Below are 72,089 nucleotides of genomic sequence, written 5' to 3' on the forward strand. Positions count from 1 at the left end.
GTCTGAGATCAGGTTGAACCACTCCATTCCATGACTTGGGTTGGGTTGGAAATTCGTTATATTTTCAATGGGCCTAATCCCTAACCCAAGCCCCTGTAGTTGAACTCCTTTAAATCGGGCCTGGTCCATTGGAAATGTGAATTTTTGGGTCATTTCGATTATTCAATACATGTAATGGCTTCAACCAGTATCCGATTGTTCAAATTCGAACTTGACTCGACTATATTTGGATTGAATAAGTATCCAACTGTCTGATCTGATAATATCCAGTTTGATTAGATTTAAGCATATATGTTCATAACCCATTTTTAGGAGTATTTAGTTCAAAATAACTATTTATTTTGGACTCCACACCAATAAAAGCACTCATTTGTGCTTGGGAAACAAGTCTAAATAAACATGTATTCCCTAAAAATAAGTAATTGAACTTATTTTTAAGTATTTATTCGACTAGTGTTTATTTTCTTTTTATCCCATAACGTCGTTTTGAAAATACCTATACTATCTATATTTTAAATAAGCCAAATTTCACCAAACACACTCATGAATGCTATCAAATAAGTACTCCCACTAGGGGTTTAAAATTTACATTGTACGTGTATTAGTAAAATTGGTTTAAATGTTATATTTTGGTTAAATTATCTTAAATTTAAATTCCATATAAATTATTTTCGTTCATTTTGTTTAAGAAATACGATATTAAAGTCAAATTTAGTTATTTTTATTAATAATATATAATAATTTAATCATTTTTAGTTTAATTTATTAATACTCTACAGACTCCAATGTCCGGTTGCAATCCTAGATCCGATTCGAATTCGAATATAAATGGATCAAATGTGGAAATGCCTACGTCCGATTCGATCCGGTCCGTTTGCAGCCCTACTCCCATATTTGTAAAGGCGGGAAACCGAGAGAACGAGCAGTGAGCGAACGAGAGCGAGAAATGGAGGGAGAAAGAGCAACAGGTGATTTGCAGAGCTTACTGCAGGCCATCAGAGCTTCAGAGGTTGGGTCATTTTAACCTGGATCGTTTTTTTTTTTTTTGCAGTGCAAATTTATGGAATTTCTCTTTTGTTTAATTTTTGTTTATACTTGTTTCTTGTTGGTATGCCTTCAGATTTCAAGTAAAAACCGATTTTTATTCTTCCTTGGGTCATTAACGTTATCTAATCGTAGATAAGAGTGGCAGAAATACATGCATTTGCAGTTATCCGAGAATCCTCCAAACAATTCAGTTGAACATGTATGCGAGGGTCCTGTGGGTTATTTTGTGACAGTTTTGCTTGGCTCTTTGTTTCTGGGGAAATTTTAAAATGGTAAAACTGGATGAAAAGTATGAGAAAATTCATGTCTGAGGATGTTTTCCTTTACAATTCATTGCACAATGGTTTGGTTTATTGCATTAGAAGCAGATTCCTGAGTGTTGAATATTCTAGACATGATATACTTTAGTATAAGAACCTGGAGAACGTGAGAAGTCAGTCATCTGAACCTGTTTGGAGATAGGTTATAGACTAGAGCTATGACTATTTGGAAAATTATGCAGATGATTTTTTTTGTCTGGTTATATGTTAGTATAGTTGCATTCCTTTTTAGTGGTTACCTTTTGGGATTTAGGTTGTGTTTGGTGCCATTGCCGTTTCCACCTGAAACGTTTCGGGTTTACCAATAAAATTAGCATACAACCATTATTGGAGGCTGTTTACAGTTCTAAAAGGCATACCTTAAAAATGCACGTGTAGAAGGCTGTTTTGTAGAAATGTCAAATTGACGTTCCTTGCTTTGGGGGGGGGGGGGTGAAGTCTAATCGTTCTAGCTGAAGTAACTTGTATGCGATGTTAGAAGACATACTTCTCACCAATTTTTATTGATGAACCTAACAATTTTCACGTAGAAACAGCAATGGTACCTGTAGAGAACATTGATATGGGCCCCACAGCTGTGGTCCCACTCTGTCTATAGGGTAGAATGTATCTAGTCACAGCTGTGGTCAATTTATTATTTTGTTATTCTAGTTGTTATTTATTTTTCAGTTTTGTATTGTTATGTATTATGATGTAAACACCAAGGGCAGATGTGTCCTTTCATGTAACTAGCATAACATATAAATATTAACTTAAAGTGGCGGCAGCAGAATTTTGAGATTCTGTTCTTCTCCTCAAAACCTGTGTTCTACTGTTCTCTCATCACTCTTTCTCCTCCTTCTTCTTCACTTTCTCTTCTTTTCGAACCTGAAGTTTCTTAGTGATCAAGATTGATAGCAGTCTTGATCAACTACATGGTATCAGAGCTAAATTAGGGTTTCTCATGTGAGCCTAATACCAGTCGACCACATGAGAATCTCCTAGGACTGGGAGCTGAAAAGGAGGAGTTCGCAAACTGATTCTTGGAGATCGCCAGAAGTGCTAGCAGCTATTAGAAACTTGTTAGGGTTGCAGAGTGTTGGTGGTCAGGAAGGATCAGAGAAGACTAGGGTTCGGGTAACCCTAGAAGGCAGCGAACAATTTTTCCTTGTAAGTTATTTACTTTCTAAGAAGTTATATCAGAGAAGATAGGTTGGACCTATCTGGAGGGGAAGGCCGAACCATTCTAGGGTTTTCTCTCTTTGATTCACTAGGGTTTTACAGCAAACCCTAGGCCGAACTGTCTCAACTGTGTTTCTCTCTACTCTAGGGTTTGAAAGTGATCTTAAGCCCTAGTGTTTGACTAAACCTTGTGATTTATATATACAGATTCTAGGGTTTCTTATTAACCCTACTACAAGTCTATATACACAGTACTGATTGGATTGTGCAACTGAATTGTTCGCTTTAATGATTGATTAAAACCCTAACTCTCCCAAGCATATCAGACCTATTTTAAGCTGTTTTTTTTGAGTCCTAAGGGGTTAGAGCTCTACAGACAGCTACTGTTGTGTTGGCTAGTTGGTTTCAGATCAGATTTATCTCAGTTTGTGCACATACACTGTGAAGACAGATCAGACCCATACTGTTTTTTATTGTGATTGGTAGTCCAAGTGCTGTTTTGAGACTTGACAGAAATGGAGTTTAAAAATCAGGTAGAAGGCAGCCTCGAGAACATCAGTTATGGTAGTGTTTCTGAGATGGGTGGTCAGATTACGACCGTAAAGTTTGATGGATCAAACTATTTGGAATGGGCCCAATTAGCCATGATGGCTATTGGTGGAAGAGGTAAATTAGGGTACCTCTTGGGAGATATGAAAGAACCTCCCAAGGGAGATCCGACATATACCAAGTGGATTCAAGAAAATTACTTGGTTATGACATGGCTGTGTAATTCTATGCAGTCTCATATTAGTCGGAATTATTTGTGGGCAAAGACAGCTAAGGAGATATGGGATGTTATGAAAGAAACTTATTCCCAACCCCTTAATGTTGCCAGAGCATATGAATTGAAATGTGAAGTGAAAAATCTTAAACAATGAGAGAGACCAGTTTCAGTATATTTCTCTACCTTGCAGTCCCTGTGGCGTGAGATTGATCACTTAGAGACTCTTGAGTGGGAGAGTCCCAGAGATGCACAGATATATAGAAAGCAGGTTGAGACAAACTGGGTGTTTGAGTTTCTGGCAGGTCTAAATTCAGAGTATGATATTGTACGACAACAGATTTTGACTAGAGACAGTGTGACTCTCTCTCAGGCATACTCATTTGTACACAGTGAAGAGACCAGAAGGAAGGTTATGATGCAACCTCAGCCCTCCACACCAGCCTTTGTAGCGGTCACACCCAAATCAAGGGGTGATTCAGAAAAGGACAGGAGGAAGGAAGACAAGAAGGATGTGGTATGTGAACATTGTAAGAAGCCCAAACATACAAAAGAAACATGTTGGAAACTGCACCCTCACTTGGTTCCTGCAAAGTTGAGAAGCAAGAAGGGCACTGCTCATGTAGCAGTGAACACTGATTCAACATCCTCATCTGGCACAAAAGGAACATCTTTAGAGACCTTAGCTGCAGTTCGGGCTGCCCTAATACAGTTAGAAAAGGAAGTTGGAAATTCAGCTTAGCCACCGCAGTCTTCATCAGCCCCTGCCACATTTGCCTTCACACATTCAGGTACTCGAGCTTCAGCCTATCATGCCTCAGCTCCAGGTACTACTGAACCTTGTTGGGTAATAGACTCAGGTGCATCTGATCACATGACTAGCTTGCCTTCACTGTTTACTACTTACCACTTGTCTTCTGGTAGGGATAAAGTATTTATTGCTGATGGCTCCCTGATTCCTATTTCTGGAAAGGGTGACATCAAGTTATCAGATACTATCTCCCTGTCATCTGTCTTGCATGTTCCTAAGCTTGATACTAACCTTCTTTCAATCAATAGTATTACCAAGCATATGAACTGCTCAATAACCTTCTTTCCTGACCGATGTGTTTTTCAGGACCTGGAGACGAAGAAGGTGATTGGGACTGGCCGTGAGACAAATGGGATCTATCTGCTCGGGGAGAGGTTCCGTCAGGGAGAGTCAGTTGAGAAGATGTCTTTTGTTTCTCAGAGTGTGAGTCCGGTTATGCCAAAGCATAACCGATTAGGTCATTTGTCTTTTCGGTCTTTATAGAGTCTGTTTCCTGCTTTATTTGAGTCTATTGAGTTGTCTCAGTTACAATGTGAAAGTTGTGAGTTTGCTAAGCATTGTAGAAAGCCTTATTTATTGAGTAATAAAAGGAGTGATAATTCTTTTGACATTGTGCATACTGACGTTTGGGGGCCTTATCATATCCCTTCCATGGGTGGGTACAGATATTTCTTGTTATTTGTTGATGACCATACCCGTTTTTCTTGGGTTTATCTCATGCGTTCACGAGATGAGGTACCTTCCCTGACCCAAAATTTTCACCAAATGATCATAACCCAGTTTGATGCCAAGATCAAAGTTCTCAGATCTGATAACGCAAAGGAATACTTTGCTAAATCATTGACATCTTATCTTCTTCATCATGGGGTTATCCACCAGAGCTCTTACCCTCATACACCTCAGCAGAATGGAGTTGCCGAAAGGAAGAATAGGCACATTTTGGAAGTGGCTAGAAGTCTCATGTTTACTTTCAATGTTCCTATCCGCTTCTGGGGCGATGCTATCCTCACGGCGGTATACCTTATTAATCGGGTTCCTTCCGGGGTCCTTGATATGAGATCTCCTTTTTCCCTCTTACACCCACGTGAGGACTTGTTTTCTATTCCCCTTAAGACATTCGGTTGTACCTGTTTTGTTCAGCTTCTCGGACCCCATCACTCCAAGTTCGAACCCAAAGCCTCCAAATGCATATTCCTTGGTTATGCACAAACTCAAAAGGGTTATTGCTGCTATAATCCTGTCTTAGGGAGAAAGTTTGTCTCCATGGATGTCACTTTCTTTGAGGGGACACCCTATTATCCTCGGGTTTCCCCTCAGGGGGAGAGCAATGAGAGTGGGGGTTTGAGTTCTTGTCTTCAGGGGGAGAGCAGTGAGAGTGGGGCGGTTTCTTTACCTATTCCATTGGGTGATGAGGGCTGCAATGGTGAGGGTAGTCAGAGGGATCAGGAGTTGAGGGAGAGCTGCAATGGTGAGGGTGGTCAGAGGGATCAGGAGTTAAGGGTCTATCACAAGCGGTGCAGGCAGGTTGATCCTGATCATCAGCAGTCCAGGCCAGCTCCAGGTCTAGGTACTACAGTCCCAACCATTTCACCTTCTACAGATGATCTTGACCTTCCGATTGCAGTCCGTAAAGGGAAACGACATTGTACCACATCTACAGCCCATTGTATTTCCCATTTTTTATCCTATGATCGCCTATCTCCTACCTACAGGTCCTACCTTAGTTCCATTTCCAATGTCCCTATTCCAAGAACAGTGCAAGAAGCCCTATCTGTCCCGGAATGGAAAGATGCAATGCAAGTTGAGATGGATGCCCTGTTGAAAACAACACCTGGGAGGTAGTTGATCTGCCCAAAGGAAAGAAACCAGTTGGATGCAGATGGATATTTACGGTGAAGCATAATGCAGATGGATCTATTGAGAGGTATAAAGCTCGGTTAGTTGCAAGAGGGTTTACACAGACTTATGGCATAGATTACTTGGAGACCTTTGCACTGGTAGCCAAGATGACCACTATTCGAGTCCTATTATCCCTTGCAGCAAATCACACTTGGCCTTTATACCAAATGGACGTAAAAAATGCCTTTCTGAATGGAGATCTACAGGAAGAAGTTTACATGCGTTTGCCTCCTGGGTTCTATGATGCAGAGATAGGTAAGAAGGTCTGCTAGTTCAACAAGGCTTTGTATAATTTGAAACAGTCACCTAGGGCTTGGTTCGATAGATTCAGACTAGCCCTTGTGAAGCTTGGTTATGTACAGGCCCAGTCAAATCATACCCTATTCATCAAGAGGGTGGAGTCCTCCTTGACACTATTAGCAGTATATGTTGATGATATTGTGGTCACAGGGAATGATAGCCATGAGATTGAGTCCCTTAAACAGCTCATTCATCACGAATTTGAGGTGAAAGACCTTGGCGCACTCCGGTATTTTTTGGGTATTGAGGTTGCTAGATCCAAACAGGGGATCTTTATCTCTCAGAGGAAATATGTCTTAGATTTGTTGGCAGAAACTGGAAAGTTAGGTGTCAAGCCTGCAAATACACCAATTGAACAGAACCACAGGATTAGTGCCGAGAGTGGGGAACTTCTTGAAGACAAAGTTATGTTCCAGCAATTGGTAGGAAAGCTCCTATTATCTCTGCTTCACTCGGCCAGATATTACTTATGCTGTTAGTGTTGTCAGCCAGTACATGCATTATCCTAGAACCACACATCTTCTTGCGGCAGAAAGAATCTTAGCCTACTTAAAGAGATGCCCGGGTAGGGGTATACTGTTCAAGAACAACAACCACATGAAGGTGGAGGTCTATACAGATGCTGATTGGGCTGGGAGTGTTGATGACAAAAGGTCTACCTCAGGATATTGTGCCCTTGTGGGAGGAAACCTTGTCTCCTGGAGAAGTAAGAAACAAAGTGTTGTCTCCCAGTCAAGTGCTGAAGTAGAATACAGGTCCATGGCCAACGGAGTGGCTGAAATCCTATGGCTAATATCTCTACTTGAGGAGTTGGGTATTGAGTATGAGAAGCCTCTGATGCTGTATTGTGATAATCAAGCAGCCATTAATATAGCACATAATCCAGTGCAGCATGACAGAACCAAACACATTGAAGTTGACCGCCATTTTGTACGAGAGAGGGTCTCATCTCAAGAAGTATGCCTCCCTTACATCACATCTAGTATGCAACTAGCAGACATCCTCACTAAAGTCGTATCAAGAAAGAAGCTAGAAGCAGATCTATCCAAGTTGGGAATGATGAACATTTACTCCCAACTTGAGGGGGAGTGTAGAGAACATTGATGTGGGCCCCACAGCTGTGGTCCCACTCTGTCCGTAGGGTAGAATGTATCTAGTCACAGCTGTGGTCAATTTATTATTCTGTTATTCTAGTTGTTATTTATTTTTCAGTTTTATATTGTTATGTGTTATGATGTAAACACCAAGGGCAGATGTGTCCTTTCATGTAACTAGCATAACATATAAATATTAACTTGTGGCGGTGGCAGAATTTTGAGATTTTGTTCTTCTCCTCAAAACCTGTGTTCTACTGTTCTCTTATCACTCTTTCTCTTCCTTCTTCTTCACTTTCTCTTTTCTTCGAACCTGAAGTTTCTTAGTGATCAAGACTGATGGCAGTCTTGATCAACTACAGTACCAAATATAACCTAATAAATTAAAGGCTTGAATAATTGCTAGCCACAAATATTATCTTTCTCTAGTTCTAAATTCTTATGAGTTGTAATGAGGTTTATGTTTCAAACTTGTGGTTCTTGTACAGCTGGTTGTTAACGATTTGAACTCTTTTGCCCTGCAGGTTGTTGAAAATCGCATCAAACTTATCAATCAACTTGCGCATGTGGACCTTCAAGAGAAGTCTGACCTGCCTTCTCTTGTTGAATGCCTATCAGTATCCATTCTATTCTGCAATTTCATGTTGTTTTCCATGTCATTTGTTTTTCTTTTTCATCTCTCTCTCTCTCTCTATATATATATATTTATTTATATATTTATATAGTTGACATGTTTATTTACCCTACAAACATTTTTACATATATTTATGTGGTATAGGTCTTGTTGAATTTGAAAATATTTAGATAAATGCACAGTTTCATACTTTCATGATATGAGAAAGAAAGTAAAGACTATAGACAAATGTTTATATAATGTAAACATATCCTATATGATTACTGTCTTAGAACTATATTTTCGGTCTAGTATGATGTTTTAAAACATGGAGGTGTGAGACAAAGTGCTGGGAACTTCTGATGCATGAGCCATATGCTTTGAGGGTGATGCCTTAAGCCTCGAGAGATCTCACTATTTTAAGAAGAATTAAGCATGCATTAAAATGGGAAAATGTGCAGAACTGTGAAAAGATGACTAGATTTTATATAAAATGAAGGCATACATGAATCATTCACGATGCAAACAAGGATTACAAGGTGGTGAGAGCTCTTTTGGAATCCTTCTATGGAGAGTTTCTTAATGTAAACCAAAATCTCAAAAGGTTGTTGAAAACCAGATAGTTGAGTGAGTTGTAATGAATAGGAGTATTATAATCCTCTTACTGTTTCTTTTAAGTTAATAAAACATGGGAATTTAACGTATGCTTTGGTAATTTTTTTTGGGAAGATATTTGGGTGGGCTCTCAACCTCTAAAAAATTGTTTCCCCTCCTTGTACTCTATCTCCCTCTTTAAAAGGGAGTCAATTTCAAGATTTCTTTCTCTCCTAGTTCTCCCCTTGTCTTTGAATTGGAACTTTGGGTTTCATAGAGGTTTAAGGGATGATGAATCTGCTTGTGTATCTAAGCTCTTGCTTCTTTTGGACTCTGTTTGTTTGGAACTCTCTAAACCCGATAGAAGAATTTGGACCCTAACTCCTAATGGTTCCTTTACTTGTGCTTCTTATCTCAAGTCCCTCTATTTTGCCCCTCTCTCTTTGGAGTTCCCTGTCAAAGAAATCTGTTCAAAGCCCATTCCCCCTAAAGCAGCTATTTTCTGTTGGGAAGCCTTTTGTGGTAAGATCAATACTATGGAGAACTTGCAAAAGAAGAGCTTTTCTTTGTATATCCCCAAACTATTGTATTTTGTGTAAAGGGCATAATGAGGATCACCATCACTTGTTGTTATCTTTTGCTTTTTCTCCTAATATTTGGAATTGGGTCTTTATGTTGTTTGGATGCTCCAAGAAAAAGAAAGAAATGAAGTAAAGAAGTGCATTTTGACAAGAACAATTCATTGAATAAAAACTTCAGATCTGTTCAGAGGTTATTCTTTTGACGATCTCTGGAAAAGTTGGGCAGAGGTGGCATCCACAGCCCCCAAAAAGAATAGACTACAGATAGAGTGGAAACCTCCTATAGAGGGTGTGGTAAAGCTGAACTTTGATGGCAGCAGCCTAGGCAATCCAGGGCCTTCAGGTTCGGGTATAGGAGGGATCTTAAGAGATAAGGATAGAAACATCCCATCCCTATTCTCAGGATCGGTGGGAGTTGGAGATTCAACAAGGGCTGAGATACTGGCTGTGGTGCAAGGAATACAGGTTGCAAACCAACTAGGAGTGGAAAATCTGATAGTTGAAGGAAATTCTAAGGTGGTAGTGGGTTGGTTGTTGAGTCCAGAAACAGTTCTATGGGGTTACATGGATCTTCTTAAGAAAGTTAATTGGCTCACAAGGAATATGTTAGGCAAACCAACTAGGAGTGGAAAATCTGATAGTTGAGGGAGATTCTAAGGTGGTAGTGGGTTGGTTGTCAAGTCCAGAAACAATTCTATGGGGCTACATGGATCTTCTTAAGAAAGTTAATTGGTTCACAAGGAATATGTCAGTCACCTATCAGTGGGTCAGCAAAACAGCAAATGCCATGGCAGATTCTTTAGCAAAACAAGGGGTCTCAAGGGTTGAGTTATTTTCTGCCACTCTATGATTGTATTCTGTTTAGAGTTTGTTTATGCTTTCACTTCCAAGGGGAGGTAACATCTCGTGCTTCTTCTTAGGGTGAATGCACACTTCCTTTCCTTTTTTTTTTGATAAATGTACACTTCCTTTCTTATTAATAAAATCATTATTCATTTATTCATGTTAGAGTTGGTCGAGTAAGGGTAGCTTAGTCTTTTCATTACATTTTAAGTTATGTGATGAGGTGGCAATTTTGTTTTGCCTTTTTTTAATTCACTTGTCCCATACTTAAGTAGGGGTATATTTGACATTGTACCCTAATTCTAATATAATAAAGATTATGGTTGACTAGGAGGGTTAATTCTCTCTAGTTCGACAACTTCTTCTCCTTCTTCTCTCTCTCTGAACATGACTTATCTGAACCATTGAAACAAGGTATCAGAGCACTAAATACAGGAGAAGGCGGCTGCTGTTTCAAGTACCTGGACCTGCGAGCTCTCCTCTTCTTCTTTTCTTTCCTTTTTTTTTTCTGGACTGTGATCTGAGGTGCATAGGTAGAAGGCTGCAGGCAAATCTTTTTTTTTGGTAATCCAGGACTGTCGCAATCTTCATTACAGGTGTTAGGAAGGTGCGACAGCCCTAGGTTAGTAGTTCTAATATTGCTGTCACCATGAGTGACAGCCCTAGTGGTCGTGTGGTGTTCTAGACCCTCTACTAAGCAGTTTCAAGAGGGTTCTTGGTGGTTGTTGAGTAACAGTTATGGTGGTTGGTTATCAGTAGTGGTGTGAAGATTTTTTTTTTTTTGCTGAAAGAGATGGCCGGGCGGATGTGTTTGAATGGTGGTTTACATCAAGTTTTTTCTTTTCTTTCATTGTGGCTGGTTGAGAGATTGCTGAAGGTGATGTGGAGACTGCTGTAGTGTTGACTTAACAACAGTATTTTTTTGGTGGTTGATAATTCAGAATTAGAAATTGTATTGGGGAAAATAATGGAAGCAACTGGAGATGGTGGTGGTGATCAGAAATCTAGTGTGATGATCCCCTCAGACTATCTAGGTGTGCAGATGATATCAATTAAACTTAGTGGTGACAATTATGTGCCATGGGCCAAGTCAGTGGAGGTTTTTCTCAAGGCCAAGAGGAAGGTGAAACATGTGAAGGAGGATAAACCATCAGTTGAATCTCCAGGGTTTGATGATTGGGAAAAGAATATGCCCAAATCATGACATGGTTGTGGAACAGTATGGAACCCAAGATAAGTGCCAACTTTATGTTCTTAGATACAACCAAGGAAATATGGGAACATGCCAAGAAACTTTATTTTGGATAGGACAATACTACGAGAGTATATCAGCTTTATTATGAGTATTTCAATTTGCAGCAAGGAAATCAAACCCTAGAAGAGTATTATGCCAGTATGAGGAACCTCAGAAATGAACTCAACGTCTATCATCCCCTAACTCCAGATGTTAAAATTCAGCAACAACAAAGGGAGCAACTAGATGTAACTAGGTTCTTAGTGGGGCTAACATTAGGATATGAACCAGTTAGAGCGAGATATTGGGAGGTTCTGTTCTTCCTACACTCGTGGAGGTATTTGCTCGGTTTCGTAGGATTTCATTGGGACCCACAGAGAATATCATAGCGCCTGACAGATTGGTGTTTGTTGTAGCGAGAGGAGGTGGACGTGGTAATAGAGAGGGAGGACATGCATTTTGAGGAGGCCGTGGTAGTCCCATGTTTGGTCGTGGTGGTGGAAGTGGTGGAGGTCGTGACTCATGGGGAGGTCGTGGTAGAGGAAGAGGGAACACTACTAGAAAGTGTACACATTGTGGTAAAGATGGACATACAATTAATTTCAATTATGATTTACATGGGTTAATCATGCGGTTGCTGGTGGTGGTGATGTGAGTAATAACCAACAGATAGATCAAACACCTTCCACATCTACATCTGCTTCCGGGAAGGAGATGATGAGTGTACCACGAGATGAGTATGAGAGGTTCCTTTAGGCCACTTCACAACATAACACTGCTACTCTTGCACACTCAAGTATGGCCTGTCTGGCATCCAAACCTTCTCACTGGATTATTGATTCTGGAGCCTTTGATCACATGACCGGGACTCCAAGTGTGTTTTCTTCCCCCTTTAAAACTTCCACATCAGAAACTACTACCCTGGCCAATGGTTCTTCTTCCCCATTTGTAGTGTTGGTAGTGTTGACACTGCATCTCTTTCTTTATCATTTGTTCTATATGTGCCTAAATTTCCATTTAACCTCATGTCAGATGTCAGTTAGTAAATTAACTAAGGCCTTTCATTGCTCTATCACATTTTACCCTCCATCTTGTGTTTTTCAGGATCTCAAGACGGGGAAGAAGATTGGTGGAGGGCATGAAGCCGGTGGGTTGTATTATCTTGATGGTGGTGGATCTTCAGTTTCACTTCAAACTTCCTTGACTCCTCTCCAATGGCATTGTTGGCTGGGATATCCATCTCTCAAGGCTCTCAAGCTACTGGTTCCTTCTTTGAGTCATTTGTCTTCTCTACAGTGTGAGTTGTGTCAGTATGGGAAACACCATCGGGTTTCCTTCAGTCTTAGGGTTGATAGTCGTATGTTGAGTCATTTTGCTTTAGTCTATTTAGATGTTTGGGGTCCGATTAAAATTGAGTCCTATAATGGTTACAAGTATTTTGTCATTTTTATTAATGATTGTTCAAGGATGACATGGATTTATTTAATGAAAGAAATGAGTGAATTGTTTTCTATTTTTCAAAAATTCCATGCTGAAATATGTATGCAATTTGGTGTTCCAATAAAAGTTATTCGTTCTGATAATGGTCACGAATACTTTTTTACCTCATTTCAACAATATTTGGAACGTGGCATCATTCATCAGACTTCATGTGCATCCACCCTCAACAAAATGGGGTGGTTGAACGGAAGAACCGTCATCTTCTTGAGATTGCTCAGTCTATCCTTCATCATATGAACGTTCCTAAACGTTTTTGGAGTGACGCAGTGCTTACTACTTGTTTCCTCATTAATCGTATGCCCTCCTTCATCCTTCATGGTCGGTCTCCCTTTTCTATTTTGTTCCTCATTGTCTCCCTTTCCATTAACTCCCCAAGTCTTTGGGTGTGTGTGATATGTTCATAATCTGAGTCTTGGTTTACACAAGCTGGACACACTCTATTAAGTGTATCTTTCTTGGTTATTCTCGAACCCAAAAAGGGTACAAGTGTTACAATCTTATCACTCGGAAGTCATTTGTCTGCCTTGATGTCACCTTTTTTAAGTCCATACAGTTCTTCTAGAGTCCTGATGTATCGTCCTCTTCACCATTGATACCTCTTCCTCTTCTAGTTGGTGATCCCATTTCGGTTGTTCCTGTTATGTCTGAACCTTCACCTCCTCCAGTGCAAATTCTTACTGAATGACCACCGATCCGACACACGTGTACTCATTGACAGACACCGACACCTCCTCCAGCTTCTACCTTGTCTATGGATCTTGTTCCAGTGTTGCCTACCCCTTTTGAACTTGATCTTCCCATTGCATTATGGAAAGGTAAACTTAGTCGTACCCTACATCCCATTTCCAATTATGTTTCTGTCTCTCACCTTTCCATGTCACATTGCCAGTTTGTTTCTCTGTTGTCCTCTATATCTATACCCAAGGATGTCCAAGAGGCTTTTACTTCACCCGGGTGGCGTCAAGCAATGGAGGAGGAACTCTTTACTCTTCAACATAATCACACATGGGAGCTCACCACTCTTCCTCCAGGTAAGCATGTTGTAGGTTGTAAATGGGTGTATACTATTAAATATTTACCAGATGGTAGTGTGGAACGGTTGAAGGCCCGACTGGTTGCTAAAGGTTATTCTCAGTTATATGGGGTGGACTATATCGAAACCTTCTCCCCTATGGCTAAGATTGGTTCAGTTCGTGTCTTAACTTCCTTGGCAGTTATGTATGATTGGCCTTTGTTTCAGCTTGACATTAAAAATGCCTTCTTCCATGGTGACCTTGTGGTGGAGGTCTATATGGAGCAACCACTAGGGTTTGTTGCTCTAGGGGAGGATGGTAAGGTGTGTAGACTAAAAAAGGCAATTTATGGGCTGAAACAATCTCCTCGTGCTTGGTTTGGGAAGTTTAGTGAAATGGTGAAAAATTTTAGAATGAAACAATGTTAGGTCGACCATTTAGTGTTCAACTATGATTCTGAAGCTAGAAAGAGCTTATTAGTGATTTATGTGGATGATATAGTCATAACTGGTAGTGACAAATTAAGGATTGACAAACTAAAGGCCTTTCTGCAAGACCATTTCCAAACAAAATATTATGATTTGGCCTGCCCTTGAGTTCTGTTAGTCTGATAACTGCCAAGAAGAGAGAAGAAGAAAGAAGAAAGAGAGAAAAGTGGAGAAAAGGAGAAAAGAAAAGTCTGGTTCGAATGAGATAAAAAATTACCTCTCCCATTTGGCCAGACATGTTTTATATTACTAACATAATGGAAAAGACACATGTGCCCTTACTTGAGTAAGGGACACTAGTTCTAATATAATATTACAGATCAACAACCTCAACATAAGTATAAAGACAGAAATACCCCTACATACTCAACACTAACACTCCCCCTCAAGCTGGTGAGTATATATCATATAATCCCAGCTTGTTACATATGTAGTCCACTCTTACTCGACTCAACCCTTTAGTAAATAAGTTTGCCCACTGGTTCCCTGTGTTAACATATGCAGTGTCTATCACTCTATTCAGCACCTTCTCTCTCTCACAAAGTGACAGTCAACCTCTATGTGCTTGATTCTTTCATGAAACACCAGATTAGAAGAAATATGAACTGTAGCCTGATTGTCACAGTAGAGCTTCATTGGAGTGTTAACATTGTATCCTATCTCTTGTAGAAGGTTCCTTAACCACACTAATTCACAAGTAGTATGTGCCATAGCTCTATATTCTGCCTCTGCACTGCTTCTCGCCACGACTGTCTGCTTCTTACTTTTCTCTGTCACCAGATTACCCCCAAGAAAAATGCAATAGCCAGTGGTAGACCTCCTATCAGACATAGAACCGGCCCAGTCAACATCAGTATATCCTTCTATTTCAAGATTTCCACCACTTTTGTATATCAAACCATGACCAGGAGCCCCTTTTAAATACCTCACAATTCTTAGAACCGCACCCCAATGAGGAACCCGAGGTTTTTGCATGAACTGACTTACCACACTAACCGCAAATGAAATATCTGACCGAGTTAGTTCAGTTTACCTACGAGTTGCCAGTATCTGCCAGGGTCTTTAAACACTTCACCCATATCACTGCTCAACTTAGTATTTGTTTCCATAGGTGTTTTAGCTGGTTTAGCACCTAACAAACTTGTTTCCTCCAGCAAATCAAGCACATATTTTCTCTGAAACAAATTAATACCATGCTTAGACATTGCTACTTCTATCACCAAGAAATATTTCAATTTACCAAGTTCCTTTGTTTGAAAATGTTTTTGTAGAAAAGTCTTCAACCTATCAATGCCCATTTTATCATTCTCGGTAATAACAATATCATCTACATGCATCACCAATAGGAATTTTTCCTGCCTGAGAGTCATGACTGAAGATTGAATGATCAACTTGGCACTGTTTCATACCAAACTTCTTTACTACCTCACTGCACCTACCAAACCATGCTCGAGGAGACTGTTTAAGCACGTAAATAGCTTTCTTTAGTTTGCATACCTTACCATCCTCCCCCTGAGCAACAAACCCTGATGGTTGCTCCATATATACCTCCTCGAGCAAATCACCATGCAAGAAAGCATTCTTGATATCAAGCTGATGGAGGGGCCAATCATACATAGCAGTAAGAGAGATCACAACACGAACCGAACCTATCTTAGCAACTGGGGAGAAGGTCTCTGTGTAGTCAATACCATAGGTTTGGGAGTATCCTTTTGCAACCAATCTAGCTTTTAGGTGCTCTACATTACCATCAGGTAAATACTTAACAGTATAAACCCACTTACAACCAACAACCTACTTCCCAGGAAGAAGAGTGGTGATATCCCAAGTATGATTATGAGTTAGAGTTGAGAGTTCTTCTTCCATTGCACGGCACCACCCTGGAGAGGGAAGGGCTTCTTGGACATCCTTAGGGACAACAACTGAGGATAACAAAGAGATAAATTGGCGATGGGAAGCGGAAAGGTGAGTGAGTGAAACATAATTAGAAATAGGATGAAGGGTACAAGTGCGTTTACCTTTCCACAAGGCAATGGGAAGATCAATATCAGATATTGGGTTTGGGGCTGGTGTGGAGACAACTGTCGGATTTGTCGACGTTGATGGAGCTGGAGGAGTAGCAGTCGGTACATGTGGGCGATGTGTATACACTTGACGAATAGGTGGCCGTTCAACAGGTGGTGGCACTAGAGGCAAGGATTTGGTCACAGCTGGAACAAGGGGAACAAAATCCACAACTGGAAGTGGAAGAGGATGAGGTGATGAGGAGGAAGAAGCATCACCGGACCCCAAGAAAAACGTAGACTCAAAGAAGGTAACGTCAGCACATACAAAGGAACGTCGAGAACTAGGATGATAACACATACCCTTTCTGGGTCCGGGAATAGCCAAGGAAGATGCACTTAATGGATCGTGCATCTAACTTGTCTTTCCTAGGGCCCAGATTATGGATGAAGCAGACAAACCCAAAAACCCGAGGAGAAAGAGGAAACAGAGACAAGGTAGTGAATGGGGAATGACCATCAAGGATAGACGTGGGCATCCAATTAATCAAGAAGCAAGAAGTAAGCACTGCATCACTCCAAAAGGGTTTGGGAACATTCATGTGATGTATGAGGGATCGAGCTGTTTCCAAAAGATGATGATTCTTTCTCTCAGCCACCCCATTTTGTTGTGGGGTGTAGGTATATGAGGTCTGATGTATAATGCCATGTTGGTCCAAGTATTCTTGAAATGATGAAGAGAAATATTCACGGCCATTATCGGAACAAAAAATTTTAATGTGAACACCAAATTGGTTGCGAATCTCAGCATAAAATTTTTGGAAGATGATAAACAATTCACTCCTTTTTTTCATTAAATAGAGCCACGTCATCCTTGAATAATCATCAACAAAAATGACAAAATATCTATATCCATTGTATGACATCACTTTATAAGGACCCCAAACATCTGAATGAACCAAAGAAAAAGGACTCGACACATGGTTATCAACCCTAGGACTAAAGGGAACACGATGATGTTTCCCCAACTAACACGACTGACAATCTAAAACAGAAAGTTGACTCAATGAAGGAATCAAAGACTTCAAAACTTTCAGCGAGGGATGACCAAATCGACAGTGCCACTGGAGAGGAGAGAGAGATGATTGGAGAGCTGTTGATGTTCTTCCACTACCGTCAAGATAATACAATCCACCAACTTCATGCCCTCCACCAATCTTCATCCCCGTCTTGAGATCCTGAAAAACACACGAAGAAGGGTAAAAAGTAATAGAGCAATTGAGTGATTTGGTCAACTTATTAATAGACATAAGGTTAAACGGAAATTTAGGGACATACAAAACCGAGGATAAAGATAAGGGGGTCATGCTAACATTGCCAACACCACAAATGGAGGATGTGGAACCATTAGCAAGGGTAACAGATTGTAATGTTGAGCAATGAGAGAGGGAAGAAAACACACTTGGAGTTCCGGTCATGTGATCGGAAGCTCCAGAGTCAATAATCCAGGGATTGGGTGTGGATGCCAAACAAGCCAAACCTGAGTGTGCGAAAGTAGCCGTGTTCTGTTGAGATGTGGATTGGACAAACCTCTCATACTCATCACGGGAAACACTTACCATCTCCTTCTCGGGAACATTTGTGGATGTAGGAGGCATCTGATCAGCTGAACTGCTCTCCTGTTTGAAACTGGTGTCACTAGTCATGGCATGATTGGCCCAAGTTGAGGGTAGACCATGCAAGTCATAGCAATAACTAATGGTATGTCCATCCGTACCACAATGAGTACATCTCCTTGGACCCGAGCCATGGGCTCCCCCTGAATCTCTACCTCCAGTACGACCACCACCACGGTTATATGTAGGTCCACCACCACCACTCCGGCCATATAGCAGACCACTGCTACCACTACGGCCAGACTGAGCTCCCTGAGCTCCACCTCTAACACCACGGCCCCTTGATACTGCAAAGGCTGATCTATCAGAAACATTAGAGTTCTCAGTACATCCAATGGAAGTCCTCCGAAGTCGAGCAAACACCTCTTCTAAGGAAGGGAGAGCTGACCCTCCTAGTATCTGAGCCCGCACTAGTTCATACTCAGATTTCAGCCCCACCAAAAATCGAGTCACATCAAGCTGTTCTCTCTGTTGTTGCTGAATTTTGACATCAAAAGTGAGGGGGTGATAAACATTCAACTCATTACGAATGTTTCTCATACTAGCATAGTACTCCTCAAGACTCTGATTGCCCTGTTGCAGATTAAAGTATTCCTGATACAGCTGATATGCTCTGGTTGTATTGTCTTGACCAGAATACAACTTCTTAGCATGGTCCCACACATCTTTGACAGTGTCAAGAAACATGAAATTTACACTAATCTTGGGTTCCATACTGTTCCATAACCACGTGATAATCTGTGCATCATCTTGTTCCCAGTCATCATACTCATGAGAATCAGTGGAGGGTTTCTCCTCCCTTGTGTGTTTCACCTTCTTCTTTGCCTTCAGAAAAACTTCTACAGATTTAGCCCAAGGTACATAATTCTCTCCATTCAGTTTAATGGAGGTCATTTGAACATTCAGGTAGTCAGTAGGTATCATCACATTAGATTTGCCATCACTGTTATCTCCCATTGCTGAATTCTGTTATTACTGAATTCGGCACACTGCACACTACTTGATCACACTGGTTTCGGCACTTTTTATTGCTGAAGATTGCACTCTTTACACCACAAACCCTACCCCACGACTACTTGAAATCTCACGACACTATATGAGGACCACTCCCCCTTCGAATCACACTAAAAAACAGCATCAACCCTAGCATACTACAGTCTGAAACCCCACCATACGATCTGAAACATACTTCCTATTTGATTCATAACAAAAATATGCATAGAAATCTCTTACCTCATCACCCGAAAAGCAAACCACACAAAAAGAAACCAGACCACACAAGACACCCACTGCACCACACGAATCAACCCTCTTCTCTTCATCGATTAGGGGAGGGCTTCTTAGGTGTGAAACCAGTTGAAACAACCATGGAACCAAATGCTAAGTTGAGCAGTGATACAGGTGAAATGTTTGATGATCCTAAAAGATATAGATGGTTAGTGGGGAAGTTGAACTACCTAAACCATTACCAGACCAGACACCTCCTTTGCTGTTAGTGTGGTGAGCCAATTTATGCAAAATCCCTGAGTACCTCACTGGGATGCAGTTCTTAGAATTGTACGGTACTTGAATGGAGCTCCAGGTCATGGGTTATTGTACAAACCAAGGGGAGACTTGAAATAGTTGGGTATATAGATGTAGATTGGGCAGACTCAGTGTCTGACTGGAGATCCACTACAGGTTATTACACGTTTCTTGGAGGAAATCTGGTGACGTGGAAGAGTAAGAAGTAGATTGTTGTGGCAAGGAGTAGTGCTGAAGCTGAATATAGGGCCATGGCATACACCACATGTGAATTAGTATGGCTGAAAAATCTTCTGCAAGAGGTTGGATTCTCAATGAACAAACCTATGAGATTGTATTGTGACAACTAAGCTGCAATCCACATCTCATCTAATCCGGTTTTCCATGAGAGAACAAAACACATAAAAGTTGATTGCCATTTTGTGAGGGAAAAAGTCCTTACTGGAGAGATAAGTACAAAACATGAGTTTAGGTGATTAATGGGCAAACTTGTTTACAAAAGGTTTGAGTTCAGGGAGAGTGAACTATATATGTAACAAGCTGGGATTATATGGCATATATTCTCCAGCTTGAGAGAGAGTGTTAGAGTTGGTCGAGTAAGGGTAGCTTAGTCTTTTCATTATATTTTATGTGATGAGGTGGCAATTCTGTTTTGTCTTTTTTAATTCACTTAGAGGGTTAATTCTTTCTAGTTTGACAACTTCTTCTCCTTCTCTCTCTCTCTCTGAACAGGACTTATCTGAACCATTGGAACAATTCAAAAAAAGAAAAAACATGGGAATGTGGTATGAATTGACCTATTCTCATCTGTGTGATATCTTCTCTTCTATCTCTTTTTCCTTCCTCTCATTACATTTCTTTCTTTCTTTCTCGACCTGGATTGGTAATTTTACCTTTGGTTTACTACTTGATATCAGAGCCAGGAACAATCTTCACTCTTTCTCTACTTTGAGGATATCAGGGACTGGTGTTATCATGGAGCTCAGATGATATCTGACCTGCATAGAAAGGAAAGAGGCTTCTACAGTTTGATACAAGACTATTTATTGGATTTAAACACATTTACCATGATTTTCTGAGAACTATAAGCATTTTTTTTTTCATTTCGCATCCCAAATTCAAGAAGATACATGACCAATTTTCTTCTTCCACCTTTTCTTTTCTTCTTTTCCTATAAAGAAATAGGGGTTCAGCCCTTATATTTTTTGAAATTTCTTTTCTTCTTTTTTTTTTTCTCGTGAATATGTTGATTTTCTATACTTTAACATGAAGTTTATACTTTTCTCATGAAAATTATGGATAATTATTAAGGAAATATGATTATGGAACCTAAGGAACTACCCTAGGATACATATTTTTACTTCAAAAAATCTATTGCCTAGGCGACAAGGCGCTCCCCTTGTTGCCTAGCCTTGCCCTGGTGCCTTGAAAACTATGGTTGAAGCCAACTAATTCCTCCATTGATCCAAATCACAAATTAGGTGACTTTCATGGTTAGTTTGTCAATAATGTGAAACAATTTTAGAGATTTGTGGGAAGGCTCTTATATTGTGAGTGTTCTTAGTTAGTTCATGCATGCCCCTAAGACCACCCACTTAGAAATAGCTGAGAGAATCCTTGGATATCTTAAGAATTTCCCAAGTGCTGGTTTGTTGCTCTAGAAGCATGGGCATTTGAAAGTTGAGGTGTATACAAATGTAGATTGGGCAGGATAATTTTTTTTTTAAGGATAAAAAGAAATTTCATTAAACTGAAAAAAGCAATACATCTCAAAATGCTTGTTGTCTAGTTGACAAACCAAGAACATAACAGAATTACACTGTAAAAGAGTCAAAATTACAAGGATTCAGTTCCAAAGTGCTTCAAATACCTCTGAAAACCATAAAATTTACAGCTTCCCCTGATACCCTTGAAGCTTTAAGCTCCACCCAATCTCCTCCTTCTTCACCCTATACTTTGAAGCATGATCCTCACTATCTCCCTCTTCCACCCCTCATATCCTTAACATTCCAACTGAGAATCCTCAATTTCCTCCTCTTCTCCCTGTCTTCCCCCTCCCCCCAATTCACTCAATCTCATTCAATCCCTCATCTTCTCCTCCTTCCTCGTCCCACACCTTGTGATGTACCTTTGTGGGAGGGAACCTAGTCACATGGAGAAGCAAAAAGCAAAATGTAGTGGCTAGGCTAGTACTGAAGCTGAATATAGAGCAATATCTCATGGAGTGGTTGAGACTATGTGGATAAAAAAATTTGTTGGGTGAGCTGGGATTTACAATTGATAGTCCCATGACTTTATATTGTGATAACAAGGCTACCATCAACATTGCAGCCAGCCTAGTTCTCCATGATAGAACCAAGTATATTGAGGTGGACAAACACTTTATCAGGGAAAATCTTGTCAACGGGGAAATGTGTACACCCTATGTCTGTTCTGAAGAGCAACTTGAGGACATTTTCACAAAGGGCCTACATCACTTGCGGCATAATAATTTATGTTGCAAGTTGGGCATGATTGACATCTATGTCCCAACTTGAGGGAGAGTGTTAAAAGGCTGTCTTAAGTTCACCTTTAGTGCTGTAGGGGCAATATTATATTTTTACTTTATTTTTTATCACTCTAATATAAATACCAAAGCTAGTGCCATCACCACAACTCTTTGGTTCTTAATCTTCTTATCCTTTCTTACAGCTTTCTACTTATCGCTTTTTGTTTAATGAGTTCTTTAGATATTTATGGCTTTATGCTTTGCTCATGTTTTTGTTCCATCTCATGCTAAACTTAATCTTATTTGTTATATTTGCCCTTAAACCTGCTTAACCTGCCCAAGTTGCAAATCCAATGGTGAGAGCTATTATCACTTACAAATCTCTTGTTCTTTTACTGCAAATATTTGGGAATGGTTGTTTTCTTTATTTGGGTGCAGATGGCACTTGTCAATGAAAGGTAAATGGTCTCTTTGATCCAAGAACTCTTGCATTGCTGAAGAAAGGAGGAGGATTATATGGAGATGCTTATATCAGCTTTGATTGGATCATCTAGGAAGAGAGGAATGCAAGAATCTTTCAAAAATAGGAAAGAAGCAAGGAAGTAGTGAAAGAATGTGGATTGGCTAGGGCTATTCACTGGTTGAAAGCCATGGGTTTCTTCTCTCTTTTCTCCTTTGATGGCCTTTGGAGGAAATGCAATTGCAAGGAGTTCTTCAAGAAGGAAAAAATAACATTAGTGTGGAAGCCCCCTCTAGAAGCATTTGTAACTGAATTTTGATGGGAGCAACCAATGTAATTTATCCCCATCTGGAGTTGTGGGGGTTTTTGAGAGATATGGAAGGAAATGTCATTGCCCTCTTCTTGGGACCAGTGGGAGTGGGGGTTTCTACTAGAGCTGAATTGTTTGCAGTGTTGTAGGGTGTTCAAATTGCATATGAGATGAACTTGGATAATTTGTTAATTGAAAGTGACTCTAATGTGGTGGTGTAGTGGTTAAAGGAGCTAGAGTTGGTAATTGGGGTTATAGAAATGAAATGAAGAAATTTAAATGGCTAACAAGAAACATGACTTTGAGAATACAAAGGGTGAAGGCTGCCAAATGCCAATGCCTTTGTTGATATAATTGTTTTGGGCGTGGTTGTAATTGTTTTTTTTTTTCTCATTATGATGGGAGAGGTCGGATTTTGTGCCTCTCCGAGGGATGCTTGTACTGATTATACTTGTACTGCTATCTGCTTGTAATGCTGTCATTCTCTAATTAAAAAAAAAATTCTCATTTACATATAAAAAAAAAACATCCAAGGAAAAAAATAAATCACCTTATTACCTTGGTGTCATCTTGACAGTGACGATTTCTTCCCTATTGATATTCCTTTTGAGAACCTACAAAACATGGAGTAGCATATGGTTGCTTCAGTTTGAAAATGTCCAATTCCAGTCTTCTGGAAACTTTAACTACTTCAAAGAAAGTTCAGCATATAAATTTCTGCTTGAGTTTGGTTCGATACACATTAATTTCTTGTCCAATGTTTATTAACTGTCTCTTGTGGTAACCAATCGATTTAGAGGGACAATAGGGACAATTTACACCTTTTGTAGTTTTAATCCTTTTTTGCTAGAATTGATGCAAGTTTTTAACTGGTTTACAAATTAAAACAACCCATATGGCTCGCCATTTGTGCTTTTAGTATGAAAGATACTTCTCTCAAATCTCAAGATCAAATTATTATCTCAAAACATTGTGATCCATGGGAAGAATGTTGTCATTTGTTCTTTCCTTTTCCATTTGCTACCATTTTCTGTTAAGATGTTTTATTTTGGGGGTTTTAGAGTGAAAATGTTGTGGTTCTGCTACTTACCATTGTCATGCATTTTACCTTAACGACAACCTGGACACTATGGGAGGAGTTTACTTGCTTGGATGCATCACAGTGCATGTTAAACAAAACTATTTTGAATGTAGCAGTAAAATACTTAGAATTGGACATTTCTGGTTGTCTAGGACAAATTCTTGCTCTTGGAACTAAGGTATCTTGTTTCCACATCCCTGACTATTTTGTTTATTTTATTAACCAGTATCTATATAAAACAGATTATATAATGCTTTTGAGTATCATTTATTAGGCAAGCATATGGTGTGGAAAACATATCAAGATGACACTTATATCATCTGAGGATCCTCAAGATGAAGAACATGACAATGTCTTTTTTCAGGTAAATGATATTCTACATAAATCTGTGGTTCCAATTTCAGTAGTTTACTTGCTATTATAGCTTTTTTCTGTGGTGCCTCTGTTGGATACCTTGGTGGCATGTTTCTATAAGAACGTTAGAAGGGGTTTCCTTGAAAATAACCTTCTCGTCTTTGTTGATGTAAACAACATTATTTTTTTTATATTGGATACGTCTTCCAAGGGGCCTTTCTGTGTTTCTTTTTTTTTTTTAATTTTCTTATGAGAAACAGTAACTTTCATTACTAAAATAGTTATAGGTTACAACTGTCACTATCCAAAGGCCAGATGGACAGCCCTTTGATAAAATCAGACTTACAAACAAGCCCAAAACAATTCCTGCTTATTAACTCCTTGCTTAGCTAAAGCATCAGCCATTCCATTTGTTGATCTTCTTGCCCATTTAAATTGCACCCCAATCTCTCTTGCTATCTCTCTTGCTATGCTCAAGATTTCTCTAAGCTGTTGGTGTTTCATTTTTAATCAATAACAGTTAAAGCAGATTATGTTGCAAAAGGATAGTTTGAGACTTGCTTAACTATAGTCAGCGAAAAAAGCCGCAGAAAATGCATTATCAGCATTTGATTATCTGAAAATTGCATATACACCTGGTTTACTCCCCTGGGGTCCTGTTTGCTTCCTCCCTCTAAGTGATGTTCAATCTGTTGAATGAAATGTTCAATCTGGATTCCGAGGAATTTGCTTCCATTATACTGTATGTTACATGGATACTGGTCTAAGTGTCAAAATCAGACATGGATACAAGGTGCAGGATTTGCCAAGCCTGAAAAGTAGGATACAATGTACTTGACTACTTTAGTTTTTAGTCATGTTTTTAAATATATATTATGCTATATAAATAATGGGATAATTATTGAAAAAGAAAAAGTTTTAATGTAGATGCATAAATTAGTACAAACAACACTAAACAATGATTGGTTATATATTATCAAATTTCAACATTCATGTTTAAATTTTAACTTAATATTTTGAGGTTTTGTATCATGTATTACAAATGTGACAAAGAGAGGAATCCCCAAAAGTGTTGTGTATTGGTATCCACATATGTTCAACATGGGTATGATGCCCGTTGTAAGGTTTCATATAACATAGGGGCCATTGTTTGGTGAGATAATTAAATCTTGGGCTGACAAGCATGAAAGTGCATTTTTGAGTTGCAGAGCATTGACTTTTCTGCTAAAAATTCTGGAGGCTAGTTTCTATCCACCGCCCTAGACCTTGGAAAGTTGAGATCAATAGTGGGTAATGGAAGCATCTTCCTAGAAAGTAGTTTAGAGTTTGGAATAACATATCTAATCTCTGAATAATCATTAAATTTTAAGAGTTTCCATTTGAAGTCTCTCCTACTTGTGGACATTGAGTAATTTTCTATATACATTTTTTGTGGGAAAATTCCACTTTAGTACCCTGAACTTTGGGGGTAGTGTCAAGTTAGTATCCAAACTTTCAAACGTGTCACTGAAGTACCCAAACTTTCAAAAAGTGTCAAGTTGGTCCAAAACCGTAAACGGACGTTAAGTATCATGTAAAAGGACAAAAATGTCCTTCACCTATCCTTTAATTTTCTTATGATTGGTATCTTATCTCTAACCAATAACCACCTCCGAAATCGATTCTTGATTCATCTCACCACGCAGGTCCTCCAGTTTCCTAGCAATAATCTCCGATCACATGGAAGAAGGCACAACTAGTAGTTATGAGGCACTCTCCCGAAACTGGTTCCGATGACATGAAAAAACGATGGATTCTGGTTTACTGAAAGTGAAAGAACAAGACACAACTAGTAGTTATGAAGCCCTCTCCCGAAACCACAACTGAGGAATTGGGGAGAGAGTTGTGCGACCAAACTTCACCAAGCATAACCACTTGTTGAATAAGAGACACCTGTAAACAAGTGAAAGGCATCCCGCGCTACATCATATTGCACGTTGCCGGAGCTCTTTGCAACGACAATTGAACATTGGGGAAAGAGGAAAAGAATAGAAATCTATTTTCCTTCATTGCTATGGAAACCCTAGGGTCTTCTGCGACGATCATGTCTTCATCTTCGACTCTGTTGATTTTCTCTCCAAAAAAGAAATTCTTAACCAAACCTCTTTAGTTCCCCATCACCTCCAAAAGTATGATCTTTTCCTTTTCCCCTTTTGCATAATTTTCCTCAAATTTTCAATTTTTTTAACAGTCTTAGATTTTGGATCAGATAAGGACGGCTGTGCTGAACAATTGAGTTCAAATGAAATGTACATCATTCCCCTCTTGAACAATTGCATACCCCTTTCCCCCCTTTCTAAGGTACTCTTTCTTCTTGTGTTTCCTTTTCTTTTACTCGGTTTCGTTCCATTAGTTTTCTTTTTTTACTCTTGTTTTTGAATTTATGTTTTTTTTTTGTGTTATTTAATTGGACTTCTTTGATATATTTGGATGCTGTGATGGTTTTGGTTCTGAGTGCGGAAACGGGTCGAGGATGGACTACGGGTTCTGGGATGGAAGGTCCCTCCGTTCTTGTTGGCATGGAATCTGAGTCCAGCACCGAGAAAATCTCGCCCTTACCATGGTCTCTTTTCACTAAATTGCCTCACCGGAGAATGTGCGTGGCCTTCACTTGTAATGTTTGTGGCCAACAAACTACTTGTGCCATATATCCTCACACCTACTCCGGCGGTACCATCTTCGTGCAGATAAATTATTCGATTTTCTGAGAGTGAGCCAATGAGGTACTTCATATTTCCTTGGGGTGCCGCTGTTTCCCCCTCCCTTCTTCCCGTTCTGGTTTGAGGTTGGCCTACCATCTAAAGGTAGAAGACAATGAACGGTGTCTTCATTAGTCCAAGATCTCAAACACCTCAACCGGTTCAGTTCTAAGGTAGAAGACAATGAACAATGTCTTCTTTTGAAGGGTAGTTTTGACATTTTCAAAAATTTTAAGTTACACATGTCATCACGTGATAAGATAACTGGCAGTAGGTTAACGGCATGAACCAACTTGACACTTTTTGAAAGTTCGGGTACTAACTTGACACTACCCCCAAAGTTCAGGGTACTAAAGTGGAATTTTCCCTTGTTTTAAGAAAGATATTCATTTACTAAGAGAGCTCTACCCAAAAAAAAAATTACAAGGCAAAGACACCTATACACTACCCCTAAAGAATTTTCACTTGTTTTTTGAAGAAAGATAAAGTATTGTATTCATTTACTAAGAGAGCTCTACCCAAAAAAAAATTTACAAGGCAAAGACACCTATTACAGTGAGTGGATATGCTAGATGACCTTTACAAAAAAATCAACTAAACAGTCATCTACATGATAGTCATTATCCAAATCAAAAGGGGGAGTTGGTCTATGTCCACTTAAAGCCATGAAAACTGCCCTATTGGGCAAGTGGATTTGGCAGTTTAGTATTGAAAGAGAAGCCTTGTGGAGGAGTTTAATTCAAAGTAATTATGAGGTGGGTGATTTGGACTGGATCACTGATCCTGTTTTGTAATCTTAGAGCTTGGGTTGTTTGAAGGTTATTTGAAGCAATTGGTTCTTTTTTTTTGAGGAAAATTTAACCATATTTCATTGAAAAAAGAAAAAGTACATGAGAGGATGTACAAAACAGGGGTAGAGCCCCAAAACCTTACAAAGGAGGAAGCCTATCACTATACAGGTATTCCAATAACACACCACATTTGGCTAATCCATCTGCTATGTGATTTAGTTCCCTAGGAATCCAAGTTAGTTATGCATTTAAACAGTCCAGGGAGTCCCTACCCTCTGTCAAGTAATGGCTCAATCTCCAACTCCAAGGTCCCCCCTCCTTGTCCCTTAACCATTTTATGGTATTTGCTGAGTCACCTGCAATAATTATGTTCTGAATTCCCAGGTTATTCACTATTCTGATTCCTGTGAGAACAGCCATCACTTCAGCCTTTTTAGAGTCAGCCAATCCGATTGGACCACTGAAAGTCCAGAAGAAGCAATTGGGTTCTTCACAGTAGATTTCTTTCAAAGTGGGAAATGGTGAAATATTCAGGATTGGGAGGTGGAGTAACTGAACTCTTTGTTGGCAAGCATCTGTCTCATTTCCTCCAGCCTTGGTGATCTTGATTGTAGAGTTTGGAGAGGGAGTAAAGATGGGACTTTCTTGGTAAAATCCTATTCCTTCTTGTTGGCATGTCTAGATTCAGATGATGTACCATGGAAGTTGATTTGGAAGCTAAGGATCTCGTCTGAAGTTGTGTTCTTTTCTTGGGCTGCAATCCTAAACAAGACCCAAACTGTAGATAACCTTGTGACTAAAGGCATTGCATATTGGGAATATGATTTCCATGTGCTCATTTAAAGCCATTTTATATCTTTGAACTCTTTCTTTATTTAATAAAAGTGAGACTTTTGGTTTAGGCATTCTTTTATTCCTTGTATCTGTTTGTAATTGTTAGTCCAGAAGATACATTGTAGGGCATTTAGGTAATGAGTGAGACCCATCATGGGAGATCTAGATGACCCAGTTCCTTGTGAACCTCGAATACCCAACTATGGGTGGACTTAGACAGTTCACTTTAAGGTTGGCATGTGGATACAAACAGTTACCATTATAGTGATATCTTAACTATTGGGGCAAGACTTCGGACTGCCATGTGGTGGGTGTGTATTAGATACACATTGATAATGATCCAACTAGGTTTGGTCCATCACAGGATTTATCTGTCACTTCCAGTGATTTGGATCACTCATGCAAAGACTTTTCTGCCCTTGGACCTAAGGGATTCTCAAGATTGTGGCTTCATGATCAGTCACTTTGATATGCTATGGGTGAGGTTACTTTAGGATTGTAACTGACATACTCTGTATGTTGGGAAGCTGAATTAATAGAATGAGAAGTTTAGTTTATAAATAGAATCATTGTAGTTGAAATTTGAGAGTGAATTAATAGAATGAGAAGTTTCTTTTTTTAATGTACCATGGGGAGGTTACTATAGGATTGTAACTGACGTACACTGTATGTTGGGAAGCTGAATTAATAGAATGAGAAGTTTAGTCTATAAATAGAACCATTGTAATTGAAATATGAGAGTAAACTAATAGAATGAGAAGTTTCTTTTTTAAGTTACCTACAGCTAATGGTGTTATCTCTCTAATTTCCTCCTAAAGCTGCAATCTTTCTTCTCTTTCTTTTCTATTTTAGGTATGAATAGCTCTCTCCTTAATTCTCCTTTCCACCATGTTCATCCTATTCGGACTTTCTCGTTTCTGTCCTACATCAGGGGGCCCTTAATAAATAATAGTGCATCCAATATGTGCAAATCCTTGCTGATAAAAAATATATATGTGCAAATCCTAGGATGCTTTGATGTAGTTCTTTCCATCCACTCAGATGTACTTAATTTGATACAATTGTGAAGCCTTGAAGAACACCCTTCATGTCCACTTGAATGTAATCTTGGAAGACTATTCAGCTGTAGAACTACAAAGATATAAATAAATACTTGTAGATTTGATTCACATTAGAGATTCTTACCTGTTTTCCCAATATATCCCTTTACTAATTCCAGTTTCACTATTCCTAAGGTCAATTTATTTTCCTTTGTGGTTTCATGGGATCAGATTTTGAATATCTAAACTTTGAAGAGAATAGAAGGCAAATGCTTCTTCTTTCAATATGAATGGTTTATAGTACTGCAGAAATCATCATTACATTGAGAGTAGGTCTTAAGTGTTTGACAAGAAGAAATGGAACACTACTGGTATCCTCACAGAAAGAAAAGACAAGAAATGGGGGCAATAAGATACTTGCAATGTATGGCTTGAGAAGGTCTAGTTTAATATTATTGGGGAGATGGCCAGCTACATGAGCCCATCAAGTTTAACTTGGAAAACTAATGAGTTGATGTCAAAGCATTTTGAAATTAAGATTATATATCTCATTGTCATAGTTGTATTTAGGCTGTCTATATGCTGCATTGGTTGATTCATTGGTAAGATAATTGAAGATACAACCAATGAGTAAATTTCTCAATGTTCAGAGAACTAGATCAGGCATAGAACTGGAAAAAGGAGAGGTTCATGAGTTAGAGGTTCAACCATGATCAAACTGGGGGTTGAATTGTGATGACATAACATATATACTGTGGTCACATAAATACTTTATAATATATTTTACAAACATTAATACACTTGAATGTGGTGGATAGATGGCTAGTTCCAGTGTTTTAAAAGTGCAAGAGGCATTTTGCGCCTAAGGTGCGAGGCACATGCCTTTTCAAAGCAAGGCACAAAAAATGCTACAAAATAGAAAAAATGCCAAAATATCAAAAAAATCCAAAAATAAACATTCTAGTGTTTTAAAAGTGCAAGGGGCATTTTGTGCCCAAGGCGTGAGGTGCACGCCTTTTCGAAGCAAGGCAAAAAAATGCAAAAAATGCTAAAAAATAAAAAAATCCAAAAATAAAAAAAAATGCAAAAAATAAAAAATGTTAAGCATAATATTAATTAAAAATATAAACTTAAATTTTAAAATAGATGTTTCAAAAAAGTATTATCTCAAATTAAAATACATAAATATAACATGTAAAACATAGTTAAAATGAAAATTTTAAAATAAAATCAATCATAACATATAAAACATGTTCAAGCATGTAAAACTCTCAATTCTTTATTTTTTCCCTAATTGCATTACTTCAAATAGCTAATGTGGTGTTAAACATTATGCATTCCTGATTCTATGATCTGCCTTTGTACAAAGCCCCTTGAGGCAAGACCAAACAAGTCCATATCAAAGTCTTAAATTCTTAATCCCTATAAAAAATATTTTATAATTTTGATTGTATTTTAAAAACATCTTTTATTAGGATGAATGAATGAGTAACATTAGCAAATAGGGGGTTTTCGGCACTTCAGTGAGCGAGTGAAACCACTTGACATAAAAAAACAGAAAACATGTGCAAATTTTCAAAAGGTGTGCACCTGAGCTGAAGCACATGGCCTACCAGGCACACCTTTTGAAAGTGCTAAAATGCGCCTCGCCTGTGCGCCTAGGCATGCCTTTTAAATCGTTGGCTAGTTCCATAACTTTTAAAACAAATGACCAGGGTTCAAGCGCTTGATGCTTTGCACTCCATATGTGAATACAGAAGAGCAACTTGCTGATGTCTTTACAAAAGGGCTAAATGCTTTGCACTCTACAGCACAATGAGTTATGTAACAAGTTGGGTATGGTTGACATCTTCAGCCCAACTTGAGGGGGAGTGTTGTAATATGTAGTTACTTAGCCACAGGAATAGAGTTGTCCTTTTATCTTTTATTATATTTTTAATGATGCCACCCTAATATTAATAACAGTAAGGACACTGCTAGCCCATCTTTTTGACCTTCAATCATTTTGTTCTGTCTGTTCTTGCTCATTTTCTTTTCTTCTCTTCTTCTCTCTTTTTCTTTATATTTTATCACTGGATTAATTTCTTGTTGTCTGATTTCTGAAACATTATCCAGAGATGTAACTAACTGAGTTTCTCTTCACTTTGTAATCTATATGTCTCAAAATGTTATTTTGTATGATCTTTGCTTTCTTTTGCAGTTGGTTGTGGATTTATTGAGCTTCTCTACTTCTAGCTTTTCAGCATTGACAAAATTACCTGTTCCTCAGGAGAAGGTGATAATACTTATGGTTGAGAAATTTGTTTCAGAACAATTAAGCCTGATGAAGGCTTCAATTTCAGAATTCAAGGTATTCAGGAGTTCTTGAGCTCTATCTTTTCCTTTATCATTGGGTACTAATTTGCTTTTAGGTAAAGTTCTGTATTGTTCCATGATTCTATCTACAAAGTTAGGCTTTTGGTCAAATTATTCCTTATGCAACAAGTTGTAGGTTTTGCTACTATGACTCCTCCCTTCATATTTGACTCAATTAACTGACTAAAAGTTATTGAAGGGGAGTGGCAATAGCAGAAAAAAGAGTGACATTAGGCCCATATTTTATTTAAACTTACTGTCTCAGTATGGAGATTGATCAAGTTTCACCAAGAACTTTTGTAATTCAAACACAGATTTTAAAATCATCATGTTATTGTCCAGAAAATCAGATGCATTTCTTGTCAGTGATTGGGTTGGGATCACATGCAAGATCCAGAACTATTGACAACTGTAGAATTTAAAATTTGTTGGAGACTTTCTGATCAGGTACTATCATGTCAAAAAGCATTTCATAAGTTGTTATTTTCATTTATTGTTTTGGTGGTAGAAACTTGGCATAGGGACCAAAGCACCTCATCTCTGTTGCTCATCCACCTACCTAATAATGATGGTACAACCTGATAATTGTCCTTTATCTCCATATGGGGATGCGCAAATTAGAACCTGAACAGGAAACTTTGAGTTGTTAAACTAGTGTTGTAAATCTAGGGTTTATATGAGAAAGAAAGAAGGGAAGAGAGAAGAAGAAGAATGTGTCAAGTGGTGTGTTTCTGTTACTGTTCAAACCCTCAAAAGGCACTTTATATTTTGAAAACAAGAAATTACAAGGAGGCCCCTACTTGGGTGCCCAAATACAAAGAAAGTACAAAGAGAAGAGGAAAAGACTAAAAACACCCTTGCCTAAACATTCTCAACAGATGAAAAGCTAGTCCTAGATTGATCAAGCCATCTTTCTTCACCAATGGGGCCTGAGAACAAGATGATATCTGAGAGCACTTCCTACCCCAAATGATCTAGGATTTCTGGTGGATCAGAAATCCACCAGAAATGGGGACTATGGATCCGGGATCCCTCTGATGGATTCCCCTTTCACTTTCAAATAGACCTTTGGGGCTGCCATTAACAATGATAGAAAAAGACGCAGAGGTCAAGTAGCTCCTTATCCAGCCCCTCTACTTCAATCTAAAAGCCCATTTTCTTCAATTGATAGTCCACAAACTCCCACTGGACATGGTTGTAAGTTTTTTTCCATGTCCAACTTACAAATGACACCTGGCACACCTTGCTTCGATCTGGAGTCAATGCACTCATTTGCCACTAGAGAGCCATTCAGAATCTATCTTCCATCCACAAAAGCCCCCTGAGAAGGGCAAATTATATGACCCAGAACTTTCCTCAATCTGTTAGCCAGCACCTTTGAAATTACATTGTAAATACTTCCAATCAGGCTAATTGGCCTGAAATCCCTGATGTGCACAGCTCCTTGAGACTTGGGGATAAGAGAAATGAAAGTAGAGTTCAATGTACCAGGCATAATAGAGTTATCATGGAAATCCCTGGAAACATTTTTTTTTGATGAATAATAATAAGTTTATTGATTCAGAAGCAAATTAGAGTGAGTTCATACATCATCCCAACGAGAGGCGTGAGCTGCAGCCCCTCCTTGAAACTTACAAGTAAACTAGGAAAGAAAAACAAGAATCACAACTGAGCCCAAAATAATTCTTCCCTATTTACCCCTTGCTTAGCTAACACATCTGACAAGGTATTTGCTGATCTCCCCACCCACTGTACAGTGACCAACATATTCCTTGTCAACCATCTAAATTTCTTCATTTCATTCTTGTATCGCTACATAGCCTCTTCAGAATTTTTCAACCAACCCACCACCACTTTGGAATCCCCCTCGATTATTAGGTGTTGTACCCCCAGCTGGTTTGCAAATTGGACCCCTTGTACAACAACTAAAAGTTCTGCCTTGATGGAATTCCCAATTCCCAAGGGACCTGAGTAGAGCAACAAAATCTCTCCCTTCTCATTTCTCAAAGCACCCCCCACTCCGGATAATCCTGGATTACCCATGCTGCTTCCATCAAAGTTCAACTTTTTTGAGCCTTCGGATGGAGGAGACCGGCTTGTAATTGATTTGTCCTTTAGAGATGAACACCTTGCTACTGCTGACCAATTTCTCCAAATGTCATTAAAGGAGAATTGATGAAAGATTTCCAAGGTCTTCAGCCAATGTATTGCCCTGTTTAACACACAGTCTTTCAAATCTTGGTTGTTTCTTTCCTTATCTTGAAAAATTCTGAGATTCCTTTCTTCCCAAAGAGTCCAAGTCAAGGCAGCACGAGCACATCTCCACAATTCTCCCTATTTTTGTAGGCCAATAAAAGGTAGAATGGTTGAAGAGCATGTGAACTTCTGCTGGTAGACTCCAACTACCCCCAAACAACGAAAGTAGCCAAGCCCAAAGGTTTGCAGAAAAGGGACAAGATACTAATAGATGGTAACAATCCTCACCGTGAGCTCTACAGAGGATACACCAATTAGGAGAAATACAGAGAAAAGGTCTTCTCTTTTGTAGGTTGTCTAAAGTGTTTACTTTCCCATGGAAAACTTCCCAACAAAAAGCCATAATTTTTGGGGGAACTGGCCTACACCAAATTTCTTTTGACGGAAAGGGTTGGTGAGTAGAAAGTTGAGAGATGGACTTGAAGAAAGAAGCACAAGTGAAGGTTCCATTGGGTCTAGGAGTCCAAACCCTCTTATCTGGCTTGGAGGGATCCAAACAAACCTGATTAAGACAACCAAGCAAAATAGAAAGAGACTCAATTTCAGCATCCCTAAGTCCTCTACGAAACCCAAAATCCCAAGTATGATCTAAGGGTGTTCCCAAAGGTGAGACAAATTTTGAGACCACCTCTTTTTTGTACAAAGAAATAGAAAAAAGCGAAGGGAACAAATCCTTTAACGGTGAGTCTCCTACCCAAATATCCTCCCAGAAAAGGATAGAGTTGCCAGAACAAACTTCATACCTGATAAAATTGAGGAATTGAGGAATTGAGGAAGGGTGTTGTGAATAGCCTTCCAAGGTGTTGCTAGGTTAGCTTGCCTCGATACACCAGCATCCCATCCATTCTCTGACCTCCCATGAATGCTTCCCACCACCTCATGCCACAATCTCTCTCTTTCCAAAGGCCATCTCCACAACCATTTCCCTAACAGAGCTTGATTCTTTCTAGTTACCCTCCCAATTCCCAAACCCCCCTCTTCTTTACTTCTGCACACAATTTCCCAATTAACCAAGTGATCCTTTTTTTCTTGTCCCAGCTCCCATAAGAAGTCTCTCATCAACTTCTCCAGTTTCCTAGCTTCCCTAACTGGTATCCTAAAGACAGACAAATAATAGGTAGATAAGTTAGCCAAGGTAGCTCTTATTAGGGTAATTCTCCCTCCTAAAGAGATATAGTTCCTCTTCCATGAGACTAATTCTTTCTCAAACTTTTCTAACACTGGGGTCCAAAATCTACTCTCCCTAGGATTTGCCCCTAAAGGAAGCCCTAAATATGACATAGGCCAAGCAAAGGTGGAACACTCAAGACACTCCGCAATAGCCTCGACCTCCCCTACCTCCAAATTTTATACCTGCTATGCAGCTCTTTTCCAGATTTATTCTCAAATTAGAGACACTTTCAAATCCTTTTATTAGCTCCTTTAGGTTTGCTACCTTTTCACTATGACCTCCTTCACAAAAAATCATTAGGTTGTCTGCAAACTGAAGGTGGGTGACGGGAACTTGGTGTCTCCCTATTCTCCAATCCCTAATGGCATCTTCGCTGTCAACCTTAGTATGATCCTACTAATCACATCAGCTACTAAGGTAAAAAGGAAGGGTGAAAGTGGATCTCCTTGCCTGACACCCCTGCAAGCTGGAAAAAAGTCCCTCACCGTACCATTTACCAGAATAGAGTAGTGACAAGTACTGATACACCCAAAGATCCAACTACACCACTTGTCCCCAAATCCACCATTTCGCATAACCTCTAATAGAAGCTCCCAGTCCACCAAATCATAGGCCTTTTCAAGATCCAATTTACAAATGAATCCTTTCTTACTAGACCTTTTCATTTCCTCCACACACATTCGCAATTAAGATCTGGTTTGTTATTTGTCGCCCTTGAATGAAAGCCCCCTGGGTTTCACTAATGATGGGAGGGAGGACTGTTTTGATCCTCAATGAGAGCACTTTAGCTAGAATTTTATAGATGCTTGTCACTAGAGTAATAGGCCTATAATCTTTTGGGTGGTTGGCATCATTCTTCTTAGGTATCAAGGCCAAAAAGGTGGCATTAATTCCAGGGCTTATAGTGTGATTGTCTGCAAATTCCTTAAAGACTTCAGCTAGATCCTCTTTCAACACCTCCCAACAGTCTTGATAAAAACCCATTGTAAAGCCATCTGGACTCGGAGCCTTGGATCTATCCATTAGAAAGACAACTTTCTTAATCTCTTCTTCCTCGAAATCCCTTTCCACCCACCTTGCCACTCCTTCATCAATTGTTGGCCAATCCACCCTTCCCATGACTGTTCTCTCACTCAAAGGCCTTCTATAAATCGATTTGAAGTGGTCCACAAATTTTCTGGCTATGTCATACTGGTTGGTAATCACCTCCTCTCCTATCTCTAGCTTGGTCACAAAATTCTTTCTTCGTCTCCCATTTGCCAAATCATGGAAGAATCTAGTGTTCCCATCGCCTTCCTTAATCCACTTGTGTCTAGATTTTTGTCTCCAACTGATTTCTTCCCTCAATAACACTTCTTCCAAATCCTTTTTTAATTGTCTCCTTAACACTCTGTCCTCCTCGGTCAGCCCATTGTGAGATTCCTTTACATCCAAATTCTCTATTCGAGAGATTAGGCCCAATTTTTGCTCCTCAATTCTACCAAATTGATCTCTATTCCACTCTTTTATTTTGGCTCTCAACCTTTTTAATTTCTTATGGAACTTGATCCCCTTCCATTTTACCCCCCTCTCCTCCTCACCCCACCACTCCTTCACTTTTTTCACAAAATCTGGATGGGTAAGCCACACGAATCTAAAAGGTTTGGGTCCTATAGGAAAAGACTCAGTTCCTATTTGGATAGGACAGTGATCGGAGGTGACCCTGGGTAACGCCCTAGCAACCAAGTTTTCCAAACTATTCTCCCAGGCAAGGTTAAATAAGAATCTATCCAACTTCGAGCACAAAGGGGTTTCCTGAAGGTTGGACCAAGTGTAATTGGCTTGCAGCAAAGGTATTTCCTTCAGTTCACAATCTTCAATAAAACCATTAAATTTCCTCATGCTTGTTGAGATTACCTGTTGAGGATTACTGGTTTCATCAGAGAATCTAATGACGTTAAAATCCCCGCCCAGGCACCAAGGACCATCCCATAGCCCCTTGATTGCATATAGTTCCTCCCACATCTCATTCCTCTCTCTATAGGAATTAGGGCCATAAACATTGGTTAAGACCCATACACACCCATTTTCTACATTCTTGCACTTAACGGAAACTGAGAATCTGCCTATCAATTCTTCCACTACTTCCACCACATCCTCCCTCCACAGTGTTACAATCCTCCCCGAGGCTCCCCAAGAAGGAGACGAGCTCCAACCTAAACCTGACCTCCAAAAACTCCTCACCCATCTCCCATCTAATTCCATCAGTTTGGATTCTTGTAACAACACAATATCAGGTTTTTCCCTTCGGAGTAGGTCTTTGATCGCCCTTCTCTTCCTTGCACTCCCTAACCCTCTTACATTCCAGCTAATAATTTTCATCGAGACAAAATAGCAAAGGAACCCAATAAGAGGCCATATTCTCCTCATTTTTGGCCCTTCCTCCTATCCCCTCTACCACTGAATTCTAAATCCCCCTCAATGTCTGAAATTAGCCTTTCCACTTCAGATCTTTTTTTCTTATTTGTTCCTCTTTTTCCCCCCTTCCCAATACAGCAATCATCCTTTTTCTTTCCTCCATCCATTCCAGCCAATATTTGAGAAAGAATTTTACCCTGCTCACACTTATTTTGGCTACAACATCTTTCTACGAGTCCTTCCTTTTTCTTTTGTTCCTCCGTCATTGTACAAATCAACTCCCAAATTCTATCCGCCTCCCCCTTACTACTTCCTTCCAACACCCTCTCTCCTCCCACTATCACCCTCTCTCTTGCATCAGAACCTCCTGGATGGGAAGCTGGGATATCTGTTACAGGCATAGCAAACAAGTCAGTACCTAAAACAGAATTGACACCCATACCTGATAGAACGGGAGTAAGACTAGAAACACTAGAAATGACTTGCTGATAGGCGGCAAATGGTTTTAAAGCCTTTCCCCTTTTTGGACAAGGTTGTGAAGTAGACATGGTGAAAGAATCACTTCCTGACGACCTACCCACTTGGAAAACCTTTCTCTGTGTTTTCGACACTGGAATACCCGCATCCATCCTCACGGCCGATTCTTGTCCCTCTCCACCAACATCCTGTAATTCATTAGACTCAGGGTCAACTCCCTCGACGAAGGGAGGAGGAGTTTTCACAGCTTTAGAACCATTTTCTTCACCATTTCTAGTCTTCCCGCCACCTGCCTCTTCAGTCTCTTCCTCTAAAAACAACAACTCTGTATGCAAACTTTCTATTTCAAGAAAATCATTGTTGCTTTTCGGAGACAGACTTCCCAGACTTAGCGTTTCGTTTCTATCAGAATCGTCATTGCTGCTTTGTTCACTCAACCAATCTTCAAGCCCTGTTTTGTTCTCATCACTAGGCTTCAGGTATCTCAGGTTGCGCCTATCTGGTGAGAGACGGTTCGCCAGGTTGGATGGGACCCACTGTAGAGAGCCTCGAGACTGTGAGTCTTGAGATTTTTTTGCGCCTGATCTGTTCGATCGAGAGGAGGGGTTCGGTGTTGAAGAAGATAGACGCTTTATCTCGTCTATCAGCTCATCCGTCCTCCCAGTCACGTGCTTACTTAACGTGTCCCTCGGCCCATCTATCTTGTAATGGGCCTTGGACTCAAGACTATAGGAGCCCAACTTTAAGGCCTTTACTTGAGATGCCTTCTCCGGCCCACCATAAAAGGGATCCACTCGATTGGGCCCTTCTTTTCGTCCCACGTGACCACTTAAAGAGTCACGCCCCCCTGTTTTAATGGTCGAACCAGCAACCTTCCCTGTCTGAGGTTGCTGGTTCAGCCCTCTCCCTTTCGACACTAGAAAATTTTTGTCGGTTTCCCCTGACACCACCTGCGCAAAGGATCTGCCATTTGTCATAACCTTTTCTTGCTTTCTCCAGGTTTGACCTTCCAACTGCCCCAAAGCTTTTTGGCTTCCCAGAATTTGTTGGCTCTTCTTAGTGAAATATCCCTTCCCATTTGAATTACCCAATCTCACAAGTCCACGTAGTGCTTCTTCTTCCTCCTTCTCCCCTCCTACCATACGAGCCTCCTTCCACAGCCCTGCTTCAATGGAGGAAGCTAACCACACAGAGACAAAGCTCCCCCCTGTTCGTACCTCTATCTTTCGTGGAATTTCTTCTGGCTTCACACCACTTAGCAGGATTGCTACTGAATAGAGATCGCCCCAGAAAGCACCTTTCAAGATTCCTCCACACAACACAGCTATAGACTCTGCTATTTCTTGTTTCCATAGATGGAATGGCAAGCCTATTACACGCATCACCACACCATCTTCGACAAAAAAATCCTTGGAGTTGGATGTTGGATTCCATTTGAAGACTGTGAATGATCCGAACTCAGCCTGAACATTGATAGTTGATATTTCCAAATCATTCTCTATTGGATCTAGGATGGCTTTACAGTTATCGAAGGGGGTTACTATGAAAACACTCTTCAACTTCAACCTGGTTGCCAGTAAGTCAGCTACCCTCCAATCATTAACCTTTTCCTTGGCTTGTATCACAAACTTACCATCCCACTCCTCTCTGTCTACACCTCCCACCATTCTGCAATGGCCTTTTGTTTTTGCCATGACCACTGGCCCTGGTTCTACCCTGCTGTTGCTGAGATATGCCTTCTCCTCCCTTATGGAGGCTTTTTTCTCATTTGCTACTCTTTGAGCTAAGAACTCTTTGAGCAACCAGTCAACTTCCCCCCAACCTTGGTTCTGTTTTCCTGCTGGTAGACACACCAGTTGCCTTTGTCCCTTACCAAAAAATTCAGCCAAAGCTATGAAGAACCCCTTTCTATTCCTCTTACATTCAACAACATATCTTCTCCCTTCTAGTGTACTAAAATTCTGCCAGTTTATCTGCTTACCTTTTGAACAGGCTCCAGCTATGAACTCTCTTAGCCACTCGATCACTTCTAATCCTTCCAGCAATATTGTACCCTTTTTCGCTTCCCTTACCTTCAGGCTTACCTTCCCCTTGATTCTCATCTCTTCGAACAAGAGATTATTTGCTTCTATCTTCAAGGATCTCCTCCACTGACCTGCCTGCACAAACTCCATCACTGACCTGCCTGCACTCTTTACCATGTATTCCTTCAACCAAGGTGCAATGTGATCAGGCTCCAAATTTGGCTTTAGGAATTTTGTGCCATCACTATTCTGTGAAATCCCTGAAAACATTCAGCAAAGTCTTGCTTCAAAAAAGTCAGTATTTCTTGTATGAAGTCTGGCAAGCTGCGAAAAACATGCGTGTAATTGTATAAAAAGTAGGGCCATTTACTAAACCATCCCTTGTAGTTTCACAAATTTACTATAACCTACCCTATAGTTTACCTTTTACCCCTATAGTTTGCAATCAATTTACTTAATTGGTCTTCTGTTAAGAATCCTTTGTATTTCTGTCTAATAATGGTAATGTGACCATATAAACAGAGTGGAAAATGTTTAAAGGCATGAGCCCATGCTTTTTTATTCCAAAAGGACTCCTAAAACTTCATATCAAGCTTCTAGAAAGAAATTAGGTTTGATTTTCAGATCTATCAAAAAATGTTTGGCTGAAGAGAGAACAATGGCATCCAGGGTTCTTCGTCATCTATGGTTTGTCTTCTTCAAACAGACAACAATTTTTACAGAATAGAGTTGTTTCCTGTATTTTACTAGAGACAAAAATGCGATTTCCATTTTTATAGATTAAATTTGTTTGAAGGGATGTTAAGGTCAAAACTGTCATTTTCCACCTCCATCTAATGGGAGGTTGATTAAGTAAATTGGTTACAAACTATATGGGTGTTTTAGTAAAATGCAGACTATAGGATAGATTATAGTAAATCCATGAAACTCCAAAAGGGTGTTTTAGTAAATGACCCTAAAAAGTAATAATTAGTATTATATATTCAAACTATAAAATAGATATTTTTTGGAGACTCCAGCATTCAGAATCCGAAACAACCTCACTATATTCGGAACTCAAAAGATGCAGAAAAGTTGTTTTTGATAGTTCAGACTTTAAAGCTGTTTTCAAACCCTTTTTGCTTTTTGGAGATCAGAGTTCAAATTTACCTTACACCAACTGAAGCCCTTCTTAATTGGCAAGAAGTCATGGGACGGGAGTAACCTTTGACAAGAATTGACAGGTAAGCAGTGAGCTGGAGAGATGTCCTTTAATACATATAGTATTGTCTTCCTTAATTCCAGCTTACAAATGGACTCAACCCCCCCCAATGTGCACATGTGATCTTCATGCTATGCGTATACTCATTGGCAATAAGACTCTGACCCAGTTATTAGGGTCTACAAAATTAAAATACGGAGAAATGGTTTTGTTAGAAACTTCTCTAAGCCTGATGAGAGCACTTTGCAGTAGGTATTTGTTTTTGTACATTATATATTATTTTTTATATTTTATGGGTATTGGGCACCTCATTTGCGTGAGCTGGCATGGATTTTTCTCAGTCTTCATGTAAAAGACTTTTTCTTTTGAAATATTTGTGAAGATTCATGGACGGAAAGTTAGATCTAGCTGTGAAAAATGTCATACTTTCATCAATAGTCACTATTAACCTGAACAAAATGCTAGCATTCTCTGGTCAAGATTTACCTTTTTCTTTTAATTTATCTGAGCAGAGAATTCCTTCAATTGCTTCAGAAGTACTGAAGGTGACACAGGTTGTCATTGATGCTGTGGTAAGACTATGCAGAGCATATTCTGAAGTCCTAAATTGGGACTCTTGCAATGTAAGAACGGAGCAAGACAATGGTTCTACTGATAGGGAAAACAATGATACTGTGAATCATGTTATTAACATAATAGGACTTACAATAGAAAGTTTGTATAAATTGGGTATCCTTGCTGCCAATGGTGGTGGGAGTATGGTGACAATTCTTAATGTGTCATGGAAAGGTGTGGTCACTTTATTACAGCTTGGTAAGGGAGTTTTAGCTTCAAAGGTAAATGTAGCAGATGTGATGTTATCCTTGATTTCACTAGCTACTGAATCTCTGAGGTGTGCAGCTGAGGCATGGTTTGCAACTCTTGATGAAACCATTGCTATAACCGAAGCTAGGAGGACATTTCTTCCAGTGAAATTTTACCTCATAAATGCTGTTCGTATTTCCTCCCAATATCCATTCCAAGCATTAAATGTATACAGGGAGATAAGTCGATGCATCTTGATTATCACATCCTTTGGTATTTCACTTAGCAGAGAAAATCATCTGAAAGCTGCAAGCAAAGCTTTAGGAGAACTTTTGGAACCGACTTCCTCTCTTCTACTTCACACCTTGCTATGTTCAGCTGAAGTGGAACCAGAGTCTAAGTTCAAAATTCTGGACTGGTTATTTATGGGTGAAAGTGATTCAAGTAACATGGTCTCTGAGGAGACTATTACTAACACAAGAACTTCAATTGTTGAAATGTTAAGCATGGACATTGAAGATATTCCAAAAGCAAGAAACTTGATGCTTGGCCGGGTGGCTTTGTTTCTTAATCTTCTCAAAAGTTCTGTAGATTTTGAAGAAGATCTGAAACTTCTTATGTCAAGAAAGCTGGATTGGCTATTAGGATCTTTAATGGAAGAAAATGTCTATTCCTCTGTTCTTGTTTTACATATTCCTATGGTATATGGTTCTGAATCAACGGTGGAGTTATCTTCCATATTGCATGCACTGAAAACCTTCATGATAGTGACTTCTTCAGGTCCAACTTGGGGGGTTGTGGAAACTTTCCTTCTTGAGAACTTACTCCATTCTCACTTTCTTTGCCGGGAGATCATCATGGAACTTTGGTGTTTTGTTGTCCGTCACGCTGAGATAGATATGGTGAATGACATCTTTAATAAACTTTATTTGTTATTTAAGCTTGTAGCTTCTTCAGAACCATCACTTATGCCTAATAGTGCTCTGAGGAAGATGGCAGGATCTATCTGCATGCTTGTCAGTTATGCAACAAAATTTATGATAGATAAGATTTACAATACCTTTGCAAGTGAGGATGGATCTCAGTTGTCATCTATCATGTGCATAGCTTTGCTCATGGAAGGATTCCCGCTAGATTTCTTGTCAGAGAACCTGAAAAAGATTGCAATAAAAAGAATAACTACTGCATATGTTGATTTCATCGAAAGGAACATTGAAAATATTCAGTTCGATAGTTTGTCAAGATCGTGCATTTCCAATGTATTAGGGGCACCAATCTATGCATTGTCTTCTGCTTCACATTGTCTGTAAGTAGTTGGTTGCCTTCAGACTTAAATGCTAATTAGTCTATTTCAGTTTGAGGTTTCAGAATCTTTAGGTGCAAAAAGTTTGAAATAAAAAATTTTGTCTTGTAGGCAGATCAATAGTTCTGATATTGACTTCAAGACACTGAAGTTCACAGTTGCTCTTGTTCGGGGTTACGCAAATGCTACAAACAATTTCATGAAGGACTGTTGTTCTAAGCTTTTGAGCCAGATGTTAAGGGTTATCTCACAGATGAAGCATCTATACTCATCAGATGGGATGGAAGAAGTCGTCTTGGAGCTTAAAAACTTGTTTGTCTCAGAAATTACAGCCCTAGATACCAGGTTGTATCAATGCAAACCAGAACTGGCTTCTTTTATGGCAAGCATGGGTCATATGGAACTAGCAGAAGGTGAGGGAAGTGCAAAGTGCTCTGATGTATGGGAATTGTATCACCTGTTGTTGAGAGAACAACATTGGGCATTGGTTCATTTGACAATCACGGCATTTGGATATTTTGCAGCACGTACTTCTTGTAACCAACTATGGAGATTTGTACCCCAAGATGCAGCTCTTTCATTCAACATAGAGACAGGAAGTGAGGCAAATGAGGAGACATTTATGTCTGAGTTGAAGGCTTTCCTTGAAAAGGAAGTGGCTCTGCTTGTGGCTACACCATCCATAGAGCAACTTGGGCTACTTGCAAAGGAAGGTCTGATGCTGAAGGAAACTGTTAACAGGATCTCAAGTGTCAATCCATTGGATTTGGGATCTGAAATAATGAAGGTTGATGAGGAAATTCAAGCAACGAAGAAAAGAAAAATTCCTGATAGAATCAGTGAAGGAATGACATTGCTCCAGAATGGTTTGAAGGCTATGGGAGATGGTCTTGCTTTGTGGCGGAAACAGCACTCTGATTCCAGAGAATTGCAGGACAAATTCTCAACTCACCTTTCTTGCCTCGAAGATGCTCTTGCTCAATTAGCGGATCTAGCAGATACTGAGTAATAAGCAGTTTTTGGCCCTCTACTGGAGGTTGTTTGTCTGTTTGACAATCAGAAAGTTGGATTTATTTGTGACTACCAGCCAAACTTGAAACTGTATCTTAGTATTAAACAGGTATCAATTATTCCTTTTATTTTTCCTTACTTTATTACCTGATACAATTTATTTAAAAGCTAGCCAATTATTTGTAGGTCCAGATTGTCTTTGGGAGCATGAAGGGCCAAGATGCCAAGAAGAATCATGCCATGGTTGTCCAAATTGCAGCTTTCTTGTGTCAGATTATAATTGCAATGTGAGCTTGGTACATTTGTATGAAATATGCATCTAGACATGACTAATCAGTAAAAGATGGATAATGATTTCATGGTTCAAGTTAATGTATTACATTTTCCCAATCCCCCTGTTTTACCAGTGCCCTTAAAGTATTACATTAAAGAACTGAGAATAATAGAGACATTTCAGAATCAAATAGGCTAGGGCTTTATGCAATAAAAACTAGAATACATGGAACTGTTATGGGGATAGGATAACTGTATAAGGGTGTTAAACTGTTAATGAAAATAAAGATGGTGTTAAATTAAGGTTAGAAGGGTTTAGGCTTAATGGACAAAAATGGAATTTCATGGGTGTTAGCATACATACTTGTGATTAAAAAATAGGGTTTGCCTAATTTTGGTATTAAGGTTTACGAGGATTTGGAATGGTAGAGAAGAGATAGAAAAAACACTAGTGGCTTGTATGGAGCTAGACAATTAGGATTCAATGGCTGTTTAGTAGATTAGGGGTCAAGCTGGGCTTAGGTTTCCATGCCATGGACCTGGTTGGAATGGCTAACGCTAGATTTGTAATAAAAAAGAGAAGAAAAAAGACCTGGTTGGGTTGGGAATATCAAGGCCCAACAATCAGGACGAGCCCAACCCAACTATATATAGTGGCAGAATATATTTATCAATGGCATATTGGGATGCTTGTGATCCAAATCAATCTCATTGTTTTGGCATTTCACAACACCATACCTTAATTGTTAATTTGCACCCACTGTTTTGGGCTGCAAAATCTTTGCATTTTGCTAAGGTGCATTTAGAGTTGGGGGGGGGGGGGGGGCTTTTTTTATGGGCTTTTTGCATTTGAGAATCGAAAAGTGGATTGCAGACCAATTGGTAATAAATACTGAACATGGTTTTAAAGCAGCAGACCTGCGTTTAGGAGAAGTAAAAAGAGGGCTTTTGCTTCTGTATTTACAAGATGTTTTAATTTTTTATATTTATTTTGTTTGGGGACAAGCATTCTGACATGAAAAATTCAAAATAACCGGTGCTTTGTACATATTCAATCCCCTTCTCTTTCATATCTTTGTTTGCCAGTTTGCCTTAAGCATATCACTTTCTCCAATCATCATTAGTCAGCTCAGTGTGAAAATTGTCATAACCCTTGGCCGGATGAGGCGAACCAAGGTGAGTTATGGAGTTTTGGTTTTTTTTTTTTCTTGTAAATCCAAAAGATCTAATAATGTAAGTTTCATCTATGTTTTCTGGAAGAGTTTCTGATCATCAAAACTGGTAACTGCAGCCTAAAATCAATTGGATGGACGAGGATTTGGACAATTGGCACAGTGTGAGTTTCATCTGTATTTGCTGTCATTTTAGTATTATATCATAGAATCCCATCTTGTGCATTCACTGTTTGATGATTGATGAAATGAAATGATCATTAAGTTTCTATCTACTCCTTATGGAGCTCATTGTAATCATAAAAAAAAAAGCAACTGATGATAGGCCTTTGAGGAGTGCCTCTGCCACTGTTGTCAGACTTGGATTGGACACAACCATTTTGGTCACTAGGTCATGGGTTGAATGGTCTGACCATCCATCAACCATTTGACTCAAATAAGAAAATGGAAAAATTAAAAGAAAACTAGTAAATTAGATTATCTAAAGTTACTTTGCATTAAAAATCTTAAAATAATTAATATCATAGGTTATAACATGTATTAACACAGGTATTTGAGGTAGATTTAGTCAAGTCAACATTTTTAATACTCAGGCAGGCAGCCTGAAAACCATTTTGGTTGCTGGTTCCTAGTTCTGATGGTCTGACCTTCAGTCTGATCCAATTTTTGACAGACACTGGTCTCTGCTGAAGTTAACATGATTTTGTTTCCTTGATTTCTTTGATAAGGGCACCTTAAAGCCAAAATTTATTTCCATGTAGGGTTCTCAGAAATTGTATAGTAGAATCCTTCGATTTAAATGCTTGTATCCTTTGAATGCATAATTCCATGATCCTACTAGTCATAGAAAGAGTCACTCCTGGATTTGTAGAAACGAATTTGTTTCTAATGTAAACATTCTCATAATGAATTTAGAGCAGTGTCCCTTATTTGAGGGTTGCCCCTTGTTAGAGCTAGCCGAATAAGGGTAGATTTGTCATTTTATTTCTGTTAAGTTATGTGCTTATGTGGCAGTTTTGATAGAGACTTCCTGTCCCATACTTAAGTGGGGGGGTAGTTTAGTCTTTATACAACTAATTAGAGGCTAATTCATATTAGGGTCGACTGATAGGGTTTATGCTATCAGATTCGACTGTTCCTTTTCTTCTTCTTCTTCTTGTTCCTCCTCCTCTGGTTCGAACTGCTAAAGCAACTGAGATAACATGGTATTAGAGCAAGACGTTGCTCTTTAAATCTCTGCTCGTGACTACTGCTCCTTTCTGTTCGTGACTTCTTTTTCTTCTCTCTGGACTGCAAATGGAGAACATAGACTCGACCTAAGTTTGAGAACACTTCGGCTTCTCTTTCTCTGCTCAGAACTTGGTTGCCTTTCAAGAGAATAACTCCAGAAATAAGTGAATGGTCGACTGAAGCTCTCCATCAAGGTTGGTTATCCTTTTTTTGTGTTGTTGGTGTTTCTGGGTTGGAAAACCCTCAAAAATCTGCTCGGACTGATCAGAACTTAAAGAACTAGGTTATTTGTAGCCTTGGTTCTTGGCAAAAGGCCCAAGAACAGGTTGTGTTTACAGTGACCGAATGGTGTAAGGGTTACTGTAGTGGTTGTAGTTGATGTCTTTGGACTGGTAGTGACCTTTAAAAAAAGAAAATGGGTCAGACAGATCTGTACCATGTGGGACAGAGATGGTTGTGTGGTGATGCTTTTGATGCTCACCCCCTCAAGAGGTCTTGTATGTGGTTAGTAAATTGCTGAATTACTGTAGTGGTGATTTATGCCTCTGTATAATCAGTAGTGGTGTGAGCAAGAACAAAAGTTGTTTTTTTTGGGCTGGAAGGAATAGCCGAATTGCCTACATCAATTTTCTGCCTTGATGGTGTTGTCTGAATGTTGGTTTAATCTGGGTGGTAGTTTGTGCACAGTGGTGACTGATTGTGACTTGTGAACCTATCACCTGAGTTTAGAGGCTGCTGTAGTATTTGGTTGGTGACTGAGAGTTCAGCACTAGAGATAGCAGTGGGGGAGACATAATGGCAGCAACTGGAGATGGTTCTAGTGATCAGAAACCGAGTGTGATGATCCCCTCCGATTATTTGGGTGTGCAGATGACCTCCATTAAACTTAATGGTGAGAATTATGTGCCATGGGCCAAGTCAGTGGAAGTTTTTCTCAAGGCAAAGAGGAAAGTGAAACACGTGAAGGAAGATAAACCATCAGCTGACTCTCCAGGGTTTGATGACTGGGAACAGGAAGATGCCCAAATCATGACAAGTAAGGACATATGGAACATGCCAAGAAGCTTTATTTTGGGCAGGATAATACTACAAGGGCATATTAGCTCTATCAGGAGTATTTCGATCTACAGCAAGGGAATAAAACCCTAGAAGAGTACTATGCCGGTATGAAGAACCTCAGAAATGAACTCAATGTCTATCATCCCCTCACTCCAGATGTTAAGGTTCAGCAACAACAGAGGGAACAACTAGATGTCACTAGGTTTTTAGTGGGGTTGAAATGAGAATATGAACCAGTTAGGGCCCAAACATTGGAAGGCTCTACTCTTCCTACACTTGAGGAAGTTTTTGCACGGCTTCGTAGGATTTCTTTGGGATCTACAGAGAATCCCACACAGTTTAACAGATCAGCATTTGTGATAGCCAGAGGAGGTGGACGTGGTACTAGAGGGGGAGGACATGCCTCCTGAGGAGGTCGTGGTGGTTCCGTATTTGGCCATGGTGGTGGTTGTGACTCAGGGGGAGGCCATGGTAAAGGAAAAAAGTAACTCTACAAGGAAGTGTACCCATTGTGGCAGGGGCGGACATTCGGTGAATTTCTGTTATGATCTCCATGGCCCTCCTTCTACATGGGCTAATCATGCAGTAGTTGGTGGGGTTGATGTCAGTGATAATCAATAGGCTGATCTAATACCTTCTACATTTACATCTGTTTCTGGGAAGGAGATGGTGAGTGTACCGCGCGATGAGTATGTGAGGTTCCTCCAGGCTACTTCACAGCATACTACAACCACCCTTGCCCACTCAGGTATAGCTTGTCTGGCATCCAAACCCTCTCCCTAGATTATTGACTCTGGAGCCTCTGATCACATGACCGGGACTCCAGGTGTGTTCTCTTTCCTTTCTGAAACTTCCACATCTCAAACTGTTACCCTTGCCAATGGTTCCTCTTCTCCCATTTGTGGTGTTGGTAATGTTGACACGGCTTCTCTTTCTTTATCATCTATTCTATATGTCCCTAAGTTTCCATTCAATCTTATGTCTGTTAGTAAATTAACCAAGACTCTTAATTGCTCTAATACATTTTTCCCTTCATTTTGTGTTTTTCAGGATTTCAAGACGGGGAAGAAGATTAGTGGGGGGCATGAGGCTGGTGGATTGTATTACCTTGACGGTGGTGGATCATCAATTGCACTTCAGACTTCACTCACTCCTCTACAGTGGCATTGTTGACTGGGACATCCATCTCTCAAGGCACTCAAGATACTGGTTCTGTCTTTGAGTCATTTGTTGTCTTTACAGTGTGAGTCGTGTCAATTTGGGAAACATCGTTGGGTTCCCTTCAGTCCTAGAGTTGATAGTCGTATGTTGAGTCCTTTTGCTTTGGTTCATTCAGATGTTTGGGGTCCGATTAAAATAGTCTTATAATGGTTACGAGTATTTTGTCACTTTTATTGATGATTGTTCAAGGATGACATGGATTTATTTAATGAAAGAAATGAGTGAATTAATTTTCATTTTTCAAAAATTCCATGCTGAAATACGTACACAATTTGGTGTTCCAATCAAAGTTCTTCGTTCAGATAACGGTCGTGAATACTTTCTTACTTCCTTTCAACTGTATTTAGATCAGCATGGCATCATTCATTAAACTTCATGTGCACCCACTCAACAAAATAGGGTGGCTGAACGAAAGAACCGACATCTCCTTGAAATTGCTCGGTCTATTCTTCATCATATGAGTGTTCCTAAACGATGTTGGAGTGATGTACTTACTGCGTGTTTCCTTATTAATCGGATGCCCTCCTTCATTCTTCATGGTCGGTTTCCCTTTTCTATTTTGTTCCTCACCTTGTCTCCGTTTCCATTAGCTCCCCGCATCTTTGGTTGTGTGTGCTTTGTTCACAATCTGAGTCCTGGGATAGACAAGTTGGATGCACGCTCTATTAAGTGTGTCTTTCTTGGCTACTCTCAGACTCAAAAAGGGTATAAGTGTTACAATCCCATTACTCGGAAGTGCTGTCTGTCCTGATGTCACATTTTTTGAGTCTGTCCCCTTCTTCTCGGGACCTGAAGCATTGGTGTCTCCACCTTTGCTTCCTCTTCCTCTTCCAGTCCGTGATCCCGTTTCGGTTGTTCCAGTTGGGGTTGACCCTTTACCTCCTCTAGTGCAGATTCCTACTGAACGGCCACCGATCCGGCACGTGTATACTCATCGACAGACACCGGCTCCTCCTCCAGCTTCTACCTTGTCTGCGGATCCTGTTGTTGCTTTTGTCCCAGAACCTTCAGGACTTGATCTTCCCATTGCTTTACGGAAAGGTAAACGTAGTTGTACCCTCCATCCCATTTCCAATTTTGTTTCAGTTTCTCGCCTTTCCACTTCACATCGCCAGTTTGTTTCACTATTGTCATCTATTTCTATACCTAAGAATGTCCAAGAGGCTCTTAGCTCACCTGGGTGGCGGCAGGCAATAGAACTCTCTGCCCTTCAGCATACTCAAACGTGGGAGCTCACTACTCTTCCTCCTGGTAAGCATGTTGTGGGTTGTAAATGGGTGTATACTGTTAAATACTTGCCAGATGGTAGTGTGGAGCGTCTGAAGGCCAGACTTGTTGCTAAAGGTTATTCACAGTTGTATGGGGTGGACTATATGGAGACTTTCTCTCCAGTGGCTAAGATTGGCTCTATCTGTGTCTTAATTTCCCTGGCAGTTATGTATAATTGGCCCTTGTTTCAACTTGACATTAAAAATGCCTTCCTTCATGGTGACCTTATGGAGGAGGTATATATGGAGCAACCACCTGGGTTTGTTTCTCAGGGGGAGGATGGTAAGGTTTGCAGATTGAAAAAGGCAATTTATGGGTTGAAACAATCGTCTCGTGCTTGGTTTGGGAAGTTTAGTGAAGTGGTGAATTTTGGAATGAAACAATGCCAGGTTGACCACTCGGTGTTCAGCTATGATTCAGAAGCTAGAAAGATTTTATTAGTGGTCTATGTGGATGATATTGTCATAACTGGTAGTGACAAATTGGGGATCGATAAACTAAAGGTCTTTCTGCAAAACCATTTTCAAACAAAAGACCTTGGGACATTGAAGTATTTCTTGGGTATAGAAGTTGCTAGATCAAAACAAGGTGTAAACCTGTGCCAAAGAAAATATGTTCTTGATCTGCTGGATGAAACATGACTGTTAAGTGCAAAACCAGCTGAAACTCCCATGGAGCCAAATGCTAAGTTGAGCAGTGATACAAGGGAAATATTTGATGATCCTGGAAGGTATAGACGGTTAGTGGGGAAGCTGAACTATTTGACTATCACGAGACCAGACATCTCCTTTGCAGTCAGTGTGGTGAGCCAATTTATGCAGAAACCTCGGATACCTCACTGGGATGCAGTTCTTAGAATTGTAAGGTACCTGAAGGGAGCTCCAGGTCGTGGGTTATTGTACAAACCAGGAGGAAGACTTGAGGTAATTGGGTATACAAATGCAGATTGGGCAGGCTCTGTGTCTGATAGAAGATCTACTACAGGTTACTGCACATTTCTTGGAGGAAATCTTGTGACATGGAAGAGTAAGAAGCAGGCGGTTGTGGCAAGGAACAATGCTGAAGCCGAATACAGAGCCATGAGACACACTACATGTGAATTACTATGGCTGAGGAATCTCCTACAAGAAATCGGGTTCTCCATGGATAGACCTATGAAATTGTACTGTGACAATCAAGCTGCACTCAACATCTCATCTAACCCTATTTTTCATGAGAGAACAAAGCACATAGAGATTGATTGTCACTTTGTGAGGGAGAAGGTCCTTATTGGAGAGATAAGCACAGAACATGTGGGCTCAGGTGATCAATGGGCAGATTTGTTTACAAAAGGCTTAAGCTCAGGGAGAGTGAACTATATATGTAACAACTTGGGATTATATGACATATTCTCCAGCTGGAGGGGGAGTGTTAGAGCTAGCCGAATAAGGGTAGATTAGTCATTTTATTTCTGTTAAGTTATGTGCTTATGTGACAATTTTAATAGAGACTTCCTGTCCCATACTTAAGTGGGGGGCAGTTTAGTCTTTGTACAACTAATTAGAGGCTAATTCATATTAGGGTTGACTGATAGGGTTTATGCTATCAGATTCGACTGTTCCTTTTCTTCTTCTTCTTCTTCCTCTGGTTCAAACTGCTGAAGCCACTGAGATAACACCCCTCATAGATATGTAAATGTTCCTTAGGTTCCACTTGTTTGCAATGCAATTTCGTTTGTACTGGTACAAATGCATAGGAGTACAAATCAAGTTGGTCACTAGATGAAGGGTTTTTGTTATACCAATGAAATTGCATTGCAAAAGGGAGAATTCTCTAAATTCTGTAGATTTGTTTCTTAATCTTCTCAAAAGTTCTGTAGACTTTCCATGAACACCTTAATGATTCTAGTGCAATGCTACATGGTTATGTAGAGGGGATTCCTATAAGTGCTAGTTTTGGAAATCCTTGTAGTGGTTCCACTACTAGCATGAGTTGGGACTAGAAAATTTCTGATGAGTAAAATGTGTTTTATGGATTTATATGTACTTATAACAATGCTTTTTGAAATAAATGCTGAACATCCTCTAGCTCGTATGTAAATCATGTCTAATAAGCTTCATTGGATATTGTGTTTTGTGCATTGAACTACTTGATGAGATTGAAGAATTGATTAAGGGAAGTCACTTCACCTGTATGTTTATTTTTTGCAGTAATTTAATTTCTGAAGAAGGAACACGGTAACTAATTTATTGCTTCAGGAAATACTCAATCTTCATTAGGCTATAGCTAGCTCTAAGCGTAAGTTGATGTTAATCTTTCATATTGACAGTTGGGAAATGTAGGCGCGGATCATTATTTTGTTATAATGACATTGCTAGTAGAATTTATTCGATATAAAAATAGAACCTTATATATTATATGTTTTATGAAAATATTAGCGTAATGAGTATTGGGTAGGCTTTCATTTCGTTGCAAAATTATATTTGCTTCTCTTGCTTATAATGAATGTCTCAATTTTCTTATAATATATATTACATATTAGTCTACAGGGGAACAGGGGCTAGGGGATAGAGTAAGGTGCAGGAAGGTCCACTGACCAAGGAGAACCTGCAATTACGCAGGATTGATCCCATGCGCCCATATTCGGAGGACGCTAATGTGGGGAAATATTTAGTTGTGCCATGGTAATGATGTTTGGTTTGCATTTTAGCTACTTACATTTATTGTTACTACTTACCATTAACTGTTCACATGCATTAATAATAATAATAATAATTTCATTATACTTATTAGAACCCATGTAACAAAGACAAGTAATTGAAACATAGTGTAGTTGTGGATTTGTTGTCTTTCAACCTATAGACCCATTTTTTGAATCTTCTTAGTTTTTTGTTTTTTGCTTTTTTTTGTAACTTGGCTGCTTTTTGTTTTCTATTTTTATTTCATTTTCATTGTTAATAAGAATAATTTTTATTTATCATACTTATTTTTTTGTTCAATATGATATATATATTATTGATGTGTCCAATTTTTATTTTTATTTTTTGTATTTTATTTATTTTAAAATTTTATTATTTAATTATGACATCATAGATTTCATTTTGGTTATACCATTAAACATTATAGCGTGTAGGGTTAATTAGGCCCTGTTTGGCATTATTCCTGCCTGTTCTTGGAGAAATTCGTGCTCTAGAACAGGAATGGAATTTCTGGTTCCCGGGGAATAACGCACTAGTGTTTGGCAATTTGTTCCTTAAGAGCAAATTTCTATTCTAAAAGAAACAGAAGCAATGTTTGGATATGCTGTTAATTTTAAGATTAGTTTTTCAAATCCATACTTGAATAAGTTGGATCAATTCAATGGCATAAATCAATACATTTTTTTGTTAATCTGAAGAGGAAGTTCAAATCTAATACATTTTTACAATAAGAAAGCAAATTGCATGTCAAACAGAGATAATGAACATAAAAAATAAGCAAGGGTTAAAAAGCATTGAGAAATGAACTAAGCAAGGAGTGAAGGCCCTTATACGTGCGGCGGAAAGGTGAAGATTGATTGCAAGAAAACCGGCTGAGAAACGCAGCCGATCGAATGATTGCAGCCTGGTCTAAGCTCTGCAAAGGCTTGAGAATGCGTCGGCGATAGGAAGGAGAATACGACTAAGCTTGATTAGGGCTTTCTTATGGCTAAAAGGTTGTGAACCGGCAGAAATGCAGAATGATGCCAAACGGAGCCTTAGTGGAATATAATGGAGAGAAATAAAAAGTGCCTATATATGAGTTTACGTTAAAGAATAGGATGATCATTAAGTAGCAGTCCGAGTTATATTTTGTTGCCAAATTCACAAATTGGAAAAATTCAGTCATGGAAAAGTGCTACAACACCCAATGTGTATTTCACTTTTTATAGTAGAATGGATGTGGATACCGCATATGTGGCAGCCTCAATAAGTGTTTAATGCTATAAAATGTATGGGTTCAATGGAAAAGATATGATATCCAAAAAGCAACTAAACAATAAATTGGAATCATAAATGTAGTAGTGAATCAGGTGTTATTTATCAAAATTCATAGGTGGGTTTTGATTGGTCAAAACTCTTTTCATATCATATCTTTTGACATCATAGATTTTTCTAGAATGTATACCGTTAAAGCAAACGTGATCATTATATTGACCACATAAGCTTGGTAGGTTGGCATGGTAACCTGTTGTCAATTACTATTAGAGTTAACTGGTCAACTGTACCAGTCATGGTTTTTAAAACCGACCCGGAGATCGAACTGGTCAGGGGTCTGATTACTGAGTCGAATGGTCTGACCGTTCAACCCAAATGGTCGGCCCGTTCTAACAAAAAATAAAAAAATGAAAACTGATCAAAACTTTTGAACGGTTTGAATGGTTAACCGCCCGGGTTAGCGGTTTGCTGACTAAAATCAATGGTTTTTATGGAAAATCCGGTTTTGGGAAAACCAGAACTGGTCGCCTGACTGATTCTTAGTTTTTCTGGTCCAATCTGGTTTTGAAAACCATGGTATCTGTCTTATCTTAGAATGTTAAAAAATAATTTTGTAAATCATTTGAGAGATACATCTAATATTGGAACTATACACAGAAGATTAACATGGCCTCATGCACAAATTGAAAATTGGTTTTGCCACACTTGAACGGGATGAGACAGACTATTTAATTGAGAACCACAACCAAAACAGTCGTTGGATTGCCTGATTCTTACAAATGTTGATTTAGTCAAATTTATCCCAAGTATTTACAAGTGTTTTAATCTCTAATATTTATTGTTCCAAGCTTAAGCTTATTCTGATGTAAAATAGATTTAAAATGATCTAGAATCATAATCCTTTTTTTTATGAGTTTTTTTGAGTGAATTAACCTAATGGTTGAATCATTCAACTCATGACCCAGCTACCAAAACGGTTTTATATTTAGCCTGAGTCTTACTCTCACGACACTACCTGAAATCTCCATTATATGTGAGTGGGATGCGATTTGCAAGTTCACAACTACTTTGGGGTGGCCTTCAGACTTGAGAGACAAAACAAGCACAATAGGGCAAGTTATTATTGTTAGACAGTTGGAACATCCGATTTGATTCTGTAGTCAAAACGTTTGACTTTGAGCAAAATCCGGATGAGCCATGTGTTTATAGGAACTCCAGTGGGGATAATATCACCTTTTTGGTGTTGTACGTGGATGATATCCTACTCATTGGGAATGATGTAGGAATGTTGACTTCGGTCAAGGTATGGCTATCACAGTAGTTCTCCATGAAAGATCTTGGAGAAGCTTCATACATATTGGGTCTTCGACTCTATAGAGATAAATCGAAACGAATAATTGGATTATCCCAAGCTGCTTATATTGACAAAATTGTCAAAAGATACAGCATGGAAAACTTCAAGAAAGGAAACGTTCCTTTCAGGCACAGAGTCACTCTCTCCAAGAAGATGTCACCCAAGACTTCTGAGGAGATAGAGAGCATGAGAGACGTTCCCTATGCCTCAGTCGTAGGGAGCATCATGTATGCCATGCTGTGCACTCGTCCGGACATTGCTCAGGCGGTGAGTGTGGTAAGCAGATTCCAGGCAAACCCAAGGCAGGAGCATTGGACTGCTGTGAAGAACATACTCAAATACCTTCGAAGGACAAAAGAGTTTTGTTTGGTATTCGATGGTAGTTCACTACAAGTTCTGGGGTATACCGATGCCGGTTTCCAGTCGGATCCAGATGATAGAAAGTCTACATCTGGGTATGTTTTCACGATGGGATCGTGTGTTGTTTGCTGGAAAAGCAGCAAACAGGGGTCTACTGCAGACTCCACAACCGATGCCGAATACATTGCCGCAAGTGAAGCTGCCAAGGAAGCCGTGTGGATGAAGAAATTCATACACGAATTGGGAGCGATTCCATCCAGCACATCACCCATCCCGTTGTTGTGCGACAACAATGGAGCGATCGCCCAGGCTAAAGAGCCTCGGGCTCACTTGAGGTCAAAGCACATCGAGAGAAAGTACCATGTACTGCGGGAGATCGTTGGTAGAGGGGACGTCCTGATTCAAAAGGTAGCATCAGTGGATAATGTGGCAGACCCATTGACTAAGCCACTGACACAAAAGGTGTTTGAGAAACACGTGGAAAGTATGGGACTCCGGCTTGTACCAGATTGGACCTAAGTGCAAGTGGGAGCTGTTGGACAGTTTTGTCTGCCCTTAGCTTCAATCCGATTTGATGTACTTTTGTTATTTAGTGGAAATAAATAAAGTGCATGTTTGGTTCATGTTGTTTGGTTCATGTTGTTTGGTTTAATTCTGTGTAAGACCCTAAAACTGGACACTTATAGAGACTCGTGTTAGTTTTAAATATTCACAGCCGTTGGATAAGTCTGGGGAGATTTATCTTGCCAAGGCTGATACTGGTGTGCCACCAAATGTTGGGATGGCCTGTCTCAGCCACCAGGGTAAGACCCAAGGCACATGCAGTATGGGATTACTTGAATCCTTGAACCGGACCAGATTTCCAGTGTTGCCCTGGACCTTGGAGACAGATGGGCAAAATTGGAAAGTTACACCTGACCCCTAGACTCGATTATGACATTTCACTAGGTGTTGGATCGAGCTGTCTTTGATATACCAATCAGTGAGATCCTTAATCTGCAGATAGGATTATGATAATCTCCTATCCAAATACAGATTTGGATTGGGATAACTCCTAATTAGGAGGTTTCTTAATCAAGAAGAAAGGGGGAGAAAAACAAGAGAAATACATCAGAATTCGAACTAGGGTTTTGGTGAAAGAAAACTCCCTGCGAATTGAGATTAGATCTCATTCATATTCCAGAGAGAAGAAAAGCAGTTCAGCCATCTTCGTCCCTGGAGTTCTCCTCCTACCGCCACCATTAACTATTGCAAGATTCGATCTTTGCAACAATAGGAAGTCAAGAAATCAGTTCTTGACATCAGTCTTGCAAAAAAGACTGAAAAAGATTCGGTGTTCAGAGTTTCCAGAGGATTCTTGCGAAGGATCCAGTGTGTAGGACGCACCCTGCTGGTTCCGTTCCATCCACAGCTGTGTCATCTTCCGCAGGAGCGGATCTTGGTTTCTTCTTTGGGCGTGAACACCAACTTTGGGAGATACTGCTTCTCCAGATCATGTATAATCCTCTCATTTACCTTTTGGTTCAGATTTGGTTCGATTATAGTTCAAATATGATCATTGAATATGGTATTCTAAATTTAGGGAATACGATTTCCAATTGGAGGAAGATAGTAAATTTTTGAAATTCGCTCACCCATTCCGCAACCTTTTTGGCGTCCATTAGATGGATCTTACCATTCCTTCAATTATTGTTCATACAATACATATGAAGAGCATTATACTTTTGCAATTGGGGACGAAATAGGGGGTAATATTCTTCACCCAACAACCAACGAGCATTAAGAAAAAGCTCAAAAACCCCCTCACGTACCAAATCTATTCTTGCACAAGCAATATTTTCCTCTTAATAAGATCTTTACAACCATGATGGTAGAGTGTAGCAGACAATCATTTTCTATGTAGAATGGATGGTTTAAGAGTATACGATTTAGGAAATTGAAGTTGAGTTGGGTTTGGTGTTTGGTTATAACATGTTGGTTAGTGGCTGTTTTGAATCAATAAAATATGAACCATATTTGCAATCAGCTCACTTCCTTTCTATAAAGTTAAAATATCTTGTCTATCCTTTGACCCTCTTCATTCTATAAGGAAATTCAAAACAAACTTCAATCACAAGCAGAGTTACATTTTTATCATCTTCAATGGCAGCATTAGTTTGAAAGAATGAGGGCTTTTCAGGATCTATCCGTCCATCTTGATCTTGACATTGGCCTTGTCAAAGTGTGCAGCCGTTCTATATTGTCAACGAAATGGGAGAAAATGAGATTCTAAAGCTTCACTGTGCATCCAAAGGCAACAATTTGGGGACCTGCCTCATCCCTTATGGTTCAAATTTTAACTAGAGTTTTCACACCAACTTCTTTGGATCAACTCTTTTCTGGTGCAACATGTTATACTTGTGCATTGAATTCTTTGTGGCAATCCGTTTCATGAACCTGTTCCGAATTAATTTAAGAAAAAACCCAAAGGCAAAAAACGTATATCTCATGACGGTATGGACCTAATCCATATTCATCTTATAAATCCAAACTGAATACGAACAGTTATGTATTTTAAGGGTTTTCTCTCTTGTACACAGTCTTAGTCTTGTGAGAGACGAGTGAGACATTGGGTGTATTTGGGACTTAGGGTTTTTCTGTAAGATACAATTCTGTATTTTTTCTCCATTGCCAATTTCATAATGGATTTCTGTTCCTCCTTCGCCCATGGACGTAATCTATAAGTCGAATTACGTAAATCTATGTATTTTCTGTGCTTGTTTCTCTTTAGCTTTACTTTTACTTTTAGTTTAGGTGCTATTCGAATATATTTTCTTAGGTTTTTCTGCAACACAACATGCGATATATGTTCAAGGCCCTCACAAATACAGTTGCCTGCAAGCATGAACGATGTTACTGGCAAGTAAAGCAAGATGGACTGTATTTCAACAATGGTTCCAGTGGTGTTTATGATTTCATGTATCCATGGGAAATGGATGAAGGGCTGCCACATTAGTCAATCAATGAACCATATTATTTTGAATGTTGTCTAAGTTATCTAATATTCTCTTAAGTAGTCCTTTTATTAGGTGCCATTTAATAAGAACTGAATTAATGACTTAATTGAATGCCTTTCTTTTAGTGAATAAGTTGTCAAGAAGTGATGCTTAGGCTCCTTAATTGCTGAAATTAAATTTGGATTGATTATAAAGCAGAACCAAGCACTTGACACTCTTGAATTAATAAGAATTAGTAGCAAACAACGAGTTTATTTTCTTTGGCCTGTAGAAAACGAGTTCCCTATTGGTTCTTTGTAGTTATGGAGTCCGGATCTTCTGCCCACATTTATCACAGCTATACATGGAGAACATCTCATCCTCTGCATAGTATTATGCAGAGGGAGATGTTCCCAATTCACAGGGATAGTATGGTGGGGGTAGACGTGGGCAGGAGATCCGGACTCAATAAGATATTATCAATGCATGGCTGCAAGTGTTGTAAAGAGGATTAGTTTAGGGTTGGGATTGGACCCAACCCCCAAAATAAAAAAAAAGCCTAAAGTCTTGGGCTTGAGACCAGCCCGAAGACTGAAAATCCAAACCCAACATGTGTAACTTTCAGACTGGATCAGTCTATCTAATCTATATTAAAACCACTCTAGTCAGTTCTAGTTTTTATACTAAAATGATTTGATCTGTTATGAGAATTTTTAAGACCATAATTTTCTTATTTAATTTGCTATTAGATTGTGATGTAGGCGCACATGGCAGGGCCAATGACATAGGTGTGCATGGCAGGCCCATGATGGCGACACGCGCCACAGGTTGGATCACATTCTGGCTGTCCGCTCATAGAAAACTCTAGGCAGGTTCATGCATGCTTTTTAAAACTGACCCGAAGACCAAACCGGTCAGGGATCCGATTACTGGGTCGAACGGTCCAATCGTTCGAACCAAACAGTCGGCTCGTTCTAACAAAAATAATAAAAAGTAAAAAAAATAAAAAAATAGTCAAAACTGTTCGAACGGTTAACCGCTCGGGTCAGCGGTTTGTTGACCCAAAATCAACAGTTTTTAAAGAAAATCCAGTTTTGGGGAAAATCGAAATCAGTCACCTGATCGGTTCTTGGTTTTTCTGGTCCAACCGTCTGGTCCGGTCCAGTTTTGAAAACCATGGGTTCAAGTATAAATAAGTGGTGTCACTCCCTAGGTAAGTTATCTTGGCTTCTACTGCTCTAAACTTTCCAGCTCTCTGATGACCTCGTCTGAGCTATCTCTACTCAGGCTTCGTCCAATCTCTCGTTACGCCCTTGCTAACCCATCAGAGTCTCCGCCCTTGGGATAATGCCTAAGGCCTTTGACATCTTTCTTTGCTCACAGGTCGGACCTTGAAGCCCTCGGACTCAATCAGCCCTCATCTACAGAAGTGAAATTACATTATTGCCCTCGACCCATCATTGGCAGCAACAGATTGTCTTCAAACCAGACCGGACTGGACACACTCCTACTCATAACCTCCACTAAAATTAATGCAAAACGTCTTTCAGTTCAGGTTAAATGACTTTAGATCTGTTTAGGTTGTGCGTCTGTTTTGGGTTGAATTGGGGGCTCGTGCCTGTTTTACAGTGGTTCCTTCTCATTTTCTTACTCTCTCCAAACTTAATCATTTTAATTTTTACTTGCAAAAAGCCCTACTAAAAAACAAATTAATAAAAGTAAAACCCCAAAAGAAAGTCTCAACAACTCATAAATCAGCTTCACGATCATAAGTAAGCTTCACGAGTGAAGAGAATTTTTGTTCTTCACGAAAAATTGGAAATTTGATAGACCAGATTATGTCATCCTTAATTAAAAAAAAAAAAGATTATTTCATGACTTCATCCTTTTTTTTTTCATTTTAAGCATTTTTAGAATTCAGTCCCCTCAGATTTGTTTTATTGATTTCCCAAATGTATTCCCCCCTGAATTGGGACCCTTCTTTTTATTTTCTAAATCTAACTAGGTAATTTTGATGATTTCTTCACTCCGATCCATTGAAATCTATCCTCCAAAACAAATTCCTAACTTAAGTGACTTTTTATTTTGGTCAACATGGAGGATTTCTCTAAGGGGGCGTTTTTTTTTTTGGATTTTGAGAGGGGAGAAAGTTGGTCAATGGGATTTTGATTCCTATTGACTAAGAATCCCATGTTCATTTTTCAGATTAATGTGGGGACCAAGGAAAGTTTATTTTTTTGGATAGGTAAGTGATACCTATCTCCTAGGTGGGCAAAGGAAAGTTGCTGACACTTGAATGAGACAAAAATACTCCTTTTAATAATGGGTTTTTATGACTATAATGATCATTACCTTATTTACCTGATAAATAAAAGAACATAGATAAATGCACTTACCCGGGTAAGTATTTCCAGAAAAATTTATCCAAGTAAGTAACTTATCGAAAAACAAATAGGGCCTAAGTTTTTTTTGGGAAGTGTGTAAATAAAAACATGTACAATAAAAATACAAGGCTTAGAAATATCATTTGCAATTTTGCACTCTTTCCAAACTAAGCTTGCTCCATTTGGAAAGAATGCAAATACAAATGTGCAAGGTTCAGGAAAATGATTACACTGAATATATTTGTATTTGTATTCTTAGACTCAGTTTGAAAAGAGTGCAAATACAAATATGTAAGGCTCAGTTTAGAAGGAATACAAATACAAAAATGTACAGTACAAATATATAGAAAATAATATGAAATACAAGGTTTTACACTCTACATATTTGTATTTGTATTTCTTCTAAACTGAACCAAACTATAAATACATACAAAATACAAATATGCACAATACAAATACATACAAGGTTTTACACTCTACATATTTATATTTTGTAATCTTTTCAAAGTGAGCCTTAAGTTACTGTTTTATTTCTTATTTACATCGCTTTTACTCTTATTCTCAGCGAAAAAGCCTTTACTGTGCTTTTTTAATCCATATTTGACGAAAGGAAACAAAAATAATGATGGAGAGTGGTTGGTTTGGGCGTTGCAACAAAAGTGATTTATTGCAACCTGCAAATGAGAGAGAGAGATGCAAACTGATTGCGGTTTGGGCGTTGTAACAAGACAAACCCGAAAACGATTTAGAACTGCAAAACTCCCCATAGTGACTTCTTCCAACTTTGGAAATGAGAGACAGAATTTGTTGCAGAAGTAAGAGAAAGAGGGAAAGAATGAGTTTGTTACAAAAGTAGCGTAAGAGAGGAAGAAAGCAAGTGTGAGGACGAATAGAAATGGTCTTGGGGCGATTCAGTCCTAAAAAAACGTCAAAATTTTATTATGCACACTGTATATTTAGTCATGGATGCATATCTTGTGAAAAATGACAATCATATAGCAGAACCCAACACAGACACTATCTTGAAGGTATATATGAAGTAGCAGAGACTCTTGGGTCAAATCCTGCAGCCAGAAAAACAACTCATTCTTCATATATAAGTGGTTTAGTTTAGGGGAATACCAAATAAGAACCCTAATTAATGTTATTACCATCTGAAACTACCACAAACCAATAAATTCAATGGATGCATAGGCACATGCATTCACGTAATGGTTTTAAGAATCATTCCACTTTTCCATTAAGGGAAGCTTAGCTTTCAATCATAATTAATAACGCATTATTGATCACTTGTTTTCATTGCTCTATAAATCAAAGGAAGATGAAGCACCAATCCACCACCACCGTGCATGATCAGATCACATATTGCACATTAATTTCACAATATTGATCGGTCGATCCATCATGGGTTCTTCCAAAAGTAGTAACTTGCTCATCGTCACTTCCTTGTTCTTGGCCCTGTCAATGATGACGACTGGTGTTAGAGGTATGTATCATGTTTACGTTTACAATATGTTGGGAGAAAACGAAAATCTCTGGGTTCATTGTTCATCCAAAGATGATGATCTGGGGATTCATTTGGTGCCCTATCAAGGCGACTTCCATTGGAAGTTCAATATTAACATCTTCAGGACTACGCTTTTCTCCTGCGACTTAGCAAAGAAGACGGTCAGTGGCCATTTCGTGATTTTTGATGCCAAGAGAGATGGTGGCCATAAGTGCAAAGATCACCAGTGCATCTGGCACGTTAAGAAGGATGGTATATATTTCTACAATGCCTATACTATGGCGGATGAGTTGATGTTTCGCTGGCCATGACTACTCATAAGTTGCAGAATTTAATTACCAATATAATACACCAAATTAAATAAGAATTTAATTACTACTTCTCTTATTCAACTAAATAATGTTGTCTTGTTGTGAGAAGCTGGATATGTAATTGTTTCATCTGTTGAATGAAATTAAATTTGCCTGAACACTACTTTTAATATATAAATTGCTAAGTGTTCTTGTTGTGTTTAATTCCTAATCCATCCTCTCCTGTGATCTTTTGGGGTTATTCTATACCCTTTTTCTTTTTCTAGTGCAACATGCAACATTTGAAGTCCATACATACACTTGAATTTCCGCACCTCAATCCCTGGCAGGAGAAGCAGGATGGGTTATATTAATTTCTTGAATCAGTTTTCTAGTAAGCAATGATTGTGAGCAAAGAAAATGTAATTGGAAATATACATAGGAATGAAGTACACTTCAGCAGTTTCTCCTTCTTCTTTCATAGCATCCAAAATAGTAAAAGTGGACTTTGGTTTTCGTGCATGCCTACTATTTGGAGAAATTATTTTTTAAAGTTTTTACAAATCATCAGGAGTTTTTTCACTGTTATGCCGATGTAGAACCTAGTGATGCCTAATTGTTATAAATGATTGTAATTATTACATTTCTCCATTTTTCACGCAAATAAAGTATAAACGAATGAAAAAATGTAAACGGAACTAAATACATACTAAATTACCATGGTTTTACTGGTAATTTTTGCGAATTATGGGACATTTGGTAAAACTGAATTCCAATGTCCAAGAAAGAAAAAAAGATCTTAAAGTGTGGTTCTAAACCTTGAATAGCCAAAATTTGCTTCTTTGTTTTTCTGTTATCTAAATGCAGTTTTTAACTGTTTCGTCAATACTTGAATGTAATAAAATGGTTTCTTTTTTTTTTTTTACTTTTGATAGATAAAAAATGGGTTTAGATAGATGATTGCATAAAACATAAACATAAAGGAACTTTTTTTAAACCCCTGTGGTGCTATCCAAGAGCAGCATATGAATAAACTAATGAGTTGGATGAGCTGTAGTCAAAGGCCCCAAGGTGGATCCTTGAGAAAGATTACTCTGATGTTAAAGTAGGTGTTTGGCATCCATATCGTTGCTTTAGAGCCATTGTCTGAGAAAATGGTTCTCTACGAATGAGGGTTTGTCGTATATGGCTCCCTTTTTTTGTTTGACATCGATGTTGCCATATAGAATATTTTATGAGGAAACAACACTGATTTTGTTTGGTACTGGTGCTGTATAAACGTTTTCAGCTTTGGTCTACATTATCCAATGCATCAGATGATGCCACATTGGTGCCATGTCATTGTAATGTTAGCAGCAACGGTTCCAAATATGAGAAAATACTAAATTTGACGAACCACACTTTCCCGATTTTTAAGGTGTAGTCCAAGACAACGTTTTTTTCTGAAAAAATGGAACCAAACATCTTGCCACGACACCGATGTAACGCCATTTTCTAGGCCAACGACATCATGCCAAACACAGCATTCTGTACAAACTGAAGAACCAAGAGAGCAAGTGAGCTAAGTGCCTAGTGAGTTGAGGTAGCAAGAGTGTGAAGAAGATCTCACCTTGGGTGCACAGCATTCTCCTCGCTCATGAGACACATGTCAACTTTTGGATTGGTTAACATCTGAGCCGTTGTGAGACATGAATGACACGACCCGAACGACGAGGCTGGAAGACATTATGCCAACCTCGAACATTGGTCATGAGTCCTACCTCATTCGAGACGTGCAATGTTCCTCTGCATTGGCTTGTTGGCTACGCCATGTTGCCTAAAAGGATGTTACATCACTACTTGGCTTGCCCAGGTTTTCATCTTACGTGGCACTCCTCAACTTGACAACTTGTCAGCTTTCAGTTGATTCACATGGCGATCTGCCAAGACTCAATTTATGACCACATCACCAAGCATTTCCAATGGAGGGCGGCTACCATCAAACTGATGAAATTGACCTAACTTGACCTGAATTGGTCACTTTCTAATATTTTCAGTCGGTTTTGATTCAGCAATTTCCCAATCCAGCTAAGTTGAGTTAGTTTCAATTTGGTCATTTGCAAACCAATCAAAATCGAACTTATTCGATCATAAATATATATATATTAATATTTTATATTTCAAATATAATTTTTTTAATACAGGAAAATAGGAAAATTCCTATATATCTTAGTCTAAAATATTTTATATTATAAATTTAAAATTTAAAATTTATTATTTTAATAATATCATTGTAATTTTTGAATTTAATTTTTAAAGTTTAAATCTTTTGAACCAACTAAACTGAAAACTGATCCAAACCGATACCAATGTTTTATACTTGTCATTTACCTAGGGCTGTCAATTGGTCGGGTTAACCCGATAGACCTGATGTAACCGAATCAATTGTATTGGTTCTAGTTCTAGGATTTAGACCCACGGGTCAGTTCCAGTTCTTGTTTTTTGTCCCGAACCGATGCACACATGCATATATATATATATATTAAATAGATTTATATATAATATTTATAATTTCTAAATGTCCAAAAAAGTCATTTCACTAAGGTTTTGAAATGAAACCCTAGGACAAAACAAGAAAAATGCTAAAACTTTTCATTTCCCTCCCCCCTCTCTTTCTCAATTCTCTTGTATGTTGTATCGACAGTAGGCTCCAACCTCTAAGTATTCAAGTTTCAGGCATGGTTTTTAAAACCGGACTGGGTTGGACGGTCAGACCAGAAAAATCAGGAATTAGTCAGGTGACCGGTTTTGGTTTTCCTCGAAATTGGATTTTTTTCAAAAACCGTTGATTTTGGTCAACAAACCATTTGCCCGGGCGGTTAACTATTTAAACGGTTTTGACCATTTTTTATTTTCTTTAAAATTTTTATTTTTTTATCAAAAACAGCCAGACTATTCAACCCGGTAACCGGACCCTGATCAGTTCGATCTCCGAATCGGTTTTAAAAACTATGGTTTGAGGCTTCACTTTGCAACTACGCTATCTCCTCTCTTTTTCCCCTTTTCTCCTTTATTCCTTTAATCTAATTGCTTTTTTCACTCAATCATTCTAACTCTCCCTTTCACAATTTCACTCAATATCAATCCTCTCTCAGTCCCAGATCTATTGCACTCCAAGAAATCAAAATCTAATTTGTACAGACTATGAGTGTAAGGCCAAAAGTAACAGCAACATCTAATGGTGGAGACAACAGCGACATCAATGATTGCTGGAGTCCGACCATTGGAATCCTAGGCAATAGCGATGACAAGGCTAGCTTTGCAATAGCGTGGCTGTGTGGCAACCGATATTTCTCACGCTTGAAATTAGTTTTTTTTGTCTTGTTCAAAATTACAATAGAAAAATCTATAGTTTGGTTGTGATTCATTTTCATTACTTGATAGAGATCAGAAGTTTGCTACTTGCTAGCCCTAGGTTTTTTTGTTCTTCTCGGAACCATCGGGTCAGGCCCGATGAACCTGAGAATCGATTCGGTTCTGGGTCCAAAATTACAAACTCTATAGGGTCTGGTTCGATTCTGGGTTTATGGTTTTTTCTTGTCGGCTTGGGACTAGTTCTACTAGGTTCCGGCCCAAATCTACCCATTAAAAGTCCTAACCGGTTGAGCCATTCGAATCGTCACCCAATCTTGAAAACCACCCGACTTGGGGGTCCAACCGTTGATCCGTTCAACCCAATTACTAGATTGCGGGTTGCATACTTAATACATGTGCAAACTTTTGAGGCCATAACTTTGCACTCCAATGTTCAATTCATGAGGTGATCTTTTTTTATTTTGGGTAACTTTTCAAGGTCTATGCATCCCAAAGTTTTATGGGTGCCTTGCCCGACAGTAATTTTGGATCACTAATCTGGAATTTACCCAAAAAAATTTATTTCATCCCTTATCTTTTTATTTTCTGAATCTAACTTGGTAATTTTAATGATTTCTTCACTCTGATCCATTGTAATCTATCATTCAAAACAAACTCGTCTAAAAAATTGAGCTTGTGGTTTTTAGATAGAAACTTGTGGAGGGGCCCAGCTTTGTAGGGGCTGGAATGGAACCGTCGACCCGTTGACCCAGTCCCTGGCCAAAAACTGTTGAAACAGTCAACGACCCATTGATCCAAGCTATCGAACCATCGACCCATTGGCTCGTTCAATGGTTTTTGGCCGTTTTTTAATTGGGAACCATCTAGGCAATCGGTTCTGTTTTATCCTAATCTCGGTCATAGCAAAAAATCGTTAAATCGGTCAATGACCTATTGACCCAAGTGGTTGAACCATTGACCTGTTTAATGGTTTTTGGTTGTTATTTTTTTTTTAATTTTTGTTGTCAGAACAGGCCATCCGTTTGAACCAAATAGTCAAACCGTCGACTTGAAAACTGATGGCCAGAACGATTCCATTTTCAAGTCATATGAGTCACACGCTCAAATGACATAACATGTATGGTACTATTTAATGGACCTCACACACTCAATTTTTTACCTGTAATTTTTGTTGTCAGAACGAGTCATCCGTTTTTTTTTTTTAATTGGGAACTGTCTAGGCAACCAGTTCCGTTTTACCCCAATACCGGTTCCTGGCAAAAAACCGTTGAATCGATCAACGACCCATTGACCCAAGTGGTTGAATTGCCAACTCATTGAGCCGTTCAATAGTTTTAGCTATTTTTTATTGTCAGAACGGGCCATCTATTCGAATCAGATGGTCGAACCATCGACCCGAAAACCGGTGGCCAGAACGGGCTGTCATATGAGTCACACGCTTGAATGACATAACATGTATGTTACTGCTCAATGAACCTTGCACACTCAATTTTTTGCATGTAATTTTTGTTGTCATAATGGGTTGTCCGTTTGAACCAGACAATTGAACCGTTGACCCGAAAACCGGTGGCCAAAACGGTTCCGTAATTTTTTGTTGTTAGAACGGGCCGTCTGTTCGAAACCGAATTGTTGAATCATTGACCCAAAAACAGGTGGCCAGAACAGTTCCATTTTCGGGTCGTATGAGTCACACGCTCGAATGACATAACATGTATGATACTACTTAATGGACCTCACAAACTCAATTTTTTGCCTATAATTTTTGTTGTTAGAATGGACTATCCGTTCAAGCCGGATGATCGAACCATCGACCCGAAAATCAGTGGTCAGAACGGTTCCGTAATTTTTTGCTTGTAATTTTTGTTGTCAAAATGGGCCATTTGTTCGAACCGGATAGTTGAACTATCGGTTGTCAGAACGTTATTAACAACATTTATCAATAATAGTAAGTAATTATACTATTTAATTATATAATCATTAATGATAGTTTTAATAATATTATTTAGTTATTTTTATTATAACAGTAATTATTAAATTTATGAATAGGATTTTTTAACAATATTCATTAAATTAATAATTACCAAAATTAAATTAAATTAATAGTATTTATCAATAATAGTCAATAATTATAATAGTTTATTAAATAATCAACCGGATGAGCGAGTCATCGATCCGAAAACTGGTGTTTATAACGGTTCTGTAATTTTTTGCTTGTAATTTTTGTTGTCAAAACGGTCCATCTGTTCAAATCGGACGGTCGAACCGTTGGTTGTCAGAACGTTATTAACAACATTTATCATTAATATTAGTTTTAAAAATATTATTTAGTTATTTTTAATATAATAGTAATTATTAAATTTATGAATAGGATTTATTAACAATATTCATTAAATTAATAATTACCAAAATTAAATTAAATTAACAGTATTTATCAGTAATACTTAGTAATTATAATATTCTATTAAATAATCAATAACAATACTTTTAATAACATTTTTAATTATTTTTAATATAACATTAATTACTAAATTTATTAACAGTATTTATAATTTAATTTAAATTAAATTAAAGTAAATATCTAATTATTAACAATATTTATAATGATAGTATTTATTAATTATAATCACTAATTATGTATTTATTAAATTACTGTAATAATTAAATTATTAAATTAGTGTAATAATTACTCTCACGTGGCATCTACTCCCATGAGTAGATTTCATTTGTTGGATGAGAGAGCATCTATTTCGTATTAATAGATATATAAGATGACTTAAGTGCATGATTATTTTGATCAAGGTGGTGATGTTTTTAAGTCTCTTTGGGAAGTGTGTAAATAGAAATATGTATAGTACAAATACAAGGTTTAGAAATATCAATATGTACAAGACACGTCCCCAGCGTGTCTTCAACGAAGCCAATCAAACTGCTGCTAATCGGTTAATTCATGCAACTAGTCAAGGTTCAATGTCCATTGCAAGTGGTCTCCCAAAGTCTCTTCCTTATATTTTGATGATGGCATTTTGGTTACCCCGTTCAACTTATGGCACGTGGATTCTATCGTTAGCATAGCGTCAAAGTCAGTAGGATAGCTTGACAATTTAACACGTGATACCCAACATCAGGTGGGCAGCCGAGTTGGGGGCGTGCTCGGGCCGTCGCCAACACGAGCTCGCCTAAACTGCTCCGCGTGAATGCCCCCACAGGCACCATTACCGCGATCGTAAGAACAGCTCACCAAATCGTGCGCCACAAGACCCGTGGGCAACCTGTAACTGTCGCGTGAGTCTAACAACTGATACACCAACACGCCTCAAACTACGGAAACAGCTCCACCAAAGACTCAGGAATGTTGCCTAATGGTACTTGAACCTCAGATAACTATAAAAGGACCCCAAATCCACCAAAAAGAGGGATGCACACTGAAGCATTCAAGTTCTCTCACACATTCTCACAAAATCCCCTTTCTGACTTAAGCATCGGAGTGTTCTCCTAGGTAAAACCTACACAAGCACTCTAATCCTTTATTTCTTTACAGCTCTTTCCAACTTAGATGTGCAGATACCAACTTTTGGGCGTTGTAACAATAGACAAACCCGAAAACAATTTAAAACTGCAAAACTCACCATAGTGATTTCTTCCAATAGGAATGGTCTTAGGGCGATTCAGTCAAAATTTTATTATGCTCTCACTGTTTTCAACTCAAAAAAAAAAAAAGCTCACTGTTTTATCAGATACTCACGGATGCATATCTTGAAGGTATATGTATGTCAAGTAGCAGAGTCTCGGGATCAAAAATTAAAATTATATATGTAAGAATTAGTAGTAATTATAACAATGAGTTATATGCAACTCCTTGTTTCGTTCTCCCTATATTCAATTGAGTTCCTCATTTCTACCTTTAGTAATTAAACTGATCGTTTTAGTTTGAAAAGCTTACAATTCTAAAACGTCTCTCCCCATCTAACTTTGAATTTACTTGTTTGTTTGTTTCATCAATCAAAATTATCATCTCCAAACAACAAGCTGGTGGTTGTTTAATTTGTATATGTCTAGTTAGCTTAATTATACCTTGATTCAAATTTGATTCATTAATATTTGGATAATCAAATTTTGATTGAATCTGGATTCAAATCCATCAGATTTGAATTGAATTTGGATTGCATTGCAATATAAAATATTGAACAGCATTTAAATAATGGCCAAAATAATATTATTTATAAAATGAATTAAAAATGACTTTTATACTGCATATATGTATATCATCAATAAAATGAATTGAAAATTACTTTTAAACATATACATCATCTGAAACTGTTTAATTACCAGCCAGGAAAAGTATAAGAGAATCCAAAAAAATAAAAAATAAAAAATAAGTGGATTAGGGGAAATCCAAATAAGAACCCTTATTAATGTTATTACCATCTGAAACTACCACAGGCCAACAACAACATGCATTTACCAGTAAAGGTTTGAAGAATCATTCCACTTTTCCATTAAGGGAAGCTTATCTTTCAATCAGAATATAATTAATATCCCATTGTTGACACTTCTTTTCACTGCTATAAATCGAAGGAAGATGAAGCGCACCAACTTCACCACTGTGATCATTGCACATTAATTTCACAATATTGATCGATCATCAATCATGGGTTCTTCCAAACTTACTTACTTGCTCATCGTCTTTTCCTTGTTCTTGGCCCTGTCAATGATGACGACTGGTGTTAGAGATATATACCATGTTTACATTTACAATATGTTGGGAGAAAATGAAAATCTCTGGGTTCATTGTTCATCCAAAGATGATGATCTGGGGATGCATTTGGTGCCCTATCAAGGCGACTTCCATTGGAAGTTCAATGTTGGCATCTTATGGAAAACGCTTTTCGCCTGCGACTTAGAACAGAAGACGGTTAGTGGCCATTTCCTGATTTTTTATGCCGAAAGTGATGAAGGTAAGTGCAAGGATGAGCAGTGTATCTAGCACGTTAAGAAGGATGGTATATATTTCTACAATGGCTATACTATGGGGGATGATCAGTTGATGTTTCACTGGCCATGAGTACTCATCAGTGACTCATAAGTTGCAGAATTTACCAATATAATACAGCAAATTAAATAAGAATTTACTAGTTCATGTTAAGCAA

The 72,089-nt window shown here is 38.8% G+C and overlaps 1 protein-coding gene across 3 annotated transcripts; it reads left to right on the forward strand.

Moving 5' to 3' along the window:
* The first annotated feature begins 871 nt into the window (after positions 1–871).
* LOC104589151 (holliday junction resolvase) lies at positions 872–44,926 on the forward strand. 3 transcript variants are annotated; one of them, XM_019196278.2, is made up of 8 exons: positions 872–1,009; positions 7,920–8,012; positions 23,847–23,981; positions 24,078–24,167; positions 31,761–31,910; positions 41,954–43,551; positions 43,660–44,668; positions 44,746–44,926. In XM_019196278.2, the coding sequence occupies exons 1-7, from the start codon at positions 947–949 to the stop codon at positions 44,555–44,557; spliced, it is 3,027 nt and encodes a 1,008-aa protein (XP_019051823.2). In that variant the 5' UTR covers positions 872–946; the 3' UTR covers positions 44,558–44,668; positions 44,746–44,926. The 3 variants fall into 3 exon arrangements, with proteins under 3 accessions (XP_019051823.2, XP_019051828.2, XP_019051829.2); XM_019196283.2 differs by having other exon boundaries at positions 44,752–44,926; XM_019196284.2 differs by having other exon boundaries at positions 31,830–31,910.
* Positions 44,927–72,089: the final 27,163 nt, after the last annotated feature.

Source organism: Nelumbo nucifera, chromosome 1 (genome assembly GCF_055504915.1).
Source record: "Nelumbo nucifera cultivar China Antique chromosome 1, China Antique-T2T, whole genome shotgun sequence".
Classification (NCBI taxonomy): Eukaryota; Viridiplantae; Streptophyta; class Magnoliopsida; order Proteales; family Nelumbonaceae; genus Nelumbo; species Nelumbo nucifera.

Bases quoted from the DNA above. Each gene is read 5' to 3' on its own strand.
- LOC104589151 (XM_019196278.2), top strand. From the start codon at position 947: ATGGAGGGAGAAAGAGCAACAGGTGATTTGCAGAGCTTACTGCAGGCC. The intron at 24,168-31,760 runs GTAAATGATATT...TTTCTTTTGCAG, and splicing joins ATGACAATGTCTTTTTTCAG to TTGGTTGTGGATTTATTGAG. The intron at 31,911-41,953 runs GTATTCAGGAGT...TTATCTGAGCAG, and splicing joins CTTCAATTTCAGAATTCAAG to AGAATTCCTTCAATTGCTTC.